This window comes from Mytilus galloprovincialis, chromosome 4 (genome assembly GCF_965363235.1).
Source record: "Mytilus galloprovincialis chromosome 4, xbMytGall1.hap1.1, whole genome shotgun sequence".
In the NCBI taxonomy this organism is placed as follows: Eukaryota; Metazoa; Mollusca; class Bivalvia; order Mytilida; family Mytilidae; genus Mytilus; species Mytilus galloprovincialis.
Window position 1 is genome coordinate 39,070,415 of NC_134841.1, and position 72,089 is coordinate 39,142,503.

General features: G+C 31.5%; 3 protein-coding genes across 4 annotated transcripts in view; 2 read left to right on the plus strand and 1 right to left on the minus strand.

The window, feature by feature from the left end:
* The first annotated feature begins 5,786 nt into the window (after positions 1-5,786).
* On the plus strand, positions 5,787-19,332 carry LOC143072100 (uncharacterized). The gene is made up of 9 exons (XM_076246894.1): positions 5,787-5,976; positions 6,680-6,892; positions 7,224-7,391; positions 11,291-11,365; positions 12,816-13,025; positions 13,549-13,716; positions 15,271-15,324; positions 16,352-16,493; positions 17,330-19,332. The coding sequence occupies exons 1-9, from the start codon at positions 5,901-5,903 to the stop codon at positions 17,544-17,546; spliced, it is 1,323 nt and encodes a 440-aa protein (XP_076103009.1). The 5' UTR covers positions 5,787-5,900; the 3' UTR covers positions 17,547-19,332.
* Positions 19,333-23,890: 4,558 nt separating this feature from the next.
* On the minus strand, positions 23,891-50,260 carry LOC143072101 (von Willebrand factor D and EGF domain-containing protein-like). 2 transcript variants are annotated; one of them, XM_076246895.1, is made up of 20 exons: positions 50,124-50,260; positions 49,246-49,449; positions 47,681-47,845; positions 46,727-46,792; positions 46,159-46,436; positions 44,547-44,633; positions 42,830-43,240; positions 41,080-41,229; positions 39,926-40,129; positions 38,285-38,520; positions 35,992-36,331; positions 34,449-34,595; positions 33,202-33,421; positions 32,789-32,973; positions 31,914-32,171; positions 30,864-31,113; positions 30,271-30,504; positions 29,059-29,286; positions 27,936-28,056; positions 23,891-25,073 (listed from the first exon to the last, which is right to left on the minus strand). In XM_076246895.1, the coding sequence occupies exons 1-20, from the start codon at positions 50,191-50,193 to the stop codon at positions 24,875-24,877; spliced, it is 4,053 nt and encodes a 1,350-aa protein (XP_076103010.1). In that variant the 5' UTR covers positions 50,194-50,260; the 3' UTR covers positions 23,891-24,874. The 2 variants fall into 2 exon arrangements, with proteins under 2 accessions (XP_076103010.1, XP_076103011.1); XM_076246896.1 differs by lacking the exon at positions 46,727-46,792.
* A 12,880-nt stretch (positions 50,261-63,140) lies between these two features.
* Positions 63,141-72,089, plus strand: part of LOC143072102 (calcium and integrin-binding family member 2-like) — a 13,447-nt gene continuing 4,498 nt past the window's right edge. Inside the window, exons 1-4 of the mRNA XM_076246897.1 lie at positions 63,141-63,274; positions 69,192-69,226; positions 70,336-70,453; positions 70,940-71,087. Of these exons, the coding sequence (XP_076103012.1) occupies positions 63,224-63,274; positions 69,192-69,226; positions 70,336-70,453; positions 70,940-71,087 (352 nt within the window). The 5' untranslated portion in view covers positions 63,141-63,223. The remainder of the gene's footprint in view (positions 63,275-69,191; positions 69,227-70,335; positions 70,454-70,939; positions 71,088-72,089) is intronic.

Sequence of the window (72,089 nt, forward strand, 5' to 3'; positions counted from 1 at the left end):
CCTGTCATACATGTATTTGTTTAATTGTTTCAAATCAGACTACGTTTTTCTCTTGTTTGAGTTGTTTTACAGTTTTTCATGCATTTTATAGCATACTTTACGGCATGTTGTTGAAAAACAAACGACTAACTTGATGAGGTTAACAGAATACAGAATAAGGGGTCATAAGTATTAAAGAATCAACAACGAAAAAGAATAGAGAAAAGAGGGTAAAAAATTAAGATAGAGTATAACGGGATGCTTAATTATAATGAATAGAAAATAATAGACAACACATATTATGAACAGAAAAAAAAATACCTACAAAAGTAAAGAATACAGAAATGAAACATCCTCATCAAGACACTCACAGTTGCTTGTCGTTTGATATTTTTGAGATGGGTCACTTCTTTTACGTTTCATAGTAAACCTCTTTTTACATTGAGCCATGATTATAACGTGCATTTGTATCTGAGAACCATGATAATTTGGCATAAATGCTATATTTTGACCCATAATATCTTCCTCCTTACATACGAGAAACTTATAAAAAATTCATATGAATAATAATTTATTGCAATTTTAAAAGCCAAATGAATTTGAATGTCCCTTTTGTATCCTTCGCCTCTCATTCATTCGGCTAGAAGCAGAATTTAAAGGAAAAGGAGCAGAATATGTATCATGGATACTATTCTTTTCACTTTATATCTTGATTTCTGAAATTTTCTATTTGTAAACAACGTCCTTTCATCCACCAATGTCATTATCACATACATCTGTTCATACGCAGAATGCAATGACCGGTGCCACCAGTGGTGCAATATCTGTTTATATAATAACTCTTCCGTAACACCTAAGTTGGGTTCATATTGTGCAATGTGTTAAATTATTTGAATAATTGATTTTTTAAATATGATTGTCATTCAAACACATAATTAACTTAATATGCTATAAAATTGAGAGTGGAAACGGGGAATGTATCAAAGAGACAAGAAACTGACCAAAAAGTAGAGAAAAAAAAAAAACGAGAGCCACCAATGGATATTCAACACAGCGAAAAAAATCCCGCACCCGGAAGTTGACTTCGGCTGGTCCCAAAAAGTAATTTCTATATAAAACAGCTTCACCAAAAAAGGAGGTCACACTAAACTCCGAAACATACTTTTGTTACCTAATATTCTGACATCGGAATCGGACTTCTTTTAAACAGAGTTTCATCGTGCGTATTGCTATGTGTTTTTTTTAATTCTACATTGGCTAGAGATAAAGGGAATGGTTAAGATCTCACGAAACATATTTAAACCCGCCGCATTTTTGCACCTCTGGCCTTTGTTGGTCTTGTATATGTTCTTTACATTTTGGTTCATTTACATTTGTATATGTATGTGATTGTAGTTAAGTGTGACATCCGTTTTCGCTGAACTTGTGCACTTCTTATTTGGAGGCCAGCCAAAGACCACCTCCGGCGCCGGGATTTTACTTGCTACGTTAAGACCCGTTGGTGGCCTTCGGTTGTTGTCTACTATTTGGTTGGGTTGTTGTATCTTTGACACATTCCCCATTTCCATTCACAATTTTATTACTAGTATCGTGTTTTCTGCACATGTGTTTCGTAAAATATTATTTGCGGGTCACTATTTAAAATCTCACCCGAATTAGCCACCTATAGCATGGATCAGATTGTTTAATTGTGGATCTATTGTTTTTCGGTCATAATATCTATTATACCTTGCAGTTTACTTTCAGTGTAGTAAAATATTCTCTCGGGATCAGTTTATTTTGATGCACAATTGGTTTGACATTATCATCATAATTATTATCCTATTCTAGAATTGCAAGTGCGTGTCCTATTATGTCGAAGCACTATATAAGCATGGGAAATCAAAACGCTTTAAATTTGACTTTTAACCGTTATCTAATTTTAAACCTATAACATGTATTATTAAGGTAATTTAAAACACAGCAGTGGTCTTGAACAAAAAACATCCATTAAATAATTATTTTGCACCAACTTGTTTTAAAACCATTAAAGACCAGGAACTTTTTAAAAATGGAATTAAATGATATTTTCTCGGTATTTCAATAAGGTAGTGATTTTTTTCATGTACTAAATTTAACTAAATAAGGAAGTAGTGCAATGATTAATATTCTTCGAAAAAATTTCATTTATTTTCATAATTGTCATTAACCTGCATAATGTATTTAATACGCAAGTAAGTCAATTGAAAAGTTTTCTGTAACAAAATATTTGATATTAAAATATTATTTTCTTGTTTAAGTGCAGGTAGAATAAAGCCACAAACATTGGTATCATCACAAGATATATACATAATACATTTTTGATCGAAACAATTTGTAAGCAACCAGATAGGCTACATAAACATGATCTGAAGCCATCGTTATTTTTCCAAACATTTTTTGTATAAAATAAAATCACAAAAATACTGAACTCCGAGAAAAATTCAAAACGGAAAGTCCCTAACTGGCAAAATTAATTGCTTAAACACACCAACCAAATAATGGAAAACAACTGTCAAATTCCTGACTTCCACAAGCATTTTCAAATGTAGAAAACCTGATTTCATAGCTAGCTAAACCTCTCACTTGTATTTTATTCATACTATTTTCTTTATTATTTAAGTATTATCTTGTTTATAGCATATTCATATACTAAAATGATAGACGCAAGTCACAAGGTTAATCTTATTTTGCAATTGAGCGTATTGAATAAATCAGAAAGATTCATATTGTGCCAATCGGCTTATATTTCACGACAATTAAATGTACACAATCCTTAAATCTATATATCGTTCTTATTCTGGTATTTGTTTGCCTCTTTCAGATAGTGTTAGTGCTTGGTTGTTCTCTTAGAGATAAGCATGAAAAGTTTTTTTCTCGCAATGTGACGTCGCTGAAAAGTGGTGATTCCCTTAAGTCACAAAGTCATGATGCTGTTAAAATTAGACTATGGACCGGGTGAACTACTGACAGAGTATTAGGATTGTATTTGGAATTTTTCTATTTGGCGTTATAAAATCTATGAAACCTCACCTGAATTTTGTTCGCATAGCATGGATCAAGCTAAAACTCAAGTTGTTTTAATAATACATTTTAAAAATATATTTTATTTGGCCATTTAGGCTGCACTGCATTTTTTTTTTAGAAATTTTCAAATACACTTAACAACACTTTTGTTAGTTAAATTTAAACATTTCAAGCTCCTGATGTTTCTGTTGTATATTTCATTATGTTTGTTCAGGTATTATAAAACTAAAAATTATTTTGCCAGATACCTAGAAGCGACGTTAAAAACAATGTTTTTCCAATTTTACAATTGGCTAGCTTGATTATCTATCCATCTTTTTCGACTTCAATAGGCAGTTGTTCGATCAATATTCTTTCAGGGTTGCCATTATCAAAATGAGTTGTATATTGTGACTGTGGTGTTCGTTCGTTCATTTGCTCCATTTTTCTAACGTTACATATACATATGTACCTCTCGTCAACTGTAAAGTGAAAACAATTGAATCTTTAATTTCTGCATCTAAATGATTTTGGAGGTTCCTTCATCATGAAATTGCGCATATCATATATGTACACTTAAACACATTTGTATTTGTTTTTCGTTTATCCTTATCATAATTGAATGAAACGTTCTCGGGTTCTCTGATGTTCTTGAGCACATAATATAAAAAAAATCAAGATAAGATCTTGAAAAGTCAATAAAATCAACAATGATAAAAAGTATAGACAAAAAAATCCGAGCTACCAATATGAGAGAAATTGTTCTTAATTTGTAATAGAAAGACTAAAAATTTGTATATTAAAAAAATACACAAAAAATAACAATATCCGTATTGTCATGCATAAATCCATAAACTGTCTTTTTTAATCAAAGATATGCAAGAGGGAGATAAAATTCTTCCTTTTAAAACCTTTTTTCAAATCTAGATTACAGCAAATTTCATAAAATAATATCCATATTTTAGGTAGGTCAATCTAATAAGTATATGCCTTGAAATATAATGCACTTTATTGACAAAACTTAGATGAATTCGACGGCAAAAGTTTACCCCTTTACTAAGAAAAATTTATGTTCATATCCTAGCTGAATAAGTGACCACTTGCTTTCGCATAGTTACACATATACAATTGAAAAGATTTGTGAAGGGATATTTAAAAAAGAACTATTTACAAACAAATAAAATTAAATCGAATAGAAAGTCAAATATATCAGTTCAAAGATTTGATCTAACTAATTATTTACTATTTTTTTAAACAAAAAAAAAAAAAAAAATGACGACGACCATTGTGCTGAAATAGTTGTGTTTCTTTCAGATTAGTTTTACATTTAAGACAATGAATTTCGATATGCTTTAACGACAAAATTGTTTAAATATGAATAAAAGGGAACACATATGCAAAATTACAAAATATGAAAACATCTTCTAGAACTTGTCTTCAACAATGAAAGATGCCTAACTCTTTTTTCATACAAAAGATCAACCTGAGGTTTAAAGAAATGTGAGAATGATGTAAATAAACTACCAATAATTTGTCATCAACATCTGATTCACTAAAAATACTAGTAAACAATTGAAATATCAACGAGGTTTCTGATTTTGTAGTTTTATAGGTACGTGCATGTAACTCTCCAAGTTCAATCACAGAATAAAACATCATTTGAAATTAAGAATGTACGTAATATTTTGCAAGTAAAATGAAAAAGATATGTATACTTCTATTTTATCAACTACTAAGATAAAACAAAGTTATACTATTCTGTTTTTTTCATATGATAATATCCTTTTATTTTTCAACGGAAAACAGCTTGAAGGCAAAACAACTGATCGGGAATATGCCTGTTATAAAAAAAAACAACTTTAGAGCGCTGAAATTACTAATTGGCTTTTTAAAAAAGTATACACATAAACCAGTATTAAGTTCATATTAACTTTTTGTTGTATGCTATAGCTGTATATTAATGGTCAGTCACAGTTACTTAAGTTTTGCATAGAATTGAAGTTATGCCTTCAAACAAGGATGATGGAGATAAAACAAGGACAATACATGTTATATTTTTCAATTTTCTCCTTCAAGTTTATCTACTAATTGTTACTACTGGTCTTCCTCATGTCATGTTGCGTAATTTATGTTCTTATATGAAAAAATTATAAAGGCATTAATATGTTTGTTTTTGTTCACTCTTAAAAATACTTGTATTTGTTTTATTGAAACAATAACTTCTTTGCAATGCAGTCTTTGCGAATAAAAAATCGCTTTACAGTGAATTTAAAAATGTAAAATATAAAGTATATAATGAATTTACATGATAAGAGCTGGTAGGGTTTATCTTCCTTAATTTCCCTCACCCCAGAGCCTTTTTCAAAATATGTTTTATTCTCTACTGAAATTCACAGTATAACAGTTATAAAATGTATGGTTACATGTAAGCTATAAAATTGTAAAGAAATGTTTTTGAATATATAATAAATACACTTTAATATCTAATCAAAGATGATTTAATATCTTTTAGTTATAAACCTTGTTCAAGCACTACCTGGTTAAGCTTAACGAACATGTGTCTAGATAATGTTTACTTGGAAATGCAATTTTTATTGTTAGAATATAGAAATTCTTCCTTTTTATCACTTTCAATACATATACATATGAAATGTTAACACGCATGGGTTATTTAAAAACTTGTTAACAAAAGTTCTTTCAGTCAGTTTACCGTTTAAAGTACATCATTAAATTTAAATATAAAGTTTAATTTTGTTATTATGGACCAACAAGGAAGTGTTTGATTCCATCGATCTGTACTTCGTTATAACTGGAAAAAACCCATGCTATGATTTATTTCCTTTTTTGTTGTTGTTAATATTTATATTCAATACGGTATTTTTGCCTCTTTATCCACAATGATCGCACATACGAAAATGTTTTTTGTTATATGTGTTGTGATATTTATAATACAGATCTCTCTTTCTGATGCTGGTAAGTATTCATTCATTTTACAATATTGTTTCATAAAATCAGTAAAATGTTAAAAAGACATGTTGAATATTATTCGTTTTTACGGGTTTATAGTTTTGACGAAAGGAGAGTACTCAGCATAAAACAAAGGTAATTCAATTTTCATCTGGAACTGTCAATTTAATTTATTAATTGAAGTTAACACATTTCGTACTATTTAAAAAGTGTATCAATTGAAGTTATTTAACACACAATAATGATTATATGAACTATTGTATTAGCAAAGTAATAAAATTTTACTAAAATGAAGATAATGTCATTCCGACTTTCCCGACGGGGTACAGTAACATGTCTCATATAACCAATATTCGTTACAACGGGAATAATCTGAAGGCAAACATATCGTTATTTAGTATATAAAATGTAAAACGTACCAACTTGAAGACCACATGTACACTTCTAAAACCATACATTGGTTGAATGGGAAAAAATTTGAACTATAAACAAACTTGTAGTTTATATAAGATAATTTTGAAAGATAAGCAGACTACACATAGTTACAAGTTAAAAACTGCTAAATAATTGATTTTACAAGTTGAATATCACAGTCACTTTCATGTTTTAGTTATAAGTCTGAACGTCATTTGTAGTGTTTGGCTTGAAAGAAAATGTCATATACTTGGATACTGATATGAGATGTATTTTGATTCATTTTATTTTATAGAATTTGTCGATGGGTGTACAAACTATACCTTAATGAAATATGTCGATCGAAGAGCTGTAGCAAATGAACTAGAAATGGGCAGTGCTAGTGCAATAAGTGATGATTTTCTAGACAGTGGATGGTATCGTATTGAAAGTGAGGCTGGAGAAAATATGCCAACTGAGCCACCAGGATCGTTTCGCTGTGGAACGTGGTATCCAATCTGGCTAAATGGTACAGTATTTTGTTGTCTATATAACACTTGAAAAAAGTCAATCTTTCTATTTTCCTCTATCTGGAAAAATCTTTAAGTTCAGATGCATAAGTGTACATTATTACGACTCGAAAAAAGAAATATAAATTGATATATGCACACAACAAGTTGAATATCTACATTGTAAACGCCTATTGAAATATGCAAGTAGGCATGGTTGTAGTATAGACACAATTAAAATTTCTATTCCTGAACTTTAAATGACAATATATGGATGATTTTTTTATAATTTAAAAAATATGATATACATGTATACTGACAATATTTCTCTCATGATTTTTTTAATACAAGGAACACTACCAACAAAAATAGGAGAAGAAACTATTGGAGAAGTGTGTTTACAAGGCTTTAAAAACAACTGCTCTGAAACCTGGAAAATTGATATAAGATATTGCTCGGGAAACTACTTGGTATATAATCTGGTCACATCCGTATCTCCTAATTCAGGTTATTGCTTTGGTAAGTATTTAAAGTGTATATTTAAGAACCTCATAATTCGTCAGTTCCTGAAGCCTATTTACGAATTAACGGTTATACCAACAAATCATAATACGTCACAAACGATTGCATACGAAAACGTACGGTCGAAAAATATTCCTTTTAATTTGACAGTTGAATGAAATTGAGCCTACATTTCATTGTAATAAAACATTTCTGAGTAAGAAGCATATATCTTTGATTTTTCAAAACACCATGAACTTTTATTTTGTGTTTCTATAGAATATTTTGGAAACTTGAGGTTACATGGTTACTAAAGTTTGTAAACAGGAAAAAGGGGTGAAAATTAAATTGGTTAACTTCTATTGATGGTTATTTTCTGATATGCAATGAAATGGTATGTGAAAGTTTTCAAATTGTCTATATTACTCGACAAGATAAAACGTTACTCATGGTAAGTATTTCTTTATTTGAAACAAAGATACATTCTGAACACTTTTTAGTACAAATTTAACAAATAGTAATACGGGAAATCAATGGTTGTATTGTACCTGTCATTTGACACTGTAAATGCACCTTTGACCTTGTGTATAATCTCAGTTATTGAGATTTCTTACTATCGAAGTGACATATTAAGAAAAAACATAATAATTGATTTTTATATTTAATGTTTTAATGCCACTTTAAAGCATTGCTTTTGGGCTATTTCATGGCGGCCAGTTTTTATTTTGATGGAAGAAGCCGGAATGCCAGGAGAAAACCACCGACCTTCTATAGGAAAACTAACAATCCTAGTCGGTAAAAACTTGAGTCGAGTTCACCTGCACGACCAGGGTTCGAACTCAAAATCTCAGTGGTGACTGGCTAGTAATTTCAGTGGTAACGTCTTAAATCATTAGACCACCGAGGGCCCTAAAATATTGATTGAGGCTCAAAAACATATTTTATGATAAAATTCTCCTAAAATAGGACTCTTCCATGAATTTAAGGTGACAGAGATAGCCATACTGAGTGTTTTTGGGGCCTTTTCTGTCTTTATCTCCTTATGTCTCATATTTTAATATATAATTTTCTTTGTTATACTTTAGTAAAAATACAGTTATAAGTAAATGAAATATTTTTTGAAGCAGTAAAAAAATAAAAAAATAAATAAAAGGGAGGTTTTTTATGTCCCTCTCTAGATCGCGGCGATTTTTTAAAGATATTTTGCTCGAATCGCTGGTAATTTCGTCTCACATTATACTCGAACTATTTGAATGATTACGACAAAGGACAAGGTTCACTTATAGCACATCATGGCCTAAGATAGCAACTTTATCATACAAAACCCAAAAGGTCACATTTGGGGATTATATGGGTATGTTTCCATAGCTTTAATGCTAAAGAAATCTGTACTTTTTATAACAGTACATTACATGTTTATGATTATTAGAGATTTTGTAAAAAAAATTACGATTTTTGCGAAGTTTGCAGACCTAAAAGGTTTAGGAAAATCTTGGCCGCCACATACAATTCCAAATTGTTTGTAACAAAAAGATTCCAATTTTGACATTGAATCCATATATAAAATCAATCGCTTTGGATCGTGGATGGCGGTCAAGGTTATTTTGTCAAAAACAATTAAAATTATGGAAAAATGTACAGAATTGAGGTTAAAATACAAAGAATGTTTATTGAGGGGTCATAGCTTCGTGAATTGTAAAAGAAGGTGTCAAAAATGTATTTTCTCTTGTTAGTATTAACACAAGTATAAATATGGGAAACTGCAGTGTTTCGGTCTGATTTAAAATAATAAAACTCTTAGTGCGAATTCTAGCCTTTGTTAACATCTTTATAATGTTCTAGATTTCCCCCAAACTATTGAATTGATTATGACAAAATATTGACAGCAATGCTAAGAATAACAAGTATGACAAAGGGAAAACAAACCACTTTCCGTTTATTCAACAGCAAATTCTTCTTTAGATGTAAAACCATCAAATCATAGTACGTCACACCCGGTTGCATACAAAAAAAAGGTCGAACAAATATTCCCATTGATTTTGATAGTTAAAGGATATTAATCTTACATTTAATTGCACTAAAATATTTCTGAGTCATAAACATATATCAAAGTGAGAGGTTTAGCTAGCTATAAGACAGGTTCGATCCACTATTTTCTACGTAAGAAAATGACTGTACCAAGTCATGATTATGACAGTTGTTATCCATTTGTTTGATGTGTTTCAGCTTTTTATTTTGCCATTTGACTAGGACTTTCCCTTTCGAATTTTCCACGGAGTTGAGTATTTATGTGATTTTACTTTTTGGATGTTTCAAAGAACCATTTTGAAACTTATGCCATATTAGTTCAAAAAGAGAGGCGAAAGATACTAATGGTATACCCAAATTCGGGAACACACTGACAATTCCATTGCAAATAAATAAAAACCTAAAAGATTGAACAACGAGAGTTCACATGATTCAACATAAAAAAAAAACTAAAAAAAACCGGATCAACACCTTCCAGAGCACTAAAAGCGGTGGTGATATTAAGTGCTCTGGAAGGGTCAGCAGATCCTGCTCCACATTTGCCATCAGTCGTGTTAATCGTGTTAGTTCAAATCCAATGATAAAGTTTATCGGTCGGTAAATCTAGAAAAAACGACAGGACGGTGGTTTCGACAATTGGAACATTCGTCGTCATCTTTTAGATAGATATCGGTTAACTCGTGAAGGCGTCTTTTAAATTTTCGAATGAATGATTATAACATAAAAACTTTGTACGCTTGGTGTGAAAACTTCTTTGTAAGCTGCACTAACGCTCAAACCAAGACAGTTAAAAAAGTAAACAAAAGGATGCAAGCTCTTGAATGTGTTTGAGCTTTTGATTTATCCATTTGATTAAGAACTTCCGTTTTGAATTTTCCTCGGAATTCAGTATTTCTGTGATTTTACTTTTTGAATATCGTATAAACTGGTAAATTCATTCACATTCCTTATACAGGATCTGCTGGAATAATGCTACATATGTATTGACAGTTTATAATTTGTAATCTGAAATCATCTTTTGTTATACTAGTAATATTTTTTCTCAACTACCCCTTAGTGTTGCTTTGTAGAGTAAGTCATGATATAAGGCATATATTTCTGTTCCCGTAGTATCCTTTTCATTGATTTCGATGAGATAGATGCCTTCATAAAAGTCACTAAAATTTTAATACTAGTATTTATCTATTTGTGAACTAGTGGTTTTTTTAGATACATGTAAATGATTAATTTATTTAGTTGTTTTTACATTCAAGGGTTCAAAAACAGCATTTACGATTTGAATGACCTTGCTCATGAGTATTATTATTCAGACATTTTACGCTAAAATGTATGACACAAAAATATTTATCGTTCCCTATTCAAGTATATTTCACAACTCGTTCATTATGACTGCTTCTAAAAGACGTCTTGGATTTCAATGTAAATCGAATCTTTACTTATTGATTAATTTTGTTTATAGGATTGCAGTTCCACAAATTACTAAAAACTAATACTTAACTCTGTATAGAAACAACAATTGTGTTTGACTATTCATGCCGAGAATATACTCAAGATTACAAATATGTAGACAATATATTTAATAGTAGTTTTACTGATTATATCACCAAAAGATTAACTACCTGCGCAAAAGACATACGTGTCCCTTTTGAATAATACGACGTGTCGTCATTTTGTTTCATCAAGCAATCTTGATTCTTGATTTTTTTTCTATTGAAAGCAAATCACTAATCATTTTTATGAATACATAATAGTATTTGTAACTGAGGTTTAATTCAGTTCATTGCTTATATCCTCTGGTTGTGATTATCAAACAAGCATTAGTCTTTAAGAAAGAAATAGTTATGTAGTTAAGTCTTTAAATAAGTAATCCCGAAATATATCATTTGTAGGAACTGAAGCCGTGAAAGCTACAATTGAAACAACTAGTACATCAATGACCACACAAACCGATAATCCAGCAAACAGTACGTGTAAACTTTACATATTAATTTCTTTGTTTCCAAAATAACTATAGCTTTATTTCATCTACTTGTCTTTTAAATTAAAAACGAATTTGTATGTATTAATAACATGTCAATGGTTTAAAAAGTGCAACTGATGACAAAAACAAATGTGAATCTAACATTATTCAGTATTTTTATTTAGAAGAATTTTGACAATTTTCGTATTTTGAAAATGATACAGAATGCAAATGAACATATCAATGCCTATTATACTGTTAAATCATTATATTATGTATTTTGTTTTGTGTTCTATGATTGAGTGCAATATCCATATATACTTTGTTATAGTGAACTAACATATTTGACAACACGTAGTGGTTTTTTCCTATATATTTCAATTGCTTTTTAAAGTAAAAAAACATAGCACATTTAATGATTTGCTTCGGTGCTTGGTTTGATAAATTATTCATTAATTACCGATTGATACTTTCTGTCAAATCAAATAATTTGCATATCAAATATGACATAAATTACTATGACTAATCATATGATGGCCATAATCATAAATTAATTGTTTACAAAATATTGAATTTAATCAATATACTAAGGGTTTTCTTCCCAAGAGTATATTAATTAAGCTTTTTCGGCAAAAATGTTCGGAATATTGGGTACATAATGCTCCAACCTCTCACGTTATTTGAACTTTTAAACTTTTTAAACGTTGTGGCCTTATTAGTCATTTGTAGAAGTAAATTCATTTCAATGTTTAATGCAAAACGTTTTCAATTTTATCACTGGTATCTACAATGCACTAATATAACATTTATTTGTTATTGGAGTTTTAGTCTAAATAATTATATTCTACAGCCATAAAACTACATAAACTAAGTTGAGATGACACAATTAGACAGACTGACAATATCTTTCTTTAAATTATTTAAAAGACGTTTTTATTTTTTTAAATATTTCTATCGTTTAGAAGACAAACACGTTTCATAAGTCGATAGATTGGGGGAAATTATGGAAGTTAATTTTTTGATTTTAATATAATTGTATATCTAATGAATTCAAAAGTGTTTTTAAGAAAGTATCATTTATTGTATATTCACATTGAATACTTGTCATTCATTAATATTCTGCATAATATCATACACCATGTACATGTTATTCAATCATGACGTTTAACGATGATAATATGCACTGTAGTTTAAACAACAAAAAGGATCCTGAACAATGTTGAATAACAATTATGAATTTATATGTTATTTTTTGTACATCGGAACATTAGAAAAAATATTAGTTTTATTTTTCTTAACTTCTTAAAAGGAGAAAAATTTTATCAAATTTTTAGTAAAAACACATTCTGTTCATCTGAACATTATGATTCAAACGATTTAAAAACAATAAATGATGTCAACTTTAACGCTAAATATTTTGTACTTTATATTCATTCCAAATACAAATTGTAAAGGTATTGATCCATGTACACAATACAGTCTGATACAGTATCAGGACAGACGAGCTGCTACCCGGTCTTTGAACTTTGGAAAAGAGATAGCAATAAGTGATGATTTCCTCTCTAGTGGATGGTACAGAGTAGAAAGGAGTATATGTGCCAAAATGCCTACATCAGCACCGAAACCACTTCATTGTGGAACATGGTATCCCATTTGGTTAAACGGTAATATGTTTATTGATCTAACATGTCTTATATTAAATGTATAAATTGAACAATAACAGATTTTTTATTTTCTATGTGACACGGAATAATAATAATACAGTCAATCCAAAGTAAAAAAAATGTCTACAATCTCTAAGGCAACACACAATTAAATGAAGAAAAAAAAAACCAATGAAAGTAAATGTGTCTTTCCCATCTAAAATGCAGTTTGTCATTGGTAATGTGTTTTCTTTTAAACTGAAAACGGTGACATCTTATTTTTGTTTTCTCTTCGATCGGTAAATCTTTGGGGAAATATAAAAACACTCATTGATAGATTAGCCTGATTACCTCAAGATTCATACTTTGACCCGGATACACATAAGCATATTTTGGTTTTGTTTCTTTCAACATACTTTTCAAATATGTATTATATAATATGCATACATGTAGATCTACTATAACCGTGTAAGAAATAGGCACTAAATTATTGGAAATCATACCACATCTTCTTTTTTATACTAATAATCCGAATGACTTGTAGGAAAGTTACCTACAATCAGGGGACAACAGGTACGACAAACAGTGTGCATGCAAAGTTTCACACATACATGCTTATATTCGTGGAATGTAGATATAAAACTGTGCGATGGAGACTTTTTTGTATATAACTTACTGAGGAGCAAAACAGCATTATCAGGATACTGCTTTGGTAAGTTTGATAAGGGTATTAATGCTAAAAATCATTGTTTTTCACTGAAACATCCCATTAAAAAGTTTAGATTATTAAGTGTACATTTTTGTCATCAATGCTAGCTGTAGAAATATTTGAAATGTTTAGTTTTAATGAGAAATTTAAACACTACAGTTGAAAAATAAAACGTTACCCATTTGTGATTCACAATTAACTAATAGTAAACAGGTTATGTATTACTATTAGTTAATTAGTCCCCGAGGGTATCACCACCCCAGTAGCCAGTACTTCGGTACTGGCATGAACATACGGATTTTTTGTGTTATTAAAATTTACTATTACAAAATGATAGAAATTATTATAAAATAAGGAATGTATCTCCCTCATGCAGAGCTCTGATTCCTTTCACGGATTTGGCTATACTTTTTGGACCTTTTGGATTATAGCTCTTCATCTTTTATATAAGCTTTGGATTTCAAATATTTTGGCCACGAGCATCACTGAAGAGACATGTATTGTCGAAATGCGCATCTAGTGCATGAAGATTGGTACCGTTTATTTTATTGAAAAACAAATCTAAGTCTTGTGAATAATTTATGTTAATACTGATATAAAAATCATAATGATATCACATTGTATAAGAATAGTAAAAGACAAACAAAAAACAATATTTGCTACATTGTGTTTAAGCTTCTGCTGAAATTAGAAAATGATTCCACTTTAAGATCTGCATGGCTAAATTATATTTCCAACATTTTAATAAATGTGGTCTTTCCTACATATGGACTTATCAATTTTTTTTTCAATTATGATTGGCTAAAACATACGATTAGAACTAGTCTCCAAGACCAATTTATCCAAACTTGGAGTTAAAAAATTATTAACAGTCCTAAAACGGTTAACTGCTGCATTTATAAAGAAAGTTTTGCTTTCTAGAACTATTTCAACAAGCTAGACGATAAAGATGTGTTCACTCTTTGTAGATTTAGACCGTAAATCACAAGCTCCCAATTGAATCTGGTAGATGGAAAAACATACCCAGAGAAAATCGAACATGAAAATTGTGTAATAGAAATAAAACTGGAGATGAGTTTCACTACATTTTAGAATGTATATAATTTTTCAGAAGAAAGGAATAAATGTATAGATAAAAAAATATGTACCGACATTAATACTATAAAGTTTAAAGTAGTTATGAATTTTTCAAAACAATCAACACTTAAAAAGCTGTGTAAGCTCATTGGAATCATAAATAGAAAAATGGATTCTCTCTGATAAAATGCAAGCCTTCAAACCTATGCATTCTTTTCTTTTCTATTTTTTGTAACCTCACCATATGTCTTATAGTATTATTATGCATGTCTATGTGTTTCTGTATACCATTGTATCAGCATAGGTTCTTCAGAATAAAAAAAAAATATATAACGTCTACGAAATTTGACTAGCATTTATCAAAACATATAAAAATATAAAGATCACACCTTAATGTCAAACTGAGAACCTGTTTGAATACAATAGTGTAAGCTAAAACTTATTTATATTACATATACAATAACTATTAAATTACAATAGGTACTCTAGATAAATGTGCAGAAAAGGAAGAAGATGAATCGCAACCCACAGATGGTAAGCCTAATATGAGTAAAAGGAGTAAGATTTACTAAACCTTCTGGAACACTCGAAATTACCCCCAGGTTTAATTTTTATACCATGTCGTTTTCAGTTAGTTATCGACTTACGAGTTGAAAAAAGTTAAATCACAAAAATATTGAACTCCTAGGAAAAATGCAAAACAGAAAAGTCTCTAATCAAATGGCAAAATCAAAAGCTCAAACACATCAAACACATCAAACGAATTGACAACTAATGTCATGTTCCTGAGTAGGTACAGGCATTTTCTTAAGTAGAAATTTTGGATTATTCTTTGTCGCTATTATTAGAACGCAGGTTAAGGTTCTCCCAGTTATGATGAAAATCAATTTCAACGAATCAATTCAATTGTAATCCCATTTTTTTTATTGTTGACACACATAATAATTATAAATCCCATACTTACAATAGGTAAGTGGTATAGAGATACATATGTAGATGCGTGGTATACTATCCAGTATGGGTTTATCAACTGCTGAATGCCTTTTATAACATGTAGACATTTACATTTAAGTTGTTTGGCCGGAGGTGTATATTCGTCTAAACTGCAAATATACTATACATGTGTTCTTTTCGTTTGTATATATATTCATTTGTGTTTTGAAGATATGTAATACTGTAATATTTATTTTTTTTCAGTTTATTTTTTTTTTTTTTTTGCTTAATCAAATCATTGCATTTTTTTAAATGTCATTTCAAAGTCATACATTTTGTACCTGTAAATAACATAATTTTTTGACGGCAGGGCTTTTCTGTCCCGATATTATCAGTATTTTCTTGGTGTGTGTCAGTAGAAAGGTAAACTTGCCCACAAAATATGAATAAATAACGGATTCTATTGATCAAAATTCTTGTTTACAATTTGTTTTTTATAAATAATATTTATAATAATATGCATCCCTATGTTCCAAATCACAAATTCATGATAATTTAAAAAAAAAATAATTGCAAGAAATTTAGAACCAAATAATTACTTGTACTTTGTAATCTTTTTCATTTACAGAAAATTCAGAACACGAAAAGAAAAAGTCAGCTTCAAATCATGCTGTCATAGCCCTTGCTGTTGTACTATCTGCTGTCGTTGTAGTTTTTATCGTTTTACTTGTGGTATATTGTCGTAAAAATGAGTGCACAAGGATAAAAAGGTTAGTTGTGTTCAATCTTTCGGTTTGCTCACCTTACAAACTGATTAAAAAGAAAATCACAAAAATACTGCACTCGAGGAAAATCCAAAAAAGAAAGTCCCTTATCAAATGGCAAAATCAAAAGCTCAAACACATCAAGCGAATAGATAACAGCTGTCCTATTCCAGACTTGGTACAGGCATTTCCTATGTAGAAAATTGTGGATTGAACATGGCTTATAGCTTCCTAAACCTCTCACTTGTATGACAGTCGCTTCGAATTCCATTATATTGACAACGATGCGATAACCAAAAAAACAGACATAATAGGTAAACATGTCAATAATACAGCAGTCACATTGTGCTATAATCCTAATCACTAAACAATAATACAAACATGTAACAAACAAACTTGTATAATCACCTTGAGTTCATCGTCGTTGTTTATTAACGTTACAGAAATATTAACTAAGAATATACTTGGCCGGTGGTATAACCGCCATAGACCCATGTGAGGAAAATAGGCGCTTTTTACAGCCTCGTGTGATTTATTTCAAACACTGTCAGTTTATTCCTTTTTTTTGCTGTTATTGCAATACCGTGATATACAAATTTGTTTGTGGTAAATATTGAATACCGATTAAAAATACCAATAACAGAGACACAATGTCTGTAAAACTAATTTATTGTATTTTTATAAATTGTCTATCAATTTAATTTTGTTTTGATCGATAACTTATTCTACATTTTATCTTTTCGTTTCTAATCCGTAAGATTTTACATGCTGTCTTTCAGTCGTTTTTATTGTTCAAATTCCTTTTTTATGAGGATCAATAAATACGATGTAATGTTTTGCAGCAATGGAATACCATTGTCAGGAAAAACCAACAAAACTGGAAACAGTCCACGGCTACATGAAACGGCATCTATTAATTTCCATTCTAAGACTTATAATGATAGCCCACCTCCATACCGTAGCAGGGAACCATCAGTCACTAGCATCGGAAGATTATCTACAGAAGGGAAACTTACAACAGCAGGCGTATTTGTTGTGAACAAAACGTATAAACATTAACTGCTTTGAAATCTATCACATGTTTTGAGATGAACACAACTAAATGCATACCATATTAAAATTGTCTGTAAAACTGATTCCCATGTTTGAATTATCGTAGAAATGGACAATATGCTGCATGTTTTATGTGTATAGTTAATTGAGAAAATAAAATTCCTTATTTCAAAACCGTAGCTAAAAATAATGTATAAGCTTGTCTATCGTTGAGTACTGTATGCTCCCCATTAAAAGTTATCTTGATTGTCGATAATCACGGTTACTCCAACTTTAAATGTCAGAATTTCAACCAACACAATTTAACTTTATTTGCAATTGTTTCTGATCGTTTGGTTAGATTAATATTGTAAAGTATCAAATGGATCTGTACAAAATGAATTCAGACTGGTATCAGTTTTACTATTTCCAAATATTGTGTATAAAAGTATCGCATACAAAATAACTAAAAGCTAAACTGTTATGCGTTGTTCTAAATCTATAAAAATATTCGAATTGTAACCTACTATGTCACGAGGCCAAAGTTTGCAGGAAATAATATATCTTACAACGGTCACAAATTTGAATTATATCAATTAAAGACTTCCATTGTCATTTTAGATATTGCTGAATATCGTATATGATACCATTATAGCCTTCGATTTCTTTCTGTTTTAACAAAAGAGGACAATGATACACTCAAGTTTCGTCTGGTCCTCTCCTTTGCAGCATACGGGTATCACAGAGCCAAACGTTTGTCCCGTGCTAGCGGATTTTTGAAAAACCATTAGGAAAATTTAGTATGATCTAAATTTGTATAACAATTCTTTGAAAGCAATACATTTTATCAAAGTTTCAGGATTTTTTAAAAACTGCTACATATATTTATCTCAATTACATTTAAGGTGGTACCCAACACATTCACTGAAATTTATTTGGCTCGTTTAATTTTCACAAAATTTTGACAAATGATTTACTTTGACCCTATGACAAAAATATAAAAATTTTCAAAAATTTGAACCAACCAATTTATCAGAAAAATTACACTGGTTATATAGCAGTATGACAAACACTAATTTTGATCACTGAGAAGCTTAATATTCCTTCAACAACACTTCGTAATTAAAACGTTTAGATGATTTTACAGAGTTATCTCCCTGTAGTGTTAGGTACCACCTTAATTTACAGTGACCTTTTCATCAAATTTGGTATAAATAATCTTCATATGTAATATAACCTAATTTCATGTTTAGGTATCCAAGATCTCCGTTTCAAATTAAATTAGTTTGATTGAAAAATCAGTCCAAAATCGACATTACCTGATATATCAATTTTTGATGTCGCGAAAAACATTTACGTTAGCAATGTCATTACCTCCTCTATAACAGTATCGTATGCCATTAACCAAAACGTACAGCACATTATGAACGTTTTGAATTAAAATCTGAATTACGGATTCATTGATAAATTGGCTACCACGATACAGCAAATGTTTATTTGTTATCCCCTTATGAAACCAATTGTGACTTAAGTCATGTTTCTGCATCTCTTCGTATCATTTAAAACAACATTTGTAATATGTCTATGCATATGGATATAAGGGCATACCACCATATCCTCGATTGACTTCTGGGGAAATGTTAACAACATTCCTTTTAACAATTTAGTACGAGATTAGTATATTTCGACCTACATACCGTCCAAATGTTTTGTAAAAGATGTATTTATTTTTTGTTATTATTTATTATTATCCGTATACTGACATTGATTATATTGTTACCTTCATTAGTAAATAAAATTATCGATTTTCCAATATTGTCTATCCTCATTTCATACTATAGCTAGTAATAAATGTAACACTCAGAAATGTGGTTGTTCATCTCCTTAAAAAGTAAGATAACAAAAGCCCTGGTTCATTAACTTTCTGCTCAGACACTGGTGTCATTTAACAAATTCTGAGAAGGAGCTGCAAGCTCTTGAAAGCCGCAAAAATTGGAAAATTCATATTCAATACGCAGATTAAATTGGTATATTGCTACTAAGGTGGGGGAAATTGATAATTTCAAAATTAAAATCGTCTCATTTGTCATAGATTCTGGTACTGAGATGACCGCTTATGTCAAATTTTAGGTATTAAAAATGAGGCGAATGAAGCCGTGTCTGTTTTTGTTTTTTTTTATTTCAAATTCTGGGGGATATATCAATGGAATCCAATCAGAAAAGTTTGGATTGTTAATGGAAAGAACATTTTCAGTATATCTGAAAGTGAAACTAAATGACGTGGCTTCTTTGATCTTCTTGTTTTGAAAAATGTCTGAAGGAACTCCGATTCATATGAAAATAAGAAGAAGTCGCCAAGGGACGGCACAAAGTTAGTTAAAAAAAACAAGTCAAGTGCTCATTCAGTGTTTCCGGGACGATCAACGCATTTGAATGGGGACTTGCAGTTGACACCCCCCTTTACAATGGTTGGATCCGCCCCTAATGAAAGTATCATGAACTGATTTAAAAGTAAAAAGATCCTACCTTCCAACTAGAGGAAAAGCTGAACATGACTTCTGGTCACTTGTGTGTGTTTTTTTAGGCCTCCACTAAGTCAGTTCTGGTCACATATGACTGTTTTCACGTATTCACAGTACTCATTTGACTGCATAGTGCTGCCGTTTGGCATAAAAATGCTGCACTATTTAATTTTTAAGATGGTTCTGTTCTTAAATGTTCAAGACATCATTTGTAAGCCAAAGTTAAAATTGACCCCTTGGTTTCAGACGACAAAATCTTTAAGCTATTTCCTAAAGGGTCCAATATTACTGAGTTCACTGTGGCAGCCATCTTGGTCGGCGGTCCGGATCATTTGACTCATTTCTGAAACAGGACAACCCAAGGACCATTGCTTCTAAGTATGGTTCCATTTTGCTAAGTTGTTTCAGACAATAAAATATGTAAGTGAATTTCTCATAGGGTCCTATGTTAAACTAAGTTTAATTGTGGCGGCTATCTTGTTCGCAGTTAGAGGATGTTGGAAATATTTTTTGAAGGGGACCACCTAAGGACCATTCAACCAAAGTTTTGTCCCCATTGGCCCACTGGTTCCAGACACGAAGATCTTTATGTGAATGTTCCATAGGATCATATATTTAGCTTAGTTCAGCTGTGGCGGACATCTTGGTCAAAGATCGGTTATGGCGGACATAGTTTTTGGAAGGGGACAACCCAAGGACCATTCTACTTATTAAGGGCATACGATACAGTTTTGAACCTGTATTTACAAGTTGATGAAAATTTGCATATAGGCTATTTTTTACCTCATTAAGTCAAATATGTAATGAAAATATACCTTCATGTGCTACTTTTTGAGTAAAAGGAGTTCGAAATTTTGTATATTTGCTGAAAATTCAGATTTGTGTCCGTATTTTCTTTTTCGAAAGAAGGACATAACTTTTTTGTTTTAAAAGATAAACACAAAATGGTTTTTGTTAAATAATCGGTAATTTCTGTATTTTATAAGTATCATTAAAAATTATGCAATTTTTATTCCGAAATAACTCTATATTTATCAAATGTTCATGAATAGAGGAAAAAACGTCATTTTTGCTGCATGTTTATCAAAATTAAAAAAATTGTGCTATTTACAGTTTTATAAATTTGGGTCACATAATCTTCTTGCAAAATGAAACAAATTGCTGTTTTAAAAAGTAGGGGTCCATGCACTCGTTTTCAAATTAAATCAGTTTGAATGATAAAAATCAGTCGAAAAATGCATCTTTTCCCGATATGTCAGAGTTTGACGTCGCGAAAATAACATTTTACGTTAGCAACGTCATTACCTTCCCTGTAACTGTATCGTATGCCCTCAATAAGTTTGGTCCCAATTAACTCAGTGGTTTCAGACAAAAAGATCTTTAAGTGACGTTCCCATAGGTTCCTATGTTTAACTACTAGTAAGTTCGGTTGTGGCGGCCATCTTGGTTGGAGTTTGGGGACGCTGAACATAACTTCTAAAAGGGACCACCCAAGGACCATTGCTGCAAAGTTTGCTTCAAATTGGCTTAATGGTTTCAGACAAGATGATTTTGAAGTGAACTTTCCATAGGACCCTTATGTTTAACTATGTTCAGATATAGCGTCCATCTTGTGCTACGAATCCGGGCATCGGACACAATTCTGAAAGTGGAGCACATACGGACCATTGCTGCCAAGTTTGGTTCAAATTGGCCCTGTGGTTTCAGAGAAGATTTTTAATTAAAATATTGACAAACGGACGCCAAGTGATGGCAAAAGCTCACATGATCTTTTAGGTCAGGTGAGCTATAAAAAGAAAAAAAGGGTCCCGTGTAAAACAATTCAGACGAGAAAACCAATATGACGGAAAACAAGTGTGAAATTACAGCAACAAACAAAAACCACCGCAGGGTTAAACGTTTTTTTTCTGGATCCAAGTTTTCCGTAGTCAGTGGTGAAACAGCACGATAAAAATCAGTTGAAAACGACCAAAATTATCAATTTGATACTTGCCACAAAAACAATAACAATTATAGTATATATCAAATAATTTGTTAAGAGTTATACAATAATACATTATTGGTACCAATTTAGTCCGCTTTCTGGTGTACGTGGTATTGCGTTACCACAAGACGACATTTCTTCAGTGCTTTGCTTTTTTGGTTCTTTATTAGGGGGTAATGTATTTAGTTCTTTTATTGGTATAAGTACACTGTGTAACAACGGATAATCTGTTTGTATTTTTCTTAGTTTGTTTTTGGCAATGCATTAATTTATCAAATACTTATATTTTCATACAAAACACTATGATCAAATTAATTATGAAAAAATATCGCAGATTGACAAAATTCAATAGTATTCATGAAACTAAAAGATTTTTATCAAAAAGTGCACTTTTAGTTTTACACTATGTTAACATAAATTACAACAAATTGTCAAAACTGAACCACTCCAAGTTAGGTCTGTCGCATCTCGACATTCAAGTATTTCACGTGAAAAGTGTGAAATTCTACAGTAGTTTAAATAGATTAGAATATAGGTTGAAATATGAAAGGGGAGGTATGTGAAATAAGTTAAAAACAATAACGGGGATTCAGTTTTGGAAAAAAAATAGGTCTGTCGCGTCTCGAAAGCCATGTAGAACATTCAAGTATTTCACGTGAAAAGTGTGAAATACTAAAGTTGTTTAAATAGATAAAAGAGTGACGATAGATACCAAAGGGACAGTCAAACTCAGAAATCTAAAATAAACGCCATGGCTAAAAATGAAAAAGACAAACAAACAAACAATAGTACAAATGACACAACATAGAAAACTAATGAATAACAACACGAATTCCCCCAAAAACTAGAAGTGATCTCGGGTGCTCCGGAAGGGTAAGCAGATCCTTCTCCACATGTGGCACCCGTCGTGTTGCTTATGTGATAACAAATCCGGTAAATAGTCTAATTCGGTAGGTCACATTCATGAATGGGAAGGGGATTGTAGTTACGACGTAAGGAACATATCCGATATCATTTGTGAAACGGTTATTCCATAACGGTCAACCAACTCGTGATGGCGTCCGTAAAATTTACGAAGGGATGATCTTAACTTCACCATTTGGAAATCTTGGTTTAATAGCTTCCTTGTGAGCAGCAACCCTCTATCAAGAAAATCATGATAGGAAATGCAAGAGATATAGGTTGAATTATGAAAGGGGGGATTATCGGTGAAATAAGTTAAAAACCAATAACGGGGATTCAGTTTTGGAAAAGTTAGGTTGTCGCGTCTCGAAAACCAGGTAGAACGTCTTGTGTCTGTGATTAATCTATATCATATCTAGTTGTATACATGTCGGACTATCGGACTATAGAACTGTCGGACTGTCAAGTGGACCCTGACCACACATGTCTAATGTGATCCCTTATAAAATGACCTTATAACGTGATTTGTTTAGTGTAAATTTTAACGGATAGGAAGAAACGGACTATATTGGAACTAGAGTATTGAATGCATACTTTTTTAGGACTTGATTCAGGTGCACCAAACAAGGTGAACATTTTCTTCAAAGCGTCGATAGATAGTACCGGGTGTGTACTAATACTAGCAACACGACGGATGCCACATGTGGAGCAGGATCTGCTTACTCTTCTGTAGCCCATCAGTTCACCCCATGTTGCTCAGTCTTTAGTTTTCTACATTGTGTGTTTTTTTTTTTCAAGTATTAACTTCTCTTTAGTCGGCTTGTTAATTGTCTCTTTGATATATTCCCTATTTACAATCTCAACTTTATTTAATAAAAAGGACACTTATGTAATTTAGGCATTCACTACAGCATAGGAAGATTCAGTTTTTTTCTCACTATGGTTGCAAACAAAAATTTTGCTATCTTCTTTAAACTTTATTTAGAAAATATATATATAAAAACATTTATGTAAAACAAGATGATTTTTATAAACCGTTAACAATATGCAAAACATGATGATCAAGTGACTATAAAAAGAATATAATGATATGAAAAAAAACAATTGCATTTTGAATAGCACAGTGATGTTAACAATGTAATTGATTTTCAGAATTATTGATTATCTTTGCATGTTATGAAAATTCAAATAGAAATGAAATGCAAAATAAAATCAATGATAAATTTGTAAAAAGTAGCGTACGTGAATCTTTTCGTTTTAAATATTTTGTCTAATATTTCTCTGTTTTGGTGGTAGACGACTTTTAATTGGACTGTTGTAAATTGAACACAAAAGCGTACTTTCCTATGTCACATATCTCATTCCATAACATCGTTGCCAAAATTTTGTTTTTGTTATTTCAATAGAAAAATCTGTAATATATTGATAAACGTGTACATATGAAACAAATTCATTTTGTCGTTGTCAGCGTTTGTTGACAATTTCTAATATCACAACATTCTTAAAGTGAGGGACTTAATTCTTAATTAGCTGACTGATATCTTGACTTTGTATTGACTCAGATACCGAATATTCGACATGCTTTACTCAATCACATCGCAAGTTGGATAAATACGACCGATGCTTGATGACAGCAAATTAAAAAAGGTCCGTCAATACGTACTAAATACATGGTCTTCTGACATTGCTTTAACAGGAAAAGTAGTTGCGTACTTTTTTAGAAGTTATATCATTATAATGTTTTGTCCTTCTGCATATAATAATAAATTCCGAATCCTCAGATATTGACGAAGTAAAAATGAATTTACTTGAACAAATTGTTCTTTTCATATTCATAAACCAATGTAGTAAACACTATGTATATCTTATAAATATTACATTCATTTCAAAATATGAATGGTTTAGTAAAATTTTGATAATGCTTTAAGTAAGAGATTAACACATATTCATTGTTGATTATATTCAACGGAAAAAAGTTCAACGGGTGTTCTCGGTCTTGAGATGTTGTCGGTTTCAAGATTGAGAGAAACATTTCCTATTGAATTGCTACTTTTTTCTCTGTTATATTTGTCTGGAAATTGAGGCTTCATGGCAGTTTGATTCGGCGGAACTTGGAACTGATATACCAAATTGTCTTCCATATGTCTGAAATTGTAAAATTAGAAAAGTATTTCAATACTGATACCAAATAGTTTAAAACATTGAATCTAATGATTCATCAACCTTTTTGACTGGCTGTTCTAAACGTGTATATATTTGTTTATTCAGTTTGCTATATAATAAATACATTCTTTTCTTCTATAGTAAATCATGTCGGTACACTAATTCTAATTAATGATTTTATCCTAGTACGTTGACCACACGAAATGAAATTCCTCGATCTATCTCAAGCCATAGTCTACCCTTAATATGATTTCTCGACAAACATAGTGATCATGCAGTATAACAAACAGGTCCAAGTATCCGACTTTATCACATAACATTGTTGTTCTCTGCTGATCTGATATTTGATTACATGTTGCTTAGCATTATAAAGATTCTGGCAACTATTGAATAATTCTTGAATACAAAAGATGAGTATTTTTATGAAAACCGTCTTTACTCAGAGGATATAACACAAGTACATATTAATAGGTAGTTACTGCTTGGTAAATCTTATAATCGATGAAAATGACAACTGAACAATATAAACATCCATACCAAATATCAAATCGTACCTTTTATAGATGATGTATAATATGAGACAGAAACGTTTATGCTCAATCGAAACCTTTCGTTATCTTTTTAGTTTAACCTTATGGAGAAAGACAAAATATTTACAGCCCCTAAGCTTCCTATTTTATATTCTGCAACTTCCAGCATTCAAAGTATATCATCTTATAAGTTTAAATAAAGTGGAAGTCATTTATGTCAAACGAAACCTTATCTTGACTTGTCCTAAACAAATCAACATACCTTTTCTTAAAAAAAGAAGATGTGGTATGATTGCAACGAAATAACTCTCCACAAGAGACCAAATGACTCAGAAATTAACAACTATAGGCAACCGTACGGCTGTCAACAATGAGAAAAGCCCATACCACATAGTCATTTGTAAAAGGTCCGAAATGACAATTGTAAACAATTCAAACAAGAAAACTAACGACCTAATCTATGTACCAAAATAATGAACGAAAATTGAATATGTAACAAATCAACAAACGACAACCATTGAATTACTGGCTCCTGACTTAGGAAAGGTGCATACATTCAGAATGTGGCGGAGTTTAACATGTAAGCGGGATCCGAACCCTCCCATATTCTTTAATTGCATATAACAAGACATTGTTTCCCGGAAGTTACAAAATAATGTACTTCTGATCTGAGCAACAGGGCAATTATGCTCTTCTGACTTTATTTCGTACATTTAATGGTTCAAAAGAAACTTTTAAGAAGGGTTTTATAGTGATCCCGAGTTCTCTAATTTTAAATTTGATACCAAGTCTCCAAATATTTTATTTATTGAAAAAGGTACAGCTATGCGTATGAACTATTTTGTGTACGATATGTACATGTACTACACGCTTGTTTGTTCTTTCTGACCAGGCCAAATAATTGGTTCTATACCTTTTCGGTCCGTAAGTAGCGATTACCCGGACCGTACTGAAAACGTTAAGTTCCAAGACAAAATATCAATGGATGCTTTCATTTTGAATTTGAGTCATATATAAAGAAAATAAATCCATGTAGAATATAAAGCCTACTGCATGCTAAGTACAAATCAACATTGTAAAGTTAAAATAAGGCAAATAATTCTTGAAATAACCTAAATAAAATGTAACTGAAGACATAAATGAAATAAGTAAAAAAAGTACAGTTTACCATCTACTCGGATAAATAAATAATTTTCCAAATTTACATTAAGTCAATAATATTGGTAGTGCATGGTATTGAATATATATTATAATTATTATGATAAGGAATGGCAACGACTATTCGAGTATTTGCTCGGAAGTTCGAGTCCTCGAGTGAGTGCAGTTTAAGTACTCGGATACTTGTTTACCGTTTACAAATCACAAATCTTGAGACATTCCACTTTTCATCTGATGTTGTGGATCATATCATATTTCTGAACAAGATCAAACTCAAAATGCCCTAAGGAGAACCGCACGAAACTGATAAGGGAAATGTGTAACGGTGTTTGTATACGGCTCAACACTTTTATGGAACAATAAACCTCAAGACGTAAACTAACTTTGTATTGCTAATCATGAGTTCTCTATTCATGTGATAGGTATGAAATGAATATTCAATGTCATAAATGTTTATTTTAAGCTTCATTATTCTTTATATTCTAATTAAATATCGTTTTGTACAAGTAATTTGAAGTTTAATATTTCGTAAACAAATTATGGGACATGTCGTTATATCAAAATTATTAACTCCACGTAAACAGATGATACAGATTATCTATCAAGTTAGACTTAATTAAATATTAAATGATTTTAATATTTGGAAGCTTCTGATTTGTTACATGAACATAAAAAGAAATAATTGCTATTATAATCTATTCATTGTTCTAGATCTATTGACACAAAAAGGAGGAGTGCTACAAATAACCAAGGATTAAGTATTGTAATTATGGGTATGTCGTTTGTTTAGTTGTCAAGCGAAATTGTTACACAATAATTTGGTTTATGAAAGGTCATGACAAAATTACCATATCCCCCTAAAGAAAACGGTACTTTTAACAATACGCCAAGGATCTATTCTAGTACTTAAGTACTCACGAGTACTATGACCGAGTATTCGAGTATTATGACCGAGTGCTCGATTATCATGACCGGGTACTCGAGTATTATGACAGAGTACTCAAATATTAATTATATATTTTTTGACAACCGCAATAGACATATATGGAAACTTCATGTCTGGAAAACGACTATTTTACTAAACGATAGAAACATAAGAATAGTAATGGAGTCGATAGTAGTTGTTACATACATATGCTTTATAATGAAAACGTACCCATTTTTCTTAACTTTCATTTTGTAGTAAATCATCCCGCTAAGAATAATAATTATGAGCACCACAACTCCTGTAAGGCCCCCTAATATGGCAGCAATTTCATTCGATTCTATATTTTCATCTGAAAAATAAAGGTTGAAATCAGAGTTTTGAATACAGATTAACATTTAAATTGAGTCATGAATTAATTTGAAAACAAAATGCCGGTTCAATTTGTAAATGTATTCGTAAAATATTGAACTATTTTCATGTGTTTCAAAAAATCTTCTTTACTTAAGGTGCTAGGCTATACTGGATTATAAACCTTTTTTTATCATCTTATTGCAAGACGTACTCAGGGACCATAATATACATATTGATTCAACACTCTGGACATTTCATGAAATTTTGCGGGGGTTGACTTATCTTTCCTTACAGTGACAGTTTTTCTCCTTTTCACCAAATAGGACCTACTGAACTACACTTATCACTGAGCTTGTACTCACATGAGTAACACGACAAATGCCACTTGTGGCACATAGGGAGTATGATATGCTTACCCTTTCAATTAGTTTCGTTCAGTCTTAAGTTTTCTGTGTTTTGAAAAATGTTTTTTTTTTTATTTGAGGTACACAAATCAACATTGTAATATAATCTTAATCTCTATACATTTGTAAAACAAATAACTCTCTATACATTTGTAAAACAAATAACTATCTCAACAGAGAAAACATAACTGCCTATAAAAACACTACAGACAAAGTGTATAGAAAAAATTAAAGAAAAGAATATAAAAATGACTAAAACTCAAAAACACAGTGGCGGCATTTATAAGTACCTTGCCATGGCTAACATATATTACCAGTAATGATTAAAAATGAACAAGGATCAAAAACACACATTAAACATGAAATGATGATGATTAACAACGTCAGTACCTTTTCTCTATACGTCAAGACCATCATGTTTAATTTGTTAAGTTGATACGGAATATTTAGCAATAGAATCTCGATACATTTATCTTCAAGTAATTTTTTAGAACATAGAAAAGGCACAAGTAGTTCTTGAGCCTAAGCCTGACTCATGAACTTTCTGCCCATTGACTGGCAAAAAAATCTGCTGACCTTTTTTGTAACATACTTACTTTTAGGGGTACTAGCTTCTGTTTTAGACACAGATGTTGATGATGTTTCAATTGTTGTTTCTTTTAACATTTTAATTGTTGAACTGCTAGTGGTTGATGTTGATGCTCCTGATGTTATCGATGATGCAGGATTAAATGTTGTTGATTTAGTTGTAGTGCTTGTATTTGTTAGCGTCATTGGAGTATTTGTTGAAGATATAGGTGCCGTTGTAGGTTCAGTGGTAGTTTCTGTGTAAACAAGCATGTACAATAGATAACATCTTTCAATTATTGTGGACAAATAGTTTGTCAATATTTTCTTTATTTTTCAAGTTAATTGATTTCCAAAGACAAAATTATTTAGTACACTTTCAACGGATTTACGGTTTAAAGTTATAAACGGTCTAGGAAATCGTGAAGTGTTCATAACTTTATAATAATGCATATAACTGCGAACGAATAATGTCACTTGTACGGTAAAAGTCAAGCATCAAATGCCATTCACATTCACTTGTTGACTTTTATATGTATGTGTTGTGTGTCGTCAGGTTCTGAGCTGTTCGCTCAATTTGTATATTGACTTCTTTTGTTTCTCCATGGAACATATAAGGTTATTATCCCTTTTTGTCTGCATGTGTTATATTTTTTAATCCAAGTGGCGCTTTTGTAAATAAATATATCGTGCAGTGAGCAATATATAGTAAATCTTCACAAAGGAAAAATATAAAATAAATTTATATAAGGTTTAAACACAGGATGAAAACAAACTTTTTCTTAGCTTTGATCATGTTCCGTAACGATTACAACATTTCAAAAAAATTCGACAATGTAAATTATTTATTCTTTTTATCCTGTACAGGTAATCTAACGTGAGCGAATTACTCTAAAAATGATTTTTTTTTTTAAATTTTCGATCGTTGTCTTTAGTTTGGTACAGAAATTGACAAGTCTATTATGCAGACCGCGAAGAGGATTCTAAAATGTTTAATAGGTATTTTAACATTGATATTACTTCAAAAGGAGAATATATTTAGAAGTATAATAACTGATTGAAATATGTTATTTGTACAATATTTGGCTGATTACAAGATGAATGAAAATATCCCTCTCCTCTAAAATCACTGATCAGTTATATGTATACAGACATAAATGCCATGAATACTAGTAATTTTTTAAGAACGTGCAAAGAGAGTGGCAAATAAATAATATTACCCAATATGTATAAGTTCTTACTTTTCTGGGTACTGGTATTGCTGGTTTCTGGTATGGATTCAGATTCTGATGATGATTTGATTGTTGATTCTTTCAACATTGGAGTTGTAGGGCTGCTTGTAGTGGATGTTGATCTTGGTGTTATTGATATTGCAGGATTAAATGTTGCTGATTTAGTTGTAGTGCTTGTTTCTGTGGTTGAGATTAGAGGACTCGTTGAAGCTAAAGGTTCCGTTGTAGCTCCATCTATACTTTCTAAATGAACACAAAAGTACAATACAGAACCATTTCCATCATTTAATGCAATCAATTTTCTACCTCGAGCAGAAAGTATCATTAGAAAAATTAATTTGTATTCATAATTAGATACATAAACCGGCATAAAAGCGATGAAATTGGATTTAGTGAATACATACAATCAGAATGAGAAATGTATCGATAGTTATCAGAAAATACAGGCAAGAATATAACCTTGTTAATTTTAAGTAATTAGGTATGCATTCACAAATCTATTAAAAGTACAAAATGTATTGTTAACTACTACGTTAAGATAAACCGAAGAAAGAAGTGACTTGAAAATACAAATGTTTCGCCCTCTTTGAGAATTATCTTACTTTTTGAGGTACTTGTATTGATGTCTTCTGTGTTGGATTCAGATGCTGGCGAGGTTTTAAGTGTTGATTCTTTTAACATTGGAGTTGTATAACTGCTTGAAGTTGATGTTGATGCTTCTGATGTAATCGTTGCTGGGTTAAATGTTGTGAACTTATTTGTAGTGCTTGTATTCGAAATCGAGATTGGAGGGCTCGTTGACGATAAAGGTTCCGTTGTAGCTTCTGTTGTAGTTTCTAAGGGACATGAATCCTACAAACATATATTTAGGTTTAATACTTGACCAAATATAAAGTTTTCTTTCTTTATACATGTGTATGTACTTGCCCCTTTAATCATTTAATATGTACTCATAAAAATAAAAAAAGGCTTCTCTAACTAACTTTAATGTTTAAACTTATACGAACATCTTAATGCACATGTGAAATCATACCACATCTTATTTTTTGCTAGACATGGAACTTCGAATAAAATTCTTGTCGTCTGACTGTGTCTTAGTAAATAAACAAACAATTCCGATACGGAAAATAATCCACAGAATGTGTTCAATTATATCTGTTACGTCAAAACATACACAGGCAAAACGAACAAGTTGTTATTCAATATATATTCATTGAGAAATGGGACTAAAGGAAAAAACCCATCAAGATAAGCAAAATTTACAATTGGAAACGAAAAATAGCAACTTATGCTATCTACTTGCAGAGAGTAGTTATTGCTATATATGAAATCAATTTAAAGTAAGTTCTCTTTAGTAAATGTATGCAGTACATTTAGAAAAGTGTTGAATTTGTTCAAAAAAAAATATCATGAAGGTAATTATTAGCTTTTTGATGAATTAAATGAGATTTAAACAGTTCTATAATCAGCTAGACGATAAACTTTGATTCACAACAATTGAACATTTCTGTTTTACACGGGTCGATAAAATCAATTGCAAAAATATACGTATTAAGAAAAGTTAAAGTATTAAGAAACTTGAATTAATATGTTTGTTATCTAATCGTGTTAAATATTCTTCAATAATAATTATAAAGTGTCATGCCCCTTACCAGCTCAGTGCATGTATTGTTTTCCATATAACAGGAAAAACACTCTAGGTCGTAAATCATAATTTTTACGCTGTCGCCAAAGTTATTCCCGTCAGTTGACAAACTTATTTCATAACCATCAGCTATGATTGACTCTGATGTTGACCGCCTTTTCCGTCGATCTGTGGGAAGTTCGCATGAAACCAAGTACGAATTTCTATATTGTCCATCATATGTCTGATAGTCTGAGATGTATCTCCAATTCCCGTCCTTCAATATCTATTAATTATACAATTGCAAATGAAATTATTTTAATAAAGATAATTAGTGACACTTTTGAATGAGTAAGTTGAAATTGCGATTTGATATATACTAAGAATATTAACACGTGATAATGAATGTTGCCAGGCGTGAATAGAAAGACAACAGAATATTTTGACCCACTGATTTTCTCTCTTTCTTTATTATGTTTAGTACCTCCCTGGTATCGTTTTCTATCTCGCAAAACACATTACAAGTTACATAAAGTTCTTTGTATTTACCCTTGTATGAACCATATATAGCCAACAACAAATAGCTTTATCTTCTGAATGACTTAGACATTTGTTTTATAATTTTTTTTAAAGAAAAACAAGCAACTTTATTTCCATTACAAAAACAACATTTTTATCGAAAACGCTCAAACCTAAAAAATGTGAAAGCCGGTTATATCTATATGAAGACAGTGCAATTCTGCAATGTAACTGTTGACTAAAAGAATTGAACATGCGCGGTCATGTCATAGTTTTTTAAGCCAATATTAGATTTTATCCATAAAAAAACCTTGTAATGTATTTTTATCACGATCGTAAAAAATTTCAAAGAGACATGTTTTGTGTACATGAATACTAGTATACCTCCAAGTGTCGTGATCGGCAGGTGATGTTTCTTGAATTGAAAACGCCTTGAATATTTGTCTTAGCACACAATCTGTCTCTGGTATTACAAATGCCATTCATTGGAATAGTTATGTTTCTAGGTGGTAAAGTGAGGTCTTCTGAGCAGTCTTGTTTTCCAAAACCATGATTACAGATACAGACACCTAAAAAGCAATACAGAAACTAGACAACAAGGCATGATAATGCAATAAAAAAAATGCAAAAAGATATGTTATCAATACAAATTTAATGTCAAACAGTGATGAATTTGTTTAAATTGCCTAATGGTATGCACAAAGGATCTGTAAACTAAACTTTTAATGACAAATAAATTACAAGTCTTCTTACACTCTAAAGATTTATTTTAATTTTTTTTACAATAATTGGTTTACCTTTTTGACATACTCCGTTGTTACTACAGTCATTTTTGCATAAACCGCCAAGTAACATCTCTCCTATTGACTTCTTTGTATTTGATGTAGTTGCATTTGCTGTGTCAGTTTCAGTTGCATTATCTTTTATAAATAAAGAAACGTTTCTTGATATCTCAGATATTGCAACTTCCTGTAGAGAACTGACAGTTGCCTCTAAGAAACGAATGTCTCCCGCCAACTGGAAAATAATTCGGAAAGTCAAGACAACACCGTAAAGATAAACCAAATGTGTTACCTTATAATTTCGTTAAAAAAAATCAATTCAGTAATAGGTTAAGTAATATCAGTTTGATATCTTTGGTTAGCTTTTAAAAACAGTACGTTGATGATACTGTTGGTATCGTTCCATCCCTGTTAGAATCAATAGCCTATTATTCAAAACTGGTTCGAAATGTTCTGTTTTCCGTGCACTTCGTATGATTGATTTTCCTTTCAATAATTTAGATTTAAACAATATGTAGACGAAACGCGAGTACTGCATACCAAATTGTAATCCTGATATATATAATGAAAAGTGTACAAATGTTCGTTATCCCTCTAGATAACAGTGCTATCAATATCCTATTAACAGTTGATTGCTTTTAGTATATTGTCATAAGCAGTCGCATCCATTGCCTTCATCAATTTTAAACGGAAATACCATGTTTCCTACTAGTATAGTTTAAAAACATGTTTCTTTCTTTATTTGTTTTCAAATTCGCTAAATGTGGAAATAATCTAACAATATGTATCCTTTTCTTTTAATCACTAACATTGAAAATTGACTTATGCTGAATTCTTAATTTCAATGCAGATAATAACATGTATGTTTTGCATGTCCTTTTTATATTTAAAATCGTCCACCTCTCTTTACATGTGATAAACGTTTTAATTCTCTCCAAGTAGATATAGGAAGATGTGGTGTGAGTGCCAACGAGACAACTCTCCATCCAAATAACAATTTATAAAAGTAAACCATTATAGGTCAATGTACGGCCTTCAACACGGAGAATTGGCTCACACCGAACAACAAGCTATAAAGGGCCCCAAAATTACTAGTGTAAAACCATTCAAACGGGAAAACCAACCGTCTAATCTATATAAAAAACGAGAAACGAGAAACAAGTATAAATTACATAAACAACGACAACTACTGTACATCAGATTTCTCCAAGTGCACGAATCACACATTCTTCTGGAAATATATCATATTTATTTGAATTTACCTTAATGTCAAACATGCATGTTTCTATATATCCATCTGACTTTGTATGCGATGTCTCCAAAATTTCGTCTCCAACTGACTTTGTGATGCTGGACTGGCATACTTCTCGTGCTTTGGTTTCAGTCCAATCTCCAGGCCATTCATCTATCTGTTTAAAAAATTCGCAACAGTTTTTTTGTTTTGTTTTATGATTTGATGAAACAATTGCAGTAATTCAAATTAGGCTGTTAGGTCATCAGTATGTTGTTCAATCTTATTCTAGTGTGTTAACTGCAGATCAAGAAGTTTAAAAAACCTGAAACTCTGCCTTTATACCCTAAATAATATATTTAAAGTACTTATATACAACAGATTCGACATACAATAGTGCTTTAGATAGTATAACAAGGATACTATACTCAGCAATCTGACTCACAATTACAAAACACAAAATCTGGAGCTATGGACAGTGAACTGATGCAATTTGGTAATGGTTCCAAATTTTCGCGAAATTCTTGATCTGCAGTTAACGCACTATATAATAATCTATCTCTATGTATTTTAAGTAGTCTCATGTAATTATTATACATTAAACATGATGAGACAATCAGCATCGGACTCGTGTAACATTAAAAACCTTCTAGTCATATTTGATGACTGTCTTTTAACAACAACAAAACGTTTTCTACATCATAAAGTTGGCCAAAATTTGTAACGTGTGTCTTAAAATCCCACGAACACTTCTAGGAATGGATGTTCAGCAACATTGACTATCCATGAAAGCCTCTTCGGTATGCACCATGATCACAGGCATTTAGTGACATAACACACTTATGTATGATTTTTTTTTCCGAGACAAGTTCCTATCACTACAAACCATTAAAAGTCTGAAATGGCCTATATCTGTACTCGACTGTACTGATTTTTACTCGACCAGTCTGAATTCGTCTGAGATTTACTTAATAATACTCGACTGTAGTCTGAACTATACTTAATAGTCTGAATGTGTACTTGACCAGTACTTAACCGTTTTATACGAGTCTGAACTGTACTCGACCTATTCTGAACCGTACTCAATTTCAATGCAGATAATAACATGTATGTTTTACATGTCCTTTTTATATTTAAAATCGTCCGCCTCTCTTTACATGTGATAAACGTTTTAATTCTCTCCAAGTAGATATAGGAAGATGTGGTGTGAGTGCCAACGAGACAACTCTCCATCCAAATAACAATTTATAAAAGTAAACCATTATAGGTCAATGTACGGCCTTCAACACGGAGACTTGGCTCACACCGAACAACAAGCTATAAAGGGCCCCAAAGTTACTAGTGTTAAAATCGAGAAAAAGTGTAAACGTGAAATGCAAAATCACAAAAGCGCGAAAATGCGAAAACGCCAAATTGCAATAATGCATAGACGAAAACGCTAAATCGAAAAAAAAATATGTTGGTGCGGCCAAGTTGTTGCAACAACTGCATTTTCTACATAAAAGCTGCAGATGAACGTTATCTAATACAAAAATAATTCATATTGAATTAAGCTACTGAATTAAAATACTTACATGTTTTGTTTCCACAGCAGAGAGTTCGCTATCAGGAGCTATATACATTTCTCTGTTGTCAATGATGTCATCACTATCTGTTAAGCTTTTTGTTATGATATGATGACGACCAGCAGAACGCCTTCTTCTGGATGATGAACATGTTGTATGAAAATTTCCAGCATCCGCTGTTTGCGCTAAGCAACTTTTAAGTGGACCTTCCAAACCACACTTATATGCAAATTCATTTAATGGTGTTCCACTGTCTTCCTCCGTTTCACAAATACAATATTGTTGTAGATTTATTGCTTGACTCAGTGCTATTGGATGGTCTACAAAGAATCTTTCAGCATCACTTACCCTAAAAGGAGAAAATATGTCGCCGAAAACATTAACGTCCACAGTATATTTTATCGATCATATACAATCTAATAAAAAGTAGACAGAAAATATTATAGGTTAGAAATAAACAAATTCCTAAGCTTACGAAACCACTATTAAAAAACTAAAGTCTAAGCAACACACACTCAACCCAATTCGGTTGTGAACTAGGATGCTTCGGAAGGTTTAGCAGTTTCTGCTCCACATTTTGGTACATGTCGTGTTGCTTATGCCAGTACAAATCCGGTGTTACTTCTTATTCAGAGATGTATTGATAATGTTCCTTTATAAAATCCGCCCGTTGACAGTGTTTTCTTTAACTTCGATACGTGGATGTGTTTAATGTCTAATAAATCTCGTGAACACATCCGCTGATTACTGAATCTTTGTGTCTGAGACTGAGGTATGAGAAAAAGATGAGAAAAGTGAGAACGTATATGCAATAAATTAAATTGTCCACATGCTGGCATTGTAGTAATTTAATATCTAAATATACATTTTTTATTTTTTCAAAAGTTGTGAAAAGATAATATCAGATTTTAGATTAACGTTCTGTTTCTGTTCAATTAAAAACTACCATGCGTTTAACACGCTGACAATATCACATTAATGCCCTTTATTTTCTGTAATTCACAAACATTTAGAAAAAGCACAAATGGTGCATTTTGATAACAAAGCATTGCATAAGGTGTAACACCCCTCATTCGGGCCCTACCAGACAGAACTTACCAAAAGGTAATACACATTTAACACAAAATAGTTCTTGGTGCTTAGTGAAACTTAAAAATATGTGGAATATTTTGGTAATATGGTAAAAATGAAAGCTTGATGATAAGGGATTATTGTAGAATACTTTTGACTTTTTGACCAATTTTGAACAATACAAAAATTGCATAAAATTTTAAAACGAGGGTACAATGTGCCTTTTGATCAGATCTGACGTCCTTGTTTTGGTACACTCCTAGTTCCGGGAACCAGGTTTCTACTATATGCCATCAAAGGTATGTTATTTTCTTCACTTCAAGACACCATAAAGTGTTGCTTTACATGCAATGATTGTGATTGTCACTTTATTTGAACTTTAAACAAAAGAACAGTACCTGCTTGAAATTGAGGAACAATGGGACCATGAGTCAGTGGTGTACTTCAATCACAACGATCGTTATATCAAAAAGAATACCGAAAATTTCATAAAAAAAGAGATGTTTCTTTTGCTCAATTTTTATTATAAAAAAATATGATAAAATTGAAAAATGTATAGTGAACTGGCTAATGAAAACTTTAAAAATCAACTTTTTATATGTATATGGGGCGAGCAAAATGCTACAGAATAATCTATACTTTTTTTATATAGCTTTCTGGGTACAGCAACTTACATAAAGAAAACGAGTAAAACAAATTATGTTAAAAGATAATAAAAACACTCAAACTAAGACTACATATTTTTCTTTCTTTTGAACAAAAAGTGTAGTTTATTTTATTCAAATTATCTCATTTGTGAATCTGCATTAATCTATATTTTTTTCGACATTTGAATGTATAATGTTTTTTTTTACATATTAATGTCAGATCATGTTGGTCATATTTCAACAAAACAATTACTCCATCTCACTGTTTTTCCTCATAAATCTGACTTTACATTTCTTATCTTAATCATGAATAAAACTTAGTAAATGTGAAAACAAAATACATTGTCTATCCTTTAAGCTTTCATTTTAGGAACATTATAGTGAGTAGTAAGAAGATGGCATATATATTCTGTATGGTAACATGTGATATGTGATGGCTAAAAATCTGTCATAACTCATATTTGAATTAATGATTAAATATATTGATTTGGTAACTGAGTTTTTCCCCTTTCACAGTGCATTGAAATGTACAACTTATAGATATGTGTGTAATATTTAAACATAATAAAGCATACTTAACCCACCTCCAGTTTTCTGCAAACGCTTCCCAATTAGCTGATGTAGTTGCTAAAATGGTCCCATTTCTCAATGTGAAATCATCACTTGTATCCTTCGACCCAGCACTTACGTATCCACATAGTCCTTCTGAATTTTTAACATCTAATAACGATGGTTTAACATGTATATAACCTATGAACTGGTCGTGTCCCCATCCCGATGATGTTGAAAATTTTATCTCAGTCCCAATTGGCAAGGTCACCTTAAATAATAGAAGAATTATCTATCAACTATTTTTTGCATGTTATTGAATTTTATATATTGATATTTTTTGCCATTGTTTCTTTATGCAGACACACAAGTATACAAGTTTGAGCTTTCTACAGAATATATAAAAAAAAGTCAATTGCTACTGTCAAGCTAACTAAAAAATAAACAATAGAAAAATTGAAATATATGGTTGGTGTAACTTGTTATTACTATTCTTAATTTTTTTATATTGATCTACGTAAAAATATATATACATAACTAAAAATAATTTGTGCTCATGTGCTATTTGTAGCCATGCAAGTATATGTTTTTTTTTCGTGGAACTAATATGTGAAGCCTAGATTATAGGCATGCTTCTTTAAAAATTCTCCCATACTGAAAACACTTCCCTGTGTATAATCCGTTTATAAAGGGTACGGCATATTCAGCCGTCTCTATTCAACTAGCAGTAATGTTCATACATTGTGTAACTTGTAATATACATATATGTCTAAAATGTGTAAAACCAAACCAAAGGAGAGAAAAACGGAAATATGAAATGAATACAAAACAAATGAATTGTTCGGATAACATATAACAATTATAAGTATGATGTAAAATGAAATCTTATTGTCTGTACCAAGTCCCCTACACTTCTCGGTTAGATAGGCTTTAAACAGATAACACTGGCTGGTGAGTAATACCTTACATCGTCAACCTTTTAACCTCAATTGCATTCGTATTCATGTGACCTTCATTGTTTCCCCTTAACTGTAGACAATTTACGCCTGTATGTGTTCAGCTACTAGTATTAAAAGGAAAGGTATGTCTTTATTGCACGTGAAACAAGGTTTAACCATTTTGTTGACTGATTCGAGCAACAAAACAAATTGTTTTATACAGGTAATAACTCAAACATTTTCCATTAAAAATCATTAGTGAAAAAGATTCCCCAAATTCACGTTGTTGACGACAATAATCATCTACATTAGAGTAATTAAATTAAGATTAATTTCAAACTTGAACCGTTTCGGTTGCTGATTCGATCAACAAAAATCATTCTTATGCAGGTAAACATGATAATTAACTTATTTTTTAAACCTATAACACAATTCAAACGGACATATTAAAATCAAATTTCATGAGGTCGCTTCCTATTTGTATTTATGTTTATGTTTATATCGGGTAATGTGATCGTGGTCAGTCTTCGGAGATCACCTCGATAGTTAATTAGATAGCGTCTAGACTTAAATACACACGAGTATTTGATATATATTATCACGCACGTGCATTACTAAATTCATTTTTAAAATTTGGATAACGTTTTAACCTGTTATCAACCTAATATGAGTCAAATCGCAGAACATGATTTTGACAGCTAAAGTCTCTTTAAGTCATTAATTCATTTATATAATTACCGTATAAGTTCCGCCATTTTCCTTAATGATCATCGATGAATCATCACAAGTTCTCATTTCTATAGTAGGAGAGTGAGTGCGTGTTTCATATTGTGTTATATAATCACAGGTTCTCATAACAAACATTGAGTGACCACTTCTTATTGCTACACCACAGTTACAATTTGCTATGCCATTATTACATATTCCATACAACGCATTCACCTAAAAAGAATAAAATACAAACTAAAACAGTACATACAGTACTCATACATTGTACTTGTTAGTGCAATTACGTTATGCTAAAATGATATTTAAGGGTTTGACCTCTTTATTCAACGTTTTGTTATTTGAAAAAAAAATACGTACAGGACACATGACAAGATTATTGCCATCCCCTTTTCCAAAGAAAAGAAATGTGGCGTACAGAAAACATAAAACTACCCCCTTCTTTCAACGTTTTAAGGAAAAGAAACTTCACGGAACAGGTGACAAGATAAATCCCCGCTTTCAGAAGAAAACAAAAATGTACAGCACACGTGACAAGATTGTCCCTCTTTCAACGAAAAGAAATCTTATGTTCGGGACACGTAGTAAGATCATCTCACCCTTTTCCAAAGAAATGAAAAAGATTGAACAGGACTTGTGACAACAGTAGCCTCCCTTTAAAAAAATACAACTAAAATCCACAAAAAAAATATACAAAAATCAAAACAAAACAAAAAACAATCAGCTTAGCAACCGTATAAAAACTAATAAATGTCCATGCTAGACAAACAGTATTTGGAAAAAACTAGCTATAAGTGAAATCAAGAAATCAATGCATATATTAATTTATATACTGTTTTGAATTGGCCATCTGAAAAGGAAACTAATCCTATAGATAAGCAGAAAAGCAGAAACAAATTCTGTCTCGTCATCTATTTGTTACCTTCTAATAAAAAATTTACCAATTGAAATTTTTCAAGGATATTTTTTTCAGGATATGCATACCATGTATATAATGAGGACTGATTATAACATTTTGAAGTCAGAATATTGTTTCTCAGCTTGTTTGTGAGAGATGGCATCAAAACAAGTAGACTAACAAAAATTCTGAACTGAAATTAATACATTCTTAAAGAATAAAGGTTGTTTGCAAATTAACTTAACTATTCTAGAAAAGATAAACATACCTGATAAGGTTTTGTTTTATGTTTGTAAAGAATATATTCCCCTGGTTTGTAATCGTCCCATCTGTATCTATCAGATGTATAAAAGTGAGGGTCGTTAAAAGATTCGCACACTCTTCCAGACATCTGATGTTCATCGTCGGTGACTATAATCTAGTAACATATAATCACTATGGTTTACTTTTACAGAAACAGAAAAACAGACTGCTTATCTGGTTAAAAAACATACTAACATAATATAAAATACACATATCCAAAATATTTTAATAAACATTAAGATATTTAACGGGTCACGTGAAAAATCATTATTTAATTATAATATGTACAGCAACTTTTGTATAGATCGCTCGTTTTAAAACCAACACCTGGGATTTTCAAGAGAAGAAACATTGAAATATGATGTTCAAAGCGTTTGTCAGTTGATATCTCTTTATCACATAGCACTGTTTTATTTGTAAAATAGCACAATGTTGTTCATAACTAAGTACGGAGAAGAATATTTGTTTGTAACATACAACGGCTTTCAACACTATACTGTTTGTCACATAAAAAGTCAAAAAAAAAAAAAAAAAAAAAAAACAGAACTCCAATGAAAATTTAAATCGGAAATCACTTATCAAAATGCAAAAGCTCAAACACATCACATACCAGTGTTGTTAGTTAAATATCTAGATAGTTTGTATTCGAAATCCGATGATGTTTGCAATATACTAGTAGCACGGTGACGTTTGTAACATTGTACAATGATGTTTCAAACACAAAACCTGTTTGTCAAACATCGTTATTGTATTGTTTGTAACATAGCACGATAATGGTTGCAACATATTTGTTACATAGAAATGGAATATTTGTAGTATGACACAATGAGTTTTATATCATAGAACTGTGTTGTTTGTAACATGCCATAGAACAGTGTTGCTTGTAACAGTCTAATGAGTTGTTTTTGTTGTTGCACTTTTTTGTTTGCAATGTTGTTTTTTCGCTATGGTTGATTGTATATGAAACAATTTCATGTTATTTTTGGTCTAATTTTTGTCGTTAAGTTACTTCATCATTGACGTTTATCCACAATTAGCAAGTATAGGAGTAATACCACAGTTGGTTTCCCCTGTTACTGTTTGTCAATACGGCACTTTTCAAAAATTGTGAAAAATTTATCTTTGTTTCGTATAAAGAAAAACATGGCATGAGTAATAGTTTCATATAACATTTGAAAATGCCTGTACCAAGTCAGGAATGTGACGGTTGTTGTCCATTCGTTTGATGTGTTTTGTCATTTGATTTTGCCGAGTGAATAGGGACTTTAAAATTGATTTTTCCTCGGAGTTCAGTATGTTTGTGCTTTTACTTTTCATTGCATATTTATATATCATATACTAATAGAAACAATCATCTCTGGAAGTTAACCAGTCAAGTGTTCACCCCTCTGATTCCTGTTTACAAGCTTAAGTAACCATGTAACCTCAAGTTTCCTTAGTGATTTGAAACACCCAAGATGCATGTATATTTGTTTAAGCAATTAAATGCAGGGTTAACTTCCTACAACTGTCAAATTTAAGGGAATATTTTTTCGATCCATTTTCGTATGAAACCGGATGTGACGTACCATGATTTGGTGGAACATTTTGTATTACACCTATAGTCGTATACCTCGCTGGTTGTTTTTTCCCAATGAGTATAAACTAAATAATGTATTGTACATAACCTGCATTGTGTTTTTTTAATTATTGTCCATCATCTAACATTAAAGTACCTTAATTTCAGGTATCTGTACATCATCCCAAGCAAAAATATCTTTATCAACATAATAATTATTTTCTTGCGATAAAACTTTTAAATACGTTGTTCTATCAACGTAGTCGTACTGTCCATTGACATATCCAGTTACTTTTAAGATAAGAGGTTGATCCCACGTTGCAGATGTGATGTTGTAGGAGCAATCAGCACGTTCAAATGACAATTCGCCTGGTTGCACGGTTCCGTCACATATATCACAATTATTTTGATCACAATTTTTTTGATATTTAGGCTGAGCTAACCGTAGTTTGTATGCACATCCTTTTCTAGCGCTATCAGTATAACCAAAGCATCCTACTGGCATTGTGTTAATCAGTTTTATTTCTATCTCCTGATTTTCTTTCACTTGATATTCATATTTTTCAGGCTATAGTAGAAATTAGTTATATTATAAGAAATAGTAATCAAAATTTTATCAAACATTTCTTTTGACTCTAGATTCTTTTTCAGTTGTTTATCTCATTGATAAGCTGTTATAGTGATTCGTAGTAAGACTAAAGACAAACTAAAGAATATCTTTATTTCAAACTTTTTGAACTGGTCAATTACGTCGAGAAGAAATTGAAAAATGTACCATCTAAATCAATTGCAGTTTGTTAATATTCAAAATTATATACAAAAAATCAAAAAGAATCGATTGAAATGAACATAAACAAATGTTTCCCTTCATGTATAGTTTTGTCACTACGTAAGAGAAATGTACAATAAACACTGTGTCTAGTACAGGAAAGATATTAGCAAGGCAATCAAGTATACGACAGAGTGATGAAAATCTTAACGGATTGCAATATAATTTGTAATTAATGAGGTATTGCTATAGAAATAAAAAAAAAATGAAAATGAGTCAGGTATTGAAATCTGAACAACTGAAGAGAAAAACACAACGAATGATGCAATATAAAAATAGCATCGTGCATTTCAATACAGACTATAAAGGGTTGTTGGTGTGATCTGGACAGTGTTAGGAATAACTTGCAATTTAATACATGAGGGAATATGATACATTTCATCAACGGTATTGAAATCAGAATATTTGAACAACTGTGTATTTTTAAAACACTTAACTTTATATTAAATTATATTTTCATGTTTGTCTCTGCTTTTAAAATATGCCTTTTTCTTTCCCTTGCTTTCAATGTAACATACATCTTTATAATTCAAAATTATAAGAACTGTTCAGTATGTAATTAACTTCGTAATATTCCCATAGAACTACTGTAACAGATAATGTTTTCTTATCGATAAACAATTTTACTTTCTCTTTTTCGCTTTTTAGCAAATCTCGAGGAATGCGAAATTGTAACGAACCTTTTACACTGTTGAAACAAAAAAGTTTTTGATTCACACAAGGATTATTAAAAAATAAAGTGGAACAGACCTTATGTACAAAATGTTGCATTTATTGCTAGCTAGTTTTTGATTCACACAAGGATTATTAAAACATAAAGTGGAACAGACCTTATGTACAAAATGTTGTATTTATTGCTAGCTAAACCTCTCACTTGAATGGCAGTTGCATAAAATTTCTTTATATATACAACGATAGATTTGGTAAATGCTACTAGGCATGATGCATTTACAATTTGAAAAAAATTTAATGATTGAAAGGATCATTACAGTTATAAAACAACTATTAAATCACTATTCAGTTTTAAATTTACAGTAAAACTTACGTATATTCCTGCAGCAAAACTTGCACTATTTACTACATGTCCTGGTGTTAATCCTACATTATATCTCAATCGTACTGAACATCTTACCTTAAAAAAAAATGAATGACACTTTATAGATTTATGTACTTTGAGCTAATAACTAGATTTACCTTTATCAGGAACAGTCAAAACCAAATACATGAAAGCAAAGACTATCTAAGAAACACAGAAACACATGCATATGTAGTACAGTAGATAATTACTTTCGTCTTAATGTTCTATATTATTATTGAAAATTGTATTGAAATATATTACAGTTCTAACATGAAATATAAGAAAATAATATTTATCTATATGAAACCCTGTTCTTATAGATATTAACCATACATGGGTAACTTGCAGTTAAAGCTGTAGCGGTAAGGTCTTTGTTAACAGCTTTAGTGCAATAAATCTATATTCGAGTGTTAATAAAAATAAATAACAAAAACACATGAAGAGCTTGATGAATATTTGGGACTTACGAATATATGCTCACGTATATCTATGTACATCTGCGACAATTTACACTCTTCAACATTAAGGACAAATAAATGATTAATGCCACCAATCTATTCTTTGTTAATCTCGTATGTATGATAATTCTTTTTGGTTTACATTTTCCTTCTATCTTCTTTTATAGGTGTTGACAACCAACCCCCCCCCCCCCCCCCCCCCCCAAAAAAAAAGGTTGTAAAAAAATCGTCAACAACATTTGAGTAATAATTTGTAGATCTTGTCTTGTTGATCATCTTGTATATTTACCATTAGTAGTTTTCATTATAATAGGAAAAACCAAAAATAAAGGTTTTAATGGTTTTAATGGTAAATATCAATATGGAAGAGCAAGGACTTTTAAAGATTTTGGCCTTGTTGACAAATAGAAAAACAGTTAACTTGCATTTTATTTCCTATTTCTTATTTCTATTTTTGATTCAAATTGGAAAAGTCTTTTCAGCAAAAAATATTTTTGTAACAGCTAATGGACGACGACGACGACGACGACTACAAACGACGGGTGCAAAGTGATGGGAACTGACAACTGAATTATCGACTCAGTGATGTTAAGATAAAAGCTTTGTAAATTATATACGTTGTAGGCGCTTTCCTGGATTAAGATTTTCAGCAACATTGAAAGCTTAGGATGTATATGAACCGAAATCTTTATTATAAATGGATCCACCGTAATAATTGTATGATTTATATTTGTCGAATGATTACAATGGCTGAACATATTTTCACCAAAAATATCATGCTTACAGTTCTGGACACCAGCCTATTAAAATAATATTCATCAGTGACGATTGAACCAAAAATAAAAGGTTATAGAAAGTACGAAATTGAAGAGCATTTGTCACCCAAATTTCCGATTGATTTTGTCCAATACAAGCAGCCAATGTTATATATTCCTGGAATATGACAGTTACTATATTTGCTTACAATTGAAGTCATTATTTGAAAATCTTTTTCAAGAAAGGACAAAAAGTTGGTTGTCTTTTTTGTCATTAATATTAATGTGTTTATATGTCTTTTGTTTGTTGTCATCAATACTTGTTTTTATCTGTTTTGTTCTATAGCTATCTTCTTTTAAACTTACAACCATGTTTAGTCTATGTTTCCCGATCCAATCACTCTCTGTAAGATTTGTATTTCCAATATTGCTGTACTCTATTCCAGTATGTAAAATTACACTTTGATCATTGATATACCAATGTACATCATAGACAAATACACCCCCGTCATCTCCAAATACTTCATCAAATTTACATGTAAACGCTGTTGCTAAACTGAATTCGAACCATGGGTGAACTTTAGGACCAGGAACTAAGTCTACAATAACTTCTGCTTTTGTTACATTTTTTACTGGAAAATCCACTAAAAGTCAAAAAGAAAATACAGTTATACTACTATACATCAGGAATCTTCTTTTATATATTTGTTTTGTGTCTTACTCTCCAAATCTACATATATATATTGTCTTTAACTCTGTGTAGATTTGAAAGTTCTTATTTTTTTCTTTTGCTGTAAAAACGTTACGCCTATCAACATATGATTTGCAAAGAATGTTGTTGTTTCGGCCTTTTGTTTTTGAAACATAGGACAGTATGTTGAAATCCTTACTTGTTTAAAAAAAGAGATGCATTAGAATAGTAAGTCATACTTACTCGTACAGTCCGGATAAAATCCAGTATCTGAGGAATATCCATATGGGCATTCAACAGCTTTTGAACCTGAAAATTATATTTGAATACATATATATATTGGAAGATACTTTAACAACTAACAAAAACACCTGCTATTTCAAAATATTTAAAAATAAAATGAGCATGATATTCATCCTGACATTTTCAACACCATGGCTTGGTATAATATAGATATAGGAAGATGTGGTATGAGTGCCAATGAGACAACTCTCCATCCAAGTAACAATTTAAAAAAGTAAACCATTATAGGTCAAGGTACGGCCTTCAACACGGAGCCTTGGCTCACACCGAATAGCAAGCTATATAGGGTTCCAAAAATTACTAGTGTAAAACCATTTAAATGGGAAAACCAACGGTCTAATCTATATAAAAAAACATGTTAATGAAGTCGTGTTTACTACGTAGGATAGATTTAACAAACCTTTGGTTTCAACTCATGCAACTGATGGTGAACTTTTTACCTTTTTGTCAGTTTTGTTCAACATAATCATAATTGTCGAGATGAAGACAGTGTATTGTTTTATTTTATGCCCTTTTCTCTTTCATGAACTAACTTTTTTGAATTTCTGATATTAATGAAAACATGTTCTATGGTTTCATCAAACTCAAAGAAAATATACCCTTGGTCGTATTTACATACCCTTTCGATATTTTTTAGATTTCAAGATAGTACCTTTTAGTTTTGATGTTTTGATTTTCTCGTGTGTTTTATCACTAAGAAAGTACTAGTATATTGTAGCTTTTAAGGTGTAAAAAGCGAAAGTACACGAGGAAGCTCATTTCAAAAACTCGTGTTAAAAACACTAAAACATGTATTGTGACAGTATTGGTAATTATTTGATAAAGGTATTTACCTAATAATTCTATTGCATCCATCGATATTTTCATCAACTTTAATTTATTACTTATGCTTACCAAAACAATATGCTGAATTTTCTGTAATACTACTAATTAGGTTATACACATAGTAAGTGTCACATTTTTTTATTTCGATGTTCCAGCTGTTTGAACATTCTGATTTAAACGACCGCAAACATACTTTTTTAGTCACTATACCATCAGTTGCCAATGGCAAGGTATCTGGAAAAGAGGAAGCATTAATACAATAAAGAATTCGGAAATATGTGTCAATAATTTACATATCAACATACATTCTACAATTTGATAATTTGTTTGATATGTCGGTCATCAATCTATTAGTTTCTTTAACAATTTCAAATTGTATTTGTCGTAAAGGATTGTAACTTGTGAATAAAAAAGTAAAGGACTGGATAAATGAGACAATCCATAGTAAGTTTATGCTTAGTAATCAGCGTTTCTTGTTTTATAAAATATGAATACTATAATTACACTAATTGTTATAAATGGCTTCCTACTTTTATGTTTTAATTTCATTCATTTCATGTTTTTACTTTAATTTTACTTGTTTTGCTCCAACTGTCAATTTTGGTTTTGCTTAAATAATCTTATCATGATAAAACAATACGATCTGTGGGAAGTAACTAAAGGTTTACAATTAAAAACCACACTTATGCATGTTATGGTTTTAATGACAAATGAATAAATGCAAAGAAAACAATTACTTTACAAAGGTCTTTTTGTGGCTATTGGTTTCGTTCCATAGCATTTCGTGCTTTGTATTATATTCAAAATAAATGTGCCATAATTTTGGAATAAAGCTCGAAAGCACAAGATTGCACGTCATCTCTTATTATGAATATTGAAAACAAATTACATCCTATTTGAGAAACAACAAAGAACGGCGACGAGAAGTGATTTATGATTTGAACTTTTTAAAATCAAATAGCTACAGTGTTGGCCTAAACATAGATTAAGCTTGGTTGCATAATTTCCCTTTTTGTCCTCTTTTAAATGCTAAAAGAATAACTACCTTTTAATTAATAATTTAAAGAGTTGGCAGCTGTTTTGTTTTCTGTTTTTATTATTATTACATCCTGGTGCCAATAAACGGAGTATACTAGTTTACCCTGTCAGTACGTCCGTCTGTTACGTTTTTTTCACATTCTCCACTACACATCAAAGCTTCTTGATACTAGTACAAAACTTCATAATGGTCATGTCATTCTTTTCAGTCCATTTAATGTGCTGCATTCTGTTTACCAAAAACTTATGTCCTTCAAATGCTATTAACATGTTTGAAAATTGCACCAGTGATTACCAGTTTTGTTCTTGACACCAAACTTCATCTGTTTGTTCAATAATAGGTAATACATTTGCAGTTTCTTTGATTTACTAGTATACAAAGTTCGCCGAACACTTGCATTTTCAAAATCACCTAATCATTTAAGGAACATATCGTGCTGGAGATTGATTAGTAACCAATATCTCGCAGTACGCATTTCGGTTTTCTTACTACATTAACCGGAGATTCAAGGAAATGGACATTAATATGTACGGTAACGTTGAAGATAAAGTCTTAAATTGACATTAATTCGTACAGATATACAAAAACTAATTACCGTTTAACCAGATTGGATACCATGTTCCACATTTCAAAGAAGCCGGTGGTTCTGTTGGCATGTCATCTCCATTGCTGCTGACAATTCTATACCAGCCATCTGTCAGCATAACATCATTAATTGGAGTCTCTGTTGACATGTCCAGTTGATTTTCAGATGAACGGCTCTCTTGATTTTGTTTTGTTACATGATTAGTGCAGGGATCTATGAAAAGGAGTAAACATTAGTCCATCTATACATTAACATATCAGAGTGACGGAGCAAGACGTACATCTCTAAATACTACCATCTCTACGTCGGTAAAAAAAAGTGAACTTGAAAATGAAAAAAGTGAACAAAATTCTTCGCAAACATTAGATTGTTTTTATCTGTTGCGTCCAACATCGGCCCAACATAATTCCAACATTATTTGAAAATTGTCATATAAACTACAACAAATGGTGTTGGCTACTAACATAATGCTAACGCTTGTCCGATTATGTATAACCGACATGAGATAGATATATGAATTTAAAACAACGGGCGAACGTTGAAGATCAAAGGTCCGATAATTATGCTCTTCAACTTCGTACTTTGTTTGGGCTTTTCAACTTTTTTTGAATTGGAGCGTCACTGGTGAGACTTTTGTAGACGAAACGCGCGTCTTGCGTTAATATAAAATTTAATCCTGATATCTATGATGACTCGAGTTTATTGTCAACGTTGGCCCAAGTAAGTCTATTGACTGGGACACAATAAAACAAACAGCACCAGCTTCAGATATACTGTTTACTGTAATGATTAAATATCATACTTGTCGATCGAAAATATCCTATTCTAAAATTTTTTTTTACAGAGACATGCGATGTATAGAAATTATGTATAGTACTTGTACTTGCCTGTTGCATACGTTGTAATGAAAAATAAAATAAAATGGTAAAATACGATTCTCCAGAAGTCCATTTTCATAATTTGAAGATATCTTATAATGACTTACTTAAGTACTATAATATATTTGAAAAGTTGCCAAAAGTAGACTTTCACACTTGCATATACATGCCTATGGAAAATCCCGTTGGATTGGATCTAAATTTAACAGGATAAACGGTAATTCCAAATCATTTTCTGCGCACTTTACTTTTTGCAGTGATTTGCATCAGGAAGTTGAAAGCTATACCCTATATACCATGAAATTAGGAAGAGATCTATAGATGTACTAGGAAGCTTATTAAATGACTTGCATTCGTAAAAAAAAAAGTAATAATAATATAATGATTTTTATTTCACTTAAGATATTTAAAGTAGAATTAATGACTACTCCTTTATTCGTGTATATATATATATTTAAATGTACAGGGGTGTATTTGTATACGAACTTTTTACAATGTCGGAATTCTTAAAGCATGTCATGGCCAAGCTAACATAGGGATGATTGTGATGTGTTATTTTTGAAAATATATAAGGATTGCATGAATTTTCACTGTTATAATTGTATTTACGATGCATAAAAAATATACATTGAATTTTGTATTTCAAAACAAAAACAAAATGGGACTGAAATGTATGGGACCATTTTTATAAGAATTATTAGAGAACATAAAGGACTCGGTTGACTTTATTATATCTCACATTAATGATAATATTAAATCATCACAATTAAAGATGGTATGCTGTTAATATTGCCTGTGAAAACTGTTTCTCTATATTTTTTTCAAATTAAGTTTGTGTTTGGAGAAATATTTGCAATATACATATAATACTACAAATTACGTGAATTTAATGTATAGATCAATATTTCATTCACATTTACAATGATGTTGATATTATTTCGAAAATTCATCAAAGTTTAACCCAATTAGCCCCTGATAAAGTAACTTGTTAAAATTGCTCTTCAAGTTAGTTCTTTGTGATATCCGTAAAGTTGTTAGTGCATTCGTAAGACAATCATATGTCTCGTAATGTTTGTCAAACAATTATAGACTTGTACATGTCTTTAACACATTGTCCTAATAATGTCCCTTTTGCCTCAGTTTGTATAAATACATATTTGTTACATTTGAGGCGAAATCTAATATAATATAAAAAGTATCTAGAAAACATTATCAATAAGTTAGCGTGGTAAAACTTGCGACGACTGTTCATACATATTTGTAGTGACAAACAAATATATACCCGTCTACTAATACTATTGATGATATATATTTATTAAAGTTATGTACACCGGTATGAAAACATTACCACGTGTATTTGTTTATAAAATTACACGTGTTTGAAAGTATATAATAGGTTAAATGTTTTTCATTGGTCGAGTTAGAACTGACCATAATATTTGAATAAGGTCATTTCAAATATTTCGTGCTATACTTTTGGCGGTTTTGTATATTAAAGATATTGTCATTCGAGGTTCGCTTTTGGTGCAGTAAAGTTTCCCACCCTCCCACCCGACTTAATGTATTTTATTTGTGTTATTTTTTATTAATGTGAATAATAATGTGTGTAAGAACAGAATCTTTATTTGATTCATAAAATGTATTTTCGTACATAATGAAAATTGTTTTTATTTTTGTAGATTGGTTTTTGTGTTTGTTACCTGCAGCGGCCTAGGCAGACAGTAACACTGATGAACATTTTTTACGTTGCATTTGTCTTTAATAAAATTAAAGCTTTGCTGCACACTGTCAGGCGAGCTGATCCTATACAAAGGTGTTGAGTTTATTTTGTAAATAATTTATGTTCGCTTGAAGTTATGAATTAGAACATAAAAACCAATATTTTAATGTCTGAGTTTCCATATTAAGAATCTGTGTTTACATCTTTTCTGATAGGGACTTCTTGGATATCGGTCAATACTGGGAGTGCAAAATTTGTCAAAACTCCAAAGCTTGTGATGATGATATGTATCCCTTAATGCACTTCATTTAGTTTGTTTTATTCATTTAGTTTTCCTCCCGTCCCCCCCTCCCCCAAAAAAAGAAACAACCTACAATATAACCATATTTCTTTATTTGTATTTACTATACTTTCAAATTCATAGAGGATGCTCCAATTATTTATTATTTTATATGACATCGTTTACTTTATGGAGAAATATTAAAGAGCGAAGTGATTCTAGTTTCGGAATCCTATTGTATGACGTATTATTATCTTATATATCTATAAAGATGGTATGCTGTTATAATTTGATATCATGATTTACATTTTTGTAATTCCTAAACAAAATAGTGTTTCAACAAAAATGTGTTCTCGAAATACCAAATCCAGTATTTTCATTGCAGTGGTTGCATTCTGAGTCTGAGTACGGAATTATCATGATCAAAGTCTTTATGACAGTATGAACTGGGTTTTTGAGATAAGTCATCATTTTCTTATGTGTCTGACCAGGAACATATATGTAAGATATACTGTTCCTAGGTCTGACCTTCATGTATCTCGTATATTTAAAGTTATCTTTTTTAATTCAGTAAGATTTTGTTTAGAACAAGGAGAGATAATTCAATTTAAAAATAAGTTCCACGCTCGTAATTTACAGTTATAAAATGATAAATAATATACCAGTAATGTTCGAATGTCTATTTTATGACCAACAATACATGTTTTACTTGCAAAAGTAGCAAAAGGGATCGGACAGAATGCCTTACAAACTTTAAGATTAATTACTTTTGGATAATATTTATAAGATTTATTCATTTTTTTACATCTAAATGCTTTTGTCTTCGGTGGGTGGTTGTCTTAATGGCAACCATACCACGTCAACGGCTAATTTTGATATTATAAACAACCCTAAATGTAAGCATAACGACACAGAAAGTGCAAATGATATCGATCTTGTACACTTCCTACACAGTGTATGTAAAGTGCGGATCCTAAAATATCATTTTCACTGTATATGCCAGAAATTTCTGATGTAGAATGATAAATAAACAGACGATTGTTTTTTTTTTATTTTTGAAGAAAATGAAGAAAATGAGTTAAAATGAATATGTTAAGAAATAGATAATACTAGTAAAACAATGTAAGAGATGCAAATGGGGTTTTATCGCGCATAAATGCATCCAGCTGTGAAAAATATACCGAAATAGATGAATATTTAGGACATTTCACGAACAGATCGTGCAGGTGATTTATATAACTAGCAGGCAAGATGTTGTTGCAGAAAAATATTCGTTTTAACACACAACTATTAAAGTTGTATAACGTAGAATAGGTTTTGTCATTCAGTTTCTTCATATTGAACTAAATTCCACTATGATGCTTATATATATAGTATACTAGTACGTCTTGCGGTAGATAGAGTTTCCGCCCATACGGATGGTGGGAGCAAAGCAAAACATAATCAGCAAAAGCTTATATTTTCTTCTCTTTTGGCATATCTTATATTAAATATTCAGCAAAGCAATACGCTTTCTTCTCTCTCTGTACATGGACTGTCTACTGCATTTCAAATCATTTCTCTCCAGATGCTCATCTTCATGGTGAAATATCTCCGATCATATGATACTTTTTAAGCCAAAAATAAATATTTATGATTGATATATGTACAGGTAAATTGGCGCAAATAAATTCCGATTATTGGCGCAAATGATACATTTTGAAAATAAAATTTGGCGCAAATGATACCCCTGAAAAAACAGTAATTGGCACAAAAGGACTGCTGCCAAACAGGTGTGGTTCCCGTTTGAAAGATTTTACACTGGGGCCCTTTGGGTTTCCCGTTTGAAAGATTGTATACTGGAGCCCTTTATAACTTGCTGTTCGGTGTGAGCCAAGACTCCATGTTGAAGACCGTATTTTGACTAATAATGGTCTACTTTTATAAATTGTGATTCGGATGGAGAGTTGTCTCATTGTCATATGACATCTTCTTATGTATCTATCTATGACTCAACCCGAAACGAGACGGGATAAAAAGGGACAGAAAAAACACACTACTTTTCTGATATATTGATTTTCTGATCATATATTTATAATGGGCTTAGTATGAGTGTTGTCAAATCGTACAATTTTGCCTAACCGGTTACTCGGATAGTCCTTTCGACCCATTAACCGGTTAACCGGAAGTTTTAGTTCATGTTGGAGAGCCTTACCTAGTAGTACACTACAAATGTTCGTTTTCATAATACGATGAATTTGTATTTCAATTCGAAAATATCATAAATACTAAAGTCATCCACTAAGTTTTTTCATTTGTTGCAAGTCCATTCATCACATAAATCTACAATAAAAATTCCTCGCATATTCGAAAATTCTACATCAGAAATGTTTGCACTAATAGTGATAATTCAGTCGCATCTATAGTTAAAATGGGTCGCTTTCAATAATCGATATGCTCTATTATGCTGCTTTTATAACACTTATTTGAACTTTGATGCTAGGTTTGTACATTAAAAAGACATACCACAATGAAAAAATGCTTAAACTTACTTTCAAATCAATTATTTTGGTATTTTCAAAACGTAAACAAATACAGTTTTCCTATGATCCTTTATTCTACAATAGACATACTCGCATATGATAGTGAAAATGACCTAGCTGGATTCGCACTTTATATACACTGCTACATGTATATACGAAATTGGCGCTATACATTGGCGTATAGACCGGTGTGCACCAAAAGTACATAGAAAATTGACAAAGTCGGTATACGTAAGTTGCACGCAAGAGGAACGCTTAAGCAATCGTTAAACGCGCGTTGCACAAGTTTGAAGTACGTCGAAATGTAAACAGCACACAGCATTAAGGAGAAATAACATAGACTGTTCAGTCTGAACGTACCTGCTCATGTAGAGGGACATGTCTTATAGTAGATTCTCTCCCATGTTAAAAAGTAGCTTAGTGTATTATTGGTCTAGTTCTGTACACAATAGGTTAATTACATTGTATTTATATCTGAGTATCATGTCCTCTTCCTGTACTTAATTTGCCACTGAATCGCATAACATCCATCCAACCATCCCATCTTCTCAAAAGTAATATACCGAGTTCCAATTTTCAATTCTTGTTAAATATGTTCTGATTTGACTCAAGCAAGATACAAATACATGTACTAAGGTATTGTCAAATAGAAATATTAATAAGATCTTACTAAAAACATAAACCTTATAAAAATGAGATTTGTCACTGCATTAGTACTTATATGTTAGATAGCAATATACATTAACTTTACCATCCCCATTTCCTTGATTTAATTTCTTACAAATAAAGCGTACTGTTTGTCAAATATATTTGCACAAGTACATGTATGTAATCAGTATTTTTTCATAGATTTGATATCCAGTAGTTGAATGGTTAATGAAATTTGTTTTTCTTTTTTTACTGTATGGCAACAACCTGTATGTAATTGCCAAAAAAATCTTGCAAAAAGAGGGCAAAGATGTCACATATTTCCCCAAAATTTGGCTGGAGTGATACATTTTCTGAAACAGTTACTACTTTACATATATCTATCAAAGGAGTATATAGTTTGTCAAAGATTGTGCAAACTTGCAAAGTATGTTAGAAACAAATATTTAAAAAAAAAAATGGTCGCTGAACAGTTTGTATCATTACTGTTAAAAAGAAATTGGAACCAAATAAAAAAAAAATTGTCTTTCGTCTCATTTTTGTGTGAAATTACGTCAAAAAGTTCAAATGAAAAGAAAATGACTGTAAGGTGACCTATAGTTGTTATTGATAATAGCTGGTTCATTGGCAATTGTACCACATCTTTTTTTTTATGCTACAAACATTTCTGGACAAATGGAAAATACGGACAGACAAAACAGAAAATAGACCATAAAACAGGTAAAATATAATCTTGATGTTCTTATAAACCAACCTTGAAAGATAACTTAGTCATCAGCAGTCTGACAATGAATATTATTGCACAATTACTTACATATTCGCCGGTGCCAAATTTGCAGGATTTTCTGCCCTTCTGGGACATCTGAGATCATTCCAGGTTTTGTTGGGTTACGTGTTGCTAATTTTTTAAGTTTTCTATGTTATGTGGACTGCTGTTTGTTTCTTGTCGGCTACCGTTTTTGCTATGGCTGGTTTGTTTTTGACCTTTGAGTTTGATTGTTCCTTTGGTGTTTTTTGCCTCTCTTTTAAAATGTTACCTCTCCTTGCAAAAGTAAAGACACGTACGTACTGTTGTTGGGGGAATTTTTGTACAGTTAAACATAATGTTGCCATCATATTTTGCGGATGCAAAGTTATGATAGTTAACCAGATCTGCACACACTTTTAGAGAATCGTGTAGCAGTCATGTGTTCTCGTGTATGGCCGAGTAAAGATCGAAGAGTGGTCGAATGTGGTCGCGAAGGGATCGGGTATTGGTCGATTTGGTCTGAGATCAAATAAATATACAAGTCGCAGTGATCTAGAAGCGATCGGGCATTGGTCGAGTTAATCTGGAAATGATCGGACCTTAGTCGAGCACAGGTCGAAATGATCGAGTAGTGATCGGTAAAATTTTTGTATTCCGACCAAACTCGATCTCTACACGATCCTTTCCCGATTAATTCGACCGCTACTTGACGAATTCTTGATCTCTTCTCGAATGACCTACTTCTCGATCCTTACTCGAATGTTTTTTGACATGCCAACAACTCTCGGGTAGAAAGTCAGATCGATGACGAGCAAGATAGACTATCCTGAACATTCTTGTCGATTGAGTCAGACCAGTCTCTCGATCATGTAATTTGGCTTCATCGGACTTGATCGAGTTGATCTGATCGGCAGTGTGAACCTAACTTTACGTCTATATACCACGCTGTTCACGACCATAGTACGATTCTAGCACGCCCTTGCCGTCCTCACCACGCTCTTCTTACGACCTGACTACGTTTATACTACGACCATCATTCTCATTGTCATTTTCACATAAAATATATTAAATCTCTCCAGGTTTTGTTTGTCTGTATGTACTGAGGATTTCTTGTCCATTTTTTTCAACGGCTCAACCATGCCTAGGGTTGAGATCTCATAAACATGTTTAACCCCGCCGCATTTTTGCGCCTGTCCCAAGTCAGAAGCCTCTGGCTATTGTTAGTCTTGTATTATTTTTAATTTTAGTTTTTTGTGTACAATTTGGAGTTTAGTATAGCGTTCATTATCAATGAAATAGTATATACTATATTTATTTGTTTAGGGGCAAGCTGAAGGACGCCTCCGGGAGCGGGAATTCCTCGCTGCATTGAAGACCTGTTGGTGACCTTCTGTTGTTGTCTGTTCCATGGTCGGGTTGTAGTCTCTTTGACACATTCTCCATTTCCATTCTCAATTTTATTCTCGTTTTTATATAGATTAGACCGTTGGTTTTCCCGTTTGAATGGTTTTACACTAGTAATTTTGGGGCCCTTTATAGCTTGTTGTTCGGTGTGAGCCAAGGCTCCGTGTGGAAGGCCGTACCTTGGCTTATAATGGTTTACTTTTATAAATTGTTACTTGGATGGAGAGTTGTCTCATAGACACTCATACCACATCTTCCTCTATATATATGACACCTCTGTGTCATCTCTGCTATCGTTCACTAAAATATCGTCATTTGAGCTTTATGGACCAGCAATAGGTTGGAATTTAGGTTGGATTGGTCGGTCCGACATCTCTGCTGGATCAGGTATCGTTACTATCAGAGCTCCCTCTGCCTCTACATCAAATCGGGGGGCCCTACCACCACGCCCACGTGTTCTAGTAGATTTTGGTGACATGACTATTGTTTCCGAGAAATCTACGTATTAATCAGAAATAGAAGAAATGGAACTGTATTGATATGGAACACGATGTTGACGTTATTGCTGAGAACGTATAGTAAGATCGCGGTATGAACATGGTATAATCGTGGTAAGAACGTGCTATAATCGCAGTAGAAGTATAGTGGTATGGTCGTGGTGATAACGTGATGAGCGTAGAAAGATCTTGATAAGCGTAGTGAGGTCGCAGAAAAAGCGCAGTGAGAACGTGGTATAATCGTTGATGGATCGTTGTAGAAGCGTAATGAGGACGTACATGTAGTAGCATCGTGAAAGCAACGAAAATTTACATTTTCATGCCGCTCATACCGCAAACTCACCACGATCTGAATTTATTTTAGATCGCGGTGAGCGTGGAGCAATCGTGGTCCAGAGGGACTGGGGCTTAGTACCGCAGTCCCACTAGGCCACGATCGCACTACGATCTGTGAAAAGACGATCGCAGTGTGTCTGAGATGCTAGACACCATGAAATGGCAAACATTACAAGAATGCCGGCTAAGAACAAGGCTAATAATGTTTCACAAAATTACAAATGAAATTATTGCCATTCCTTCGCAAAATTTATTTTAAAAGAGTCAGTCCATCACAAGATCCACCAGCAAAGATGCTATATACATCTTGCATAGTCCATCTCTAGCTAATTCCGCAGCCCACTAGGCCACGATCACACTACGATCTGTGAAAAAAAATGCAAATTTTGACGATCGTAGTGCGATGGTGTAGATCGCAGTAAGGTCGTATCACGGTCGTGGTGAGGTCTTCAAGATCGTGATGAGCGTGGCCAACTTTGAACACGTTCAAAACAATCGTGGTGCGGTCGTGGCGAAATCAGGTCGTAGTAGAAGCCTAGTGAGAGCGCAGTTAGGTCGTGGTAAGATCGCAAAGGTCGCTGTACCATCGTAGCGAGAGCGTGATTCGATTTGGAGACGGTGCTACGGTCTCACAGCGATGTTATTACGACCTCACTACGACCATCACGTTCTCATTGCGACCCAACTACGCTTCCACTACGACTACATGTATGTAACGTTCACACCACGCTGTTGAAGATCAAAGTACGATTCTAGCACGCCCATGCCGTCCTCATCACGCTCCTCTCACGACCTGACTACGTTCATACTACGACCATCATGCTCTTTCGCGTTGTCACATAAAATATAAAAGCTCCCCAGGTTTTGTTTGTCTGTATGTCATTTGGACCTCTTGTCCTTTTTCTCTAACGGATCGACCATGCTTGACACATCTGTGTCATCCCTGCTATCGTTCACTAGCACATCGCCATTTTAGCCTGATGGACCAGCATTATGTTGAGATTCAGGATGGATTGGTCGGTCCGACATCTCTGCTGGATCAGGATTTGTTTCTATAATAATAATAATAATAATAATAATAATAATAATAATAATAATAATAATAATAATAATAATAATAATAATAATATCTTTATTATCTTTATTTATAGAGAGTAACTCATTTGGATTACACCAATTTTCAATAAGGCTCTCTTAATACAATAATAATTACATAACAAATAAACAATGCATCAATAATAATGGTAAATAAAGATTATGTACAATTTGAAATACAATAAACAATTATGATATGGCATTACAGTAAAAATATGATGGTAATGTTAAAAGTACATAGATTTGTATTTATGTTTAAATTCGGATACTGTATTTGATTTTTTTTATTGAATTAGGAAGAGCATTCCACACTTTTGGTCCATTGTATGAGAAACTAGACTTACAGTTGTATACAAGTTATTACAGTTTCTCCATATTGAACAACAATAATCTAAGTGAGGTAAAACGTAAGCGTTATAGTACATTTGTCTAGCTTTATAAGCTCCCTCTGCTTCTAAATCAACCCCTACCACCACTCCCATGTGCTCTTGTATATTTTGGTGGAATGACATGTTGTTTCCGAGAAATCTACGTATTAATCAGAAATAGAAGGAATGGAATCGTATTGATATGGAACACGATGTTGACGTTATTGTTGAGAACGTAGTAAGATCGCGATATGAACGTAGTATAATCGTGGTAAGAACGTGCTATTATCACAGTAGAAGCGTGGTGAGATCGTGTTGCAATCGTATAACTCGTGGTATGGTCGTAGTGAGCACGTGATGAGCGTAGAAAGATCTTGATAACCGTAGTGAGGTCGCAGAATAAGCGCGATGAGAACGTGGTATAATCGTAGCGGGGTCGTTGTAGAAGCATAATGAGGACGTAGTAGCATCGTGAAAGCAACCAAAATTAACATTTTCATGCCGCTCATGTCGCGACCTCTCCACGATCTGAGCGTGGTGCGATCATGGTCTAGTGTGACTGGGGCTTAAGTGCTTAAATTGAAGTTCACATGAATACGGATTCATGGAGGTCGAACTATTGACTTGCAAGTGAATAATTCATCATCGATATTTCTTAGCTTATTTGGACACAATTAAACCATACTGGCTGCTAATATAGAATTATTATTTCACTATTTCACTTTCATTCGTGATTGAACAACACAATCATAATATCAAATGTTAATGTATCTCATATATAGCTAGTGCGCTTTAAGATGATAAACAACGTCAGTACCGAGAATCTTTACTTCAAGACTAATATTATCGTTTATCATTTAATGTTGATACAGAATATTTATCAGCAAGGTCTTGGTACATGTGTACCTTCCGATGAACGTTTTTATAAAAAGGACGAGACGTTCCATGACATACCCCTGGTTAATCAACTTTCTGCCCAGACACTGGTGACGTTTTACAAAGTCTAAGTAGGAGCTGCAAGCTCTGGAATACCCGAATAAATTAGGAAATGTATATCCCATATACAGGATGAAGTTGGTATATTGCTACTAATGTGTCGGAAATTGATAATTTTAAAATGAAAATCGTCTCGTTTGTCTTAGATTCCAGTACTGAGATGACCGTGCATATCAAATTTGAGGTATTATAGGTCTAAACTGGGGATATATATTATTGGAATATAATCAGTAAAGTATGAAAAGAACATCATCCATATATTTGAAAGTGAAATTAAAGGTTTATTCCAGATTGTCTCACTTTTTAAAAGTTAAGAGTTTTGAGTGTACCAAATGAAAAGTTCTGATTGTCCCACAAAATTTTATGAAGTAAAATGTTCTTAGATAAACAAAATAACTCACGGTTGTTTGTTTTGTAAAAAAAAACCCAAGAATTAATAATTGCACATTTAATATTGTTTTTTAAAGGTGTAAAAAAAAGTTTAAATCATTAGATTTATGCACTTTTGATAAAAAAAATATATATTTCTGACTTATGAAATATCTACAATGTTACGTTATTTATAAAAACAAAAGTTACAACCGTAATTATGATAACTATTTATTTGCACAATTTAAAAAAAAATATAGAAATAATGCATGCAATTTAAGAAAAAAGGTATAAACTTATTTTCATTCTACATTCTACACTCTACACGAAGTACAACATATTAAGAATAAATACGAATAAACTATACAAATCAGTTGAAAAAGGCTAACCTTATCAGATGGGTACATGAAATAAATCTAACAAACACAGAGAGGACGTGGAAGGCTACTTACATGTATTATACATCACCACAACATAGACACAAAGTATAGATCTGAGAGTATTCGCAGTTACAAGCCAATAAAAACAAAGTAAAACAAATATGCATCTAAGACTTTTTTTTTTACTTCATATTATATTCCATGTTTGATGATATATCTTCAATGTGTACCTGTTAGGTGCAAAATAAAATATGTAAATATTATTATTTGTTCATGTTTTTTCTCCCATATTTTATAAGTTACATTGATTAGTAACCTTTGATTAATTACAACACACCATAAACACAAATTAGTCATTATCAAAACAATTCTCAATTGTCCCACATTTAAACTTCCCAATATTGTACCACAACATATTCCCGATTGTCCCATAAAACTTTTTCACTTGGTGCTTGCATTTCCTATCATGATTTTCTTGATAGAGGGTTGTTGCTCACAATGAAGCTATTAAATCAAGAGTTTCAAATGGTGAAGTTGAAATCATCAATTCGTAAATTTTACGGACGCCATCACGAGTTGGTTGATCGTTATGGAATAACCGTTTTACAAATGGTATCGGATATGTTCCTTATGTTGTAACTACAATTCCCTTTCCTTTCATGAAATGGACCTACCGAATTAGACTATTTACCGGATTTGTTATCATATAAGAAACACGACGGCTGCAACATATGGAGCAGATCTGCTTACCCTTCCGGAGCACCTGAGATCACCACTAGTTTTTTGTGGGTTCGTGCTGTTTATTCTTTAGTTTTTTATGTTGTGTCATGTGTACTGTAATTGTTGTCTGTTTGTCTTTTTCATTTTTAGCCATGGTGTTGTCAGTTTATTTTCGATTTATGAGTTTGACTGTCCCTCTGGTATCTTTCGTCCCTCTTTTAAAAAGTGGGACAATCGGGATGACACCAAAGTAAATGATCTCGGCATGGCTTCTATGATCTTCTTGTTTTAGACAAGTGTCTGAAGTAACTCCGATTCATATGAAAATAAGAAGAGGTTGGTTAGGAGAGGCGCACAATTCGTTCCTATAGGAATGCTGACAATTTGTTCAAAAGTCTACCTCCAAATTCAACAAATATGTTGTCAATAAGAAACTCCATCATAATATGGTCAGATATATGTTTGTATGTTTGTGTACCGTGATATATAACCAATGTGTATTGTCTTGGTATCAATCCTGTAATTTTGGATTTCAAACCAATAAAAATATCTTATCTTATCTTACTAATCACTTGTTCCTCTGTGTAGCATGTTTTACCTTTTTGTTCACTATTGACAAAATGTGCCATATGGTATCTCAAAGTAATACATTTTAAAAAGCGTATGCTACCGTTTCTATGTCAAGTTGAAAAGCATTGTCACAGTGGATTATTTCTTTTAGACGATTTTTCAACTTTCACATGGGGAATGATGTGACGAAACATCCGTTTCATAGAACTAATTTTAGAATGAGATCAAGATTTAAAATAATCTAGAAGTTCTAGAAGAATCCACATATATATGGTTAATACCACAAGTCCCCACAACGCGAGTTTAAATTAGAAATCCGGAAATATAACTGTGTGTACCCAGCTCAACAAACTTTTAGTTTTTACACAAGCGGAAGTCATCTGATTTGTGATGAAAAACTATCGAAAGTTGAAAAAATCAATCATTCAATGTTATCTTTATTTTAAATGATGTAAAATGGGTAACAAAATATCAACTTTCACAGAGGAACAGCTAGATGCATATCAGGTTTCGATATAGTTTGAATTGTAGTTTATTTTAGTCGACCGGGAATCTTCGTCCTGAAATTATCTGCTAAACAGGTTCAGGTTGGGAACAAACCCCCAAATGAAGGACTGTCCCTCAGGCAAGGGGTCATTTTACTGTTAACTCGAATAATTCAAGCCCTTTTCGTGTACGAGTTTCTCCCACAAGACGGCTTGAACTCTCTAAAGCAAAATTCAGATGTTCAAATTTCCTGTAGAAACTGGAATACCAAAAAATGCATGAATTTGTCATCTCTGTGGAAATGGTATAGGAGATGAATTTCATTATCTTTTCAAATGTCAAAAACAGGAAATATAACTGCTTAGAAATAAATATATACCACAATATTATACTGCAAATACAACAGAGTACAAATTAACATTCTGTCATGTAGAACTTTACAAAAACTTAGCAATATTTTAAAAAATACTTACACAATACTTATGATTTATGTTTGTCTTTTTTAGTTGAATATTATGGTTATGTATGAATTGACATTTTGCTATATGTTACCATGCATGCATGCATGGCATTATTCTGTTTAGTGTAAATATATTGAGCATAAACAAGTGTAAACTTGTATATATGATGTCCTCTTGTACACCTATGTGTCTGAGGTTTAATAATAAAGTATTGTCTAAAAAAAATTATTGAAATGTTTTGTGCCAATTAGATAATTTAATCATTTTGTTAATTGTGAAAATGGCAGGTCCCAATAAACAAAATACATGTCCGTTAATTGGGTTGTTGTTTACTGACACATGCCCAATAATAATTAATCATTAAATAATAATAAGCTTCATTGTTTCGAAACAAAGAATTTCTAATTATCTAAAATAAAATTATTTTTTCTTCAGAAAATAAAAATTGAAAAAAAAGATTATTTAAACTTATTTGATATGAGTTTTTCTATAAATTTAATAAAATACTTTCTATCGGCAAAATTCTATTTTAAAAGATGAAAACATGTATTAAAGAACTTCTGGATCATTTAGACATTGATGTTAAAGATTATATCTTCTTAATATTTCAGTTAGTTTGTGCTGTCCTTGGTCTTTTCCTTTGCTTTGGCTTACGAGAAAATGTTTCTTGGGTTTTAGCACCTCAAAATCTGTATTTGAAGACTTAGTCACCAGTCTTGGAGATAGTCTTTCTCGCTGTTATGTTTACAACAAATATTTTTTTTTTAGAATTGAGTTTAGAATCTTACTCGCCTCATTATTATCATATCTAAACTAACATCTAGAAATTGACAATGAGGGTTGGTTAAAAACAAAATTTTACGACAAAAGAGATAATTTCACCTTTCCAATTGTGATAGAGGGTTGCTGCTCACAAGGAAGCTATCAAACCAAGAGTTCCAAATGGTGAAGTTGAAATAATCCCTTCATTAATTTTACTAATGCCATATATATATATATGCATCACGAGTTGGTTGACAGTTTTACAAATGATATCTGATATATTCTGCTTACCCTTCCAGAGCACCTGAGATCACCCCTAGTTTTTGATGGGGTTCGTGTTGCTTTTTCTTTAGTTTTCTATGTTGTGTCATTTGTTCTATTGTTTGTCTTTTTCATTTTTAGCCAAGTGTTGTCAGTTTATTTTTTATTTATGAGTTTGACTGTCACTCTGGTATTTGTCCCTCTTTTTCTACATTCTTTCTTACAAATTGTTTAGAAAAAAAACCCCAAATATGATAATTTTCAAAAAATAGAGACAAATATTTTCACAATTTATTTTCACATTGAAATTCGTTCAAGGCTTATATTACTGGACAAGAACAACTTTAATGAGAAATAAAATCTTACTAAATATTTACTTTGCACAATCTCTGGAAGCACTCCTCGTAGTTGAAACGGGGCTTTGGTCCACATGCAAGCAGAGGACGCCATATTTTGCAATAAAAAAATTGAAAACAACATGTTTAATAATTTCTTGCGTCCGAAGCGCTTTTCTGGATTTACCTTCATCAGGAACGCTCAAAGTCAAACATTTGAAATCTGAGGATGTATAAGTACCGAAACCGTTGAAGAGCTATATGTCAAAAATACCTAAAATAAATAGCCAAATTCATCTAAAGCCAACTTTGCCTGAGGGAATAAATTATATCTATTTCTATGGCTTACCCTATGACAGATAAGCCCGTGCCTTGTGCATGGTGTCTTGGTATTTTTAAAGGGGCTTGGTTTATCTCCATTTTTATATTTTAAAGAAATGAAAATATATTGCACAGATACTTCATTTAAAAGTAGAAATTACAATTTTATAATATTTTTTTTTCAATAACTAAAATATAAACAATAATTATTTTAAAACAGTTAATTATTCCGTATTTTCTATAAAAAGGGGGGGGGGGAAGGCACCCTCATATTGTTCATTGTCTTGTGTCTTGACTTGGACTGAAGGCTCCACTTCCATGGTCTAAAAAGAGCACGTTTAGGGTGCGTATGCACTATGCAATCTTTCTTTTATTCATCCATTAGTAATTTCCTTGGTCGCCATCTTGGATGTGCACACCAATATTTATAAATTTATAATGATCTTTATTAACTTATCTGCTTTCTGTAAATCGTTTTTTATACGACCACAAAAATTGAAAATTTTTTGGTCGTATATTGGTATCACGCTAGCGTTGTCGTCGACGTCGTCGTCGTCCTAATACTTTTAGTTTTCGCACTCTAACTTTAGTAAAAGTGAATAGAAATCTATGAAATTTTAACACAAGGTTTATGACCACAAAAGGAAGGTTGGGATTGATTTTTGGGAGTTTTGGTCCCAACATTTTAGGAATTAGGGGCCAAAAAAGGCCCAAATAAGCATTTTCTTGGTTTTCGCACTATAACTTTAGTTTATGTGAATAGAAATCTATGAAATTTTGACACAAGGTTTATGACCAAAAAAGTAAGGTTGGGATTGATTTTGGGAGTTTTAGTTCCAACATTTTATGAATTAGGGTCCAAAAAAGGGCCCAAATAAGCATTATTCTAGGTTTTCGCACAATAACTTTAGTATTAGTTAATAGAAATCAATGAAATTTAAACACAAGGTTTATGACCACAAAAGAAAGGTTGGGATTGATTTTGAGAGTTGAGGTCCCAACAGTTTAGGAATTAGGGGCTAAAAAGGGGCCCAAATAAGCATTATTCTTGGTTGTCGCACCATAACTTTAGTATAAGTAAATAGAAATCTATGAAATTTTAACACAAGGTTTATGACCATTAAAGGAAGGTTGGGTTTGATTTTGGGAGTTTTGGTCCCAAGAATTTAGGAATAAGGGGCCCAAAGGGTCCAAAATTGATCTTTGTTTGATTTCATCAAAAATTGAATAATTGGGGTTCTTTGATATGCCGAATCTAACTGTGTATGTAGAGTCTTAATTTTTGGTCCCGTTTATAAATTGGTCTACATTAAGGTCCAAAGGGTCCAAAATTAAACTTAGTTTGATTTTAACAAAAATTGAATCCTTGGGGTTCTTTGATATGCTGAATCTAAAAATGTACTCAGATTTTTGATTATTGGCCCAGTTTTCAAGTTGGTCCAAATCAGGGTCCAAAATTAAACTTTGTTTGATTTCATCAAAAATTGAATAATTGGGGTTCTTTGATATGCCAAATCTAACTGTGTATGTAGATTCTTAATTTTTGGTCCCGTTTTCAAATTGGTCTACATTAAAGTCCAAAGGGTCCAAAATTTAACTAAGTTTGATTTTAACAAAAATTGAATTCTTGGGCTTTTTTGATATGCTGAATCTAAACATGTACTTAGATTTTTGATTATGGGCCCAGTTTTAAATTTCAAGTTGGTTCAAATCAGGATCCAAAATTATTATATTAAGTATTGTGCAATAGCAAGAAATTTTCAATTGCACAGTATTCAGCAATAGCAAGAAATCTTCTATTGCTCAGTATTGTGCAATAGCAAGAAATATTCAATTGCACAGTATTGCCCAATAGCAAGAAATCTTCAATTGCACAGTATTGTGCAATAGCAAATATTTTCAATTGCACAGTATTGCGCAATAGCCAGAAATATCTAATTGCACCATATTGTGCAATAGCAAGATATTTTTAATTGGAGTTATCTTTCTTTGTCCAGAATAGTAGTTGAATCAACTTAAATCATGTTTTATACAATACAAATGTATATATACAATGTATATTCACTTTTACTACCAACTGATAAATTAAAACAATCTTTACCATTCAGTGATATTAAGCACTTTATTTTACATTTAAATATTTTATGATGTATTTAAATGAGTAGTTATTGTTGCAAACTCCATTAGAAATTTGAATTGAGATCAATTTTGGAAAAAGGGAAAGGGGGATGTGAAAAAAAAGGGGGGGAGGGGGGTTAAATTTTTCTCATTTCAGATTTCATAAATAAAAAGAAAATTTCTTCAAACATTTTTTTGAGAGGATTAATATTCAACAGCATAGTGAACTGCTCAAAGGCAAAAAAAATATTTTAAGTTCATTAGACCACATTCATTCTGTGTCAGAAACCTATGCTGTGTCAACTATTTAATCACAATCCGCTGAATCCAGCTTGAATGTTGTGTCCATACTTTCCCCAACCGTTCAGGGTTCAACCTCTGTGGTCGTATAAAGCTGCGCCCTGCGGAGCATCTGGTTAAGTTATGAAATACATTTGTAATATATTATTATTTAATAATCAATGTTTAAAAGTCACCAAAAAGTGTTAATATTAAAATTAATAATAACAGTTTTATTCGGATAATAACACTGTTATTCAGTCATTCGTGTAAAACTTACCCCAGGATTATTACAAAATTCTTGGACATGTTTGGACCATATGATACCAGATAGATGTAAAGTTCTTTGGGAAATGTTTCTTCAAATAATATAAATAAGTGGTCAATTGTACAAAAAGTGTTTTTTACATGTATATAAAAATATTTTTTATAACTTGAAATGTACATACATAAATTAGGATGTTAGTTTTCTCTTTTGCATTGTTTTTCATTGTCATTTTGGGGCCTTTTATAGCTGACTATGTGGTATGGCCTTTGCTCATTGTTGATGCCCGTACAGTGACCAATAGTTGTTAATTTTTGTGTCTTTTTGGTCTCTTTTGGAGAGTTGTCTCATTGGCAATCCTACCACATCTCTTTTTTTATACATGTATGTACCCCTCATAAAAGGTATAGTCATTACATTGAGGGGTTACCCATCATTTGAGGGGTTGTTCTCAACCTGCTTAAAGGATCCTTGCATATGAGGGTACGAATGCCCTTAGCCTTCAGACGTCCAACAGTAATTTTGATTACCTGGTGTGGGATTGGTTATAACTATACTGTGACTTGTCAAAATATCCTTATTGTCAGACATGTCAGAGATAAAGGTCTGAAATAATTATTATTACTGTTATTTTTGAACAAATAAATTTAATAACATGATCGGGCGATTTTTTATCATCTTAAAGAAAGTGTACATTTTATCACCATTCACCAAAAAGTACATTTAAAGTTCATCACAACAAAAGACAAATATGGCTGTATTTACATTAAAAACTATTTTGAACACATGTACAGACTTATCTGTGTAGTTAGAAACATTTTTAGGCCTGGTATCAACTCCATATATATAGAAGTTAAATGCATTTTGTGATTAAGAAAGATAAAATCTTTTTTGGATGTGTATTTTTTTCATTCCTGCTGTTGGTGTATATAACAATTTTTCCAAATGGATATACTTTTAATTTATATATACATGATATATGACATACATATTTGCATGTTGATTTAAAATATTTTTTCAGGCAATCATGGAAATGGTTGTGCTCAATTTTTTCTATGCAAATACAAGTCAAAGACTTAAATAATAATTATTCTGTGAACATGATTTATATACGTATCTTTAATTTATTTTTTTAGGATTGCACATTTTTCACAAGAAAGGAAATTTTAAGGTAAGTCTTTTCAGTCAGGGTTACTAATTGTACAAGTAATTTTTATTTACTTTAAGAAGTAAATATTAATATACTTATATAAGTAAAATAAATAAGAAAGATACTTATACAAGTGTATTTTATTTACTTGTATAGGTTAATTAGTTTTTTGGCTTTGTTATATCCCTTAGACATTCAATTTTTTTACTTACATGAATACAAGTAAAAAAATTATACTATCTTCTTTTCTTAAATTTCTTGGGACTTGTTGTTCTAATAGAAGGTTAATCATCTGTTATTAGCAGATGTCTTTACTAATCATTAAGAGTAGTTTTATGTACAATGAAAATTTCATTTGTCTGTAATCTTCAGAGCACTAGCTGCTCATTTGCAAGCTACAAGGGGTAATTTTCAAGGCTGCACATAATTACTTTTAAGATCTTTCTACAATTAGTTTCTTTGTTGAATTAACATGATTAATGAGATAAATTGTTAAAAGCACGTTTTAAAATCAATTTGAGAGATTGTAAAAAAATATTACTTATACAAGTAAATTTTTGAGAAAATTACAGCTAATTTCCTAATGCATGTAGAAGAGTACTCTGATTAGCTTGCTTGCTTTGCTTGTATATTGTACAATTATCTTGGGATAATGTCCAATTAGATTTAAATATAATATATACAGGTTTAACTACATGTGTATGTCATATATACTGTTTGGAGATGTCAATCTTAATTACAGAGCTTGAATTAACAATTGTACAAACTAACCAAGCAAGCAAACCAAAGTTATACTCTACAAGCAGTAGGAAATTAAATGTAAGGGGATACGATTCAAATACTTTTATAAAAAATTAACATAATAAAATTTACTTAGCGGAACATTAATTTTTCAAATGAATAAAGATAACTTGTACAAGTACTACCCTCACTGCTTTTGATACATGTTAATTAAGAGTTGATAATAGAAGGTTCGCAAATCTGGTTGTTTTAACTTTGGTTATTTTTTAGTATTTTTAAAACTAGACTGTCGTTAATAGTAAATGAAAAATGTTCATCAATTTGATTACTTTTATCAAATGTAGCTGTTGCAGTAATAGTTATTTTATTCTTGTCTGATTTATTTTTAGAATATTTAACCGTTATCGCATGTTATCACCAGGAAATGTCCCTGTAGATATGAGAGATGGAAAGACTAACTCATTTAGAATTCCTTTACCTGAGGTAGAGAAAATGACTGAGATCAAGGTATGTGCATTATACAGTGATATATTAAAAGTATATTTTTACAAGAAGTATTGATAAATTTATACTTTTGGGTATTCAGCTGAATTTATTTTTAGTGAACCAAGGACTTCAAATCAAGATACCCTAGGTAGCTAGATCACTTTCAATCCATGAGTTACATTTATATATATAATACACATGTCAAATACGGAGTCTCAGTATCATCAATATTTTATTTACCAATAGATTTGGTAGAAGGAATTTTACCTTTCTGCTGGATTTCAAATTGAAATATTGAGATATGATATCCACATTATTATATGTCATGATTAACATAAAGAGAAAACATAGCTTAACATCCTATCAAAGAAAGTTTTAGAAAATTAAAATTTGTCAGATACATGTACAAGTATAGAAAGGATTCTACTGCTTTAAATTAGAAAAATATTGTGTGCATTTATTCTTGCAATTTTTGAAGACATACAAAATTATTTTCTTTTTTTTTAGGAAAATCCGTTTAAAGAAAGAATCTGTAAAGTGTTTTCAGAAGATGGATCTGGTGACATGTCATTTGACGATTTCTTGGACATGTTTTCTGTGTTTTCTGAAGCAGCTCCTAGAGACATAAAAACTACATATGCTTTTAAAATTTATGGTAAGACGCAGATAAGGGAAATAATTTCCATCAAATAAGTATCAGTCAGTCACTAAGACATTTATTACACTTTGTTACAAAAAGGAAAACTGTACACCAGTGAGTTAAACTTAAAAGAGTGATATATTTTTGTGAGTTGAAAAATATTTGAATTCAAATCATTGTGACTGTCTTAAATACACATCTTCCTGATTTAACTAAATCAAGAAGATCAGTAATTTTATTTTCATTAATACATTAAAATAGCAAATTTCATTTTTTAAATGACATCATCTATATTTCTGAGACAGCAACCTCAAAACTCACAAATAATGACACATTTAGAGAGGTGTCTATACAATAAATCTAGCTTAAAATATATTGCATTTAAGGTTTGCAAAATTTGGGAATAAATTAAACATCTCCATTTAAAAACAATTTTGTTCCAAAATAACAATAAGAATGAATAAAAACTATCACTACAGAGGTTCTAACATTAGAACAGGTACATGCACATGTGAACAAACAGAACAATATTTATATAAATTAAAGAGTCACTAAGATTTGTGTTAACATATATATCCTGCTGAGCACTGTTAATTAAGTTTTAATACCACATAGGCTTTATTGAACTAAAGTAATATAAACTTATACTATTATGATAAGTACTATAAATTCAGAAATTTGTGTTGATGTTTGAAAATAAAAGAAAAATGTGAGATTGATTAAGGATTTAACTTTGAATTTCAGGAAATGGACAGTTTTCAAGGGCCTACAAATAATGCAATCAAAATTTAGAATGCATTTTTTGTTGTTGTTGAAAAAACTATCTAGTCTTGATTATTGCATTTATAAATAAGAACATTTCAAATTTTTCTGCCTTTATATTAGTGATTTCCAGATTCATATGCAAGGTTTAAATTTGAGAATGTAAAAGCCAGCTTATATGAAAGTTGAAAAACTTCATATGAATGTTTACTGCTTTTGAACAAGAATCTGTAAATTTTCACACAATTTCAGTCA

Bases quoted from the DNA above. Each gene is read 5' to 3' on its own strand.
- LOC143072100 (XM_076246894.1), top strand. From the start codon at position 5,901: ATGATCGCACATACGAAAATGTTTTTTGTTATATGTGTTGTGATATTT. The intron at 11,366-12,815 runs GTACGTGTAAAC...CAAATTGTAAAG, and splicing joins AACCGATAATCCAGCAAACA to GTATTGATCCATGTACACAA. The intron at 13,717-15,270 runs GTAAGTTTGATA...AAATTACAATAG, and splicing joins ATTATCAGGATACTGCTTTG to GTACTCTAGATAAATGTGCA.
- LOC143072101 (XM_076246895.1), bottom strand. From the start codon at position 50,193: ATGAAAATGGACTTCTGGAGAATCGTATTTTACCATTTTATTTTATTT. The intron at 43,241-44,546 runs GTAAGTTTTACT...TTTCTACTATAG, and splicing joins GTTTTGCTGCAGGAATATAC to CCTGAAAAATATGAATATCA. The intron at 30,505-30,863 runs GTAAGATAATTC...GTGTTCATTTAG, and splicing joins CAATACAAGTACCTCAAAAA to AAAGTATAGATGGAGCTACA.